At 43.6% G+C, this 72089-nt stretch overlaps 1 long non-coding RNA gene across 1 annotated transcript; it reads left to right on the top strand.

The window, feature by feature from the left end:
• Positions 1-31204: 31204 nt before the first annotated feature.
• Positions 31205-59881, top strand: LOC144497360 (uncharacterized). Its single transcript, XR_013498536.1, has 4 exons — positions 31205-31882; positions 40640-40879; positions 48231-48272; positions 58960-59881. It is a non-coding gene; the product is annotated as an uncharacterized LOC144497360 (long non-coding RNA).
• Positions 59882-72089: the final 12208 nt, after the last annotated feature.

The raw sequence follows: 72089 nt of genomic DNA, 5'->3' as shown, positions 1-72089 counted from the left end.
TAAGGTCTAGGGGTCTTCCAGTCTCCCGTTGGCAAGAGGTACTTTCTGAATGCTCCATTCAATCCGGTCCCTCCTGTGTACGGCTACCCCACATGAGCGGATGTTTACCTTCCCTAGGAAGTCTTCCTCTGGGACCTCACTGCCGTCTTGGTTGATGTACTCAGGACCTGTCCTCCTGCGGCGGCATGTTAGGACCCGCAAGTCCGACCCTTTGGTTGAACAGGTCCATCTCCTTCACGCCAACCCTCAATATGCCTATATAGCATATCCTGACGGGCGAGAGGACACGGTCCCTATCCGAGACCTGGCGTCTGCAGGGGACCTGGAAACCCCCGTCGCTCCCGCACCCCTAGTTAGGGTTCCTTTGCCCATTCTCTCCCCTCCTGACACGGCGCGGGCAGTATCGGGACCGCCACTTAATCCTCTTACTCCCGTGTACAGCTTGCCTGAGTCCAGGAGATTGTCACCACCTCGAGGTCCACCCGTCCGTGAGAAACTGGAGGAGTCACTGGACACCACCTTGGAGAGAGGGTCACCACGGTCACCAGAACCGGCGCTACCGCCAGTGCTGCGGAGGTCGTAGAGACGGTGCGGACCTCCGATACGACTGAACTCGTGAATATATGGACAGTTCATAGTGGGTTTTTTTTGCCCCACCGGCCTTTGTTTTTAAAGGAGGGGTGAATGTAGTGAACCATAGATGGTTACCACTATGGGTACTGAACCATAGATGGTTATCACTGTGGGTACTTGTACATATGTTACTCTGCTTGCTGTTGGGGTTAGGGTTGGAGTGTTCTACCTGTTGGTATTGTTCTGTGGTACACTCCGGTTGGCTCCGCCTTCCTATAGGGGTATAAAGGTCACTGCACTTCCTAGTGACCCTTTAGTCTAGGATTGTATTGTTAAGCAGTACGCTCTATTCTTGTTGCTAATAAAAGCCTTTATTTCCCGAGTACGATCGAGCATCTCGAGTGAATTAATCGTGCATTACCCTACAGTACAGAAAGAGGCCATTCGGCCCATCGAGTCTGCACCGACCACAATCCCACCCAGGCCCTACCCCCATAGCCCTACATATTTTACCCACTAATCCCTCTAATCTACACATTCCAGGACACTATGGGGCAATTTTAGCATGGCCAATCAACCTAACCCGCACATCTTTGGACTGTGGGAGGAAACCGGAGCACCCGGAGGAAACCCATGCAGACACGAGGAGAATGTGCAAACTCCACACAGACAGTGACCCAAGCCGGGAATCGAACCCAGGTCCCTGGAGCTGTGAAGCAGCAGTGCTAACCACTGTGCTACCAATGTCTCGACTTGTTGAGACTCTGAATTGGACTTGATTTGATTGAATTGGAAAAGTATATTAAAAAAACTAGAAGGCGTCGCCAGGCAATTGGCAGACAGACGAGGCTGCAGGAAGGGAGGGATGTGTCAGTGAGGCCGGATGGCGACAACAGGAAGATCACCTCTCTCCAATCGCCGCTCGTCATTCTCGCTCCTCGCATCTCTGCATTTCCTTTCCATCTCCTTGGCCACTTCCTTACTGATACGGCACACGATACCATATCGACTTGCTTTCACCTCTGGTTGTACTGGTGATATGATGTGGAGATGCCGTGTAGAAACTTGATGTCTGTGTCGATATGCGCGATCTTCTTGGAGATCCTCTCCACTTGGATATAGTCACTGGATATAGCCAGTTGGCGAAGGAAGAACCCAAAGCCATTCTTTGCATGGAATAGATTTATTCACAGAGTGAAACATTATAGATACATATCTCCTAAATCCACTCAACTTTTATGTCAGTAAGTTTATTTTTCAGCTGGATTATGTGTGGAGATGGGCTCGACATAAATGGAAATGATGGTGTTGAGCTCGCTGACTCTGAAGCTGTTTGCCCTGGAGCAATAATACCAGGGGAGGGGGCGAATGAGCCTCGAATCGGTTTTCTGGGAGGGGGTGCGGTTCCATGCTGTAAAGAGAGATGGCATGGTCAGGGCCGTTTCTGCACAGTATGACTTTATGGGCAGGATTTTCTGGCTGCCCTCACCCCAAGACTGGAAAATCCTGCTAAAGGTCAACGGACCTTTGCATGGTCCTATCCCGTAATTAGGACCAGCCCTAATTGATTTAAAGGTGGAAATCTGTCTCCCTTCATGGGGAACTCCTCCTGGCTGTAGTGCCAGCAGCAGAGGGTCGAGTGGTTGCCACTGCTGGGACTACAGCCATAACCTGAGAAAAAAGAATCAATGGAGTGCAGATTCAGAGGTAGGTTCGGTATTTTGGACAAGCCTGACTGGGAGGCCCTAGTGATGTGGTAATGAATGTGGGGGTCAGGTCTCAGAGTCTATGGCAGAGGATTAAAGGGAGAGTCTAATCTCGTAGGGTGTGGTCGGAGGGTGCCGGTCGTTGCCTCTGATGTGCGTAGGGGAGACCATAAAGTAGGTAACACCCTTCCTGCCTGACAGTAGCCTGCACAGAAAGCTGCCAAACTGTCTATCTTACCTCAGCCTTCCCCTGCCACATGTAAAATTGGTCACTTAAGGGCCTTAATGCCAGCAGGCTGCCTGATATCTTCCTCACTCATTGTAATATGGGAGGCAGGTCAGGGGTGGGCAAGAAGGCAGCACAAAGGCCAGGCCAGGCCACTTGCTTTGTTTTAATGGGTTCCTCCCACCTCAAATACATTGGGGACTGTAAAAATCCAACTGAAATAACTCCTCAGAGGGCAGTGTCCCTTCAGCAGACTCCCTTTATTTATAAGCTCTATTCCACACCAAGAGTACAAAGAACAAAAGAACAAAGAACAGTACAGCACAGGAAACAGGCCCTTCGGCCCTCCAAGCCTGTGCCGCTCCTTGGTCCAACTAGACCAATCGTTTGTATCCCTCCATTCCCAGGCTGCTCATGTGACTATCCAGGTAAGTCTTAAACGATCCCAGCGTGTCCGCCTCAATCACCTTGCTTGGCAGTGCATTCCAGGCCTCCACCACCCTGTGTGTAAAATACGTCCCCCTGACATCTGTGTTGAATCTTGCCCCCCTCACCTTGAACCTGTGACCCCTTGTGTTCGTCACCTCCGACCTGGGAAAAAGCTTCCCACTGTTCACCCTACCTATGCCCTTCATAATTTTATACACCTCTATTAGGTCGCGCCTCATCCTCCGTCTTTCCAGGGAGAGCATCCCCAGTTTACCCAATCTCTCCTCATAGCTAAGATCCTCCATACCAGGCAACATCCTGGTAAACCTTCTCTGTACACTCTCTAAAGCTTCCACGTCCTTCTGGTAGTGTGGCGACCAGAACTGGACGCAGTATTCCAAATGTGGCCTAACCATCGTTCTATATAGCCGCAACATCATATGCCAACTTTTATATTCTATGCCCCATCCAATAAAGGCAAGCATGCCATATGCCTTCTTCACCACCCTCTCCACCTTTAAGGATCTGTGGACTTGTACACCCAGGTCCCTCTGTGTGTCTATACTCCTGATGGTTCTGCCATTTATTGTATAGCTCCCCCTTACATTAGATCTACCGAAATGCATCACTTCGCATTTATCTGGATTAAATTCCATCTGCCATTTCTCCACCCAATGTTCCAGCCTATCTATATCCTGCTGTATTCTCTGACAATGTTCATCACTATCCGCAACTCCAGCAATCTTTGTGTCGTCCGCAAACTTACTGATCACACCAGTTACATCTTCCTCCAAATCATTTATATATATCACAAACAGCAGAGGTCCCAGTACAGAGCCCTGCGGAACACCACTAGTCACAGACCTCCAACCGGAAAAAGACCCCTCCACTGCTACCCTCTGTCTTCTATGGCTAAGCCAGTTCTCCACCCATCTAGCTAGCTCACCTTTTATCCCGTGAGATTTAACCTTTTGCACCAGCCTGCCATGAGGGACCTTGTCAAACGCTTTACTAAAATCCATATAGACGACATCCACGGCCCTTCCCTCGTCAATCGTTTTTGTCACCTCCTCAAAAAACTCAACCAAATTTGTGAGGCATGACCTCCCTCATACAAAACCATGCTGTCTATCGGTAATGAGATTATTCCGTGGAAAGGAATCGTGCAAAGGAAGCTTAAAATATCAAACCAAAATGTGATTAAAGGGGTCAATAATGCACCCCAGTCCCTGGGGGGCCCAGTGGGCACGGAAGGCGTTAATGGTACCCTCGGACACCGCATGTTCCCTCTCCAGGGGCACCCGGCCGCAAATATAGCAATTATGAACTCAATCAGGGAGTTCATACTCCAAGAGGCCAACCTCATGGGCCTCGTTGAAGTTATTACACCAACCATTTATATATGATCAAGTAACTATCCAATCAATGCCCTCCAGCTGACTGTACTTAACTTTAATTAACTAGCAATATGTTTAAATCAAACAATGACCTGAGCCCTTTCAAATCCTCTTGGAAATGTTATTTATCCCTAAGCATGTCACTTTAGAAATGAGCCAAAGTAAAGAACTGCTCAAGGAGACTCTCCAGTCCATCTCGCTGATCTGAAATTATCCCCGACACTGATTGGAAAAAGATTAGCCATAGGAGGGGACCCACCTCTCAGTAATTATATTATGATGTACTAATATCAAACAATTCTTCCAGTGTCTGCCAATGGCAATTACAAGATCAATGTGCAAAGCGAGGTTGGTGGATATTACAACTGTACCAAAGAAGCCAAACTGTTTTTAAGTTCTGGTATTGTTTTGGTTTATTAAGTATCACACAAAGTGGTCAACTAATTGAGCTCAAATGTAATGATTTTTGATTTTAAACTCACTTGTTCCATACCTGTATTCAATCTTATAAAATGAGCTGCAGACTGTCTCACTGAAATAATTGGAAACACAAAATTATCAGACAGAAATTACAAATTTTCAGGACTGTGTTGTTTCTAAACTCTTTGTAATCAGTTACAGCTTGGAATGTCATTTTCTGATTTTTACTGCGTTCTCACAGTGAAGGCTCAGCAAGTTCTCAGTGATGTTATGGGGGGTAGTGCTTCAGTAACTATGATTTAAGCATAAATACATGCTACTAAAGTGTTGCCCAATCTTAAAGACGATTGCTGAGTGCGCCATCCAGTCACATCTTGTGGTTATATTTCACATAAAAAAGACTGCTGGTCTCAAGCAACTGGGAAGCAAATACTTTGTACAAAATCTCTGACGTAACAGTTCACTGACAGAGGATTGCTGACTGCTCACTGTTCCCACTGATGGTATTATGAGTTGGAACTTTATAATGTGTCAGAGGTTGTGAAATTCTGGTGGGTTAGGTGAAGGGAGAATGAGAGGTGGCCTTTGTGTTCCTTTTCCCTGTGCTGTCCTGTGGAGGGTATTTCCATCGCCTCTTGTGTGTCAACCACTTGCGTACTCTGACATGTGGTCTTGCTCCAACTTTGCTGTATTTTGAATTTCCAGCACTTTCTCAGCAGCATGTGTAGAAATGTTCCTTTACTTTGCGATCAGGATGGCTGACCTTGAATCTGCTGACATGGAAGAATCAGCTGTGGGGATAAAACGACAGAAGTTTATCTTTACTAACATTGCAAAATGTGTTAGTGAGACCACTTTCCAAGAGCTTTGACTGTCTATAACTTGTGTTGTAGCTCTTCTAAATTGACTTACAAATCTATGGTTCAGTTGCACGCTGTTTTCTGATAATAGTTGAGACCTTGAAGGAACAGTGTGGGGTTTTATTGGGTGGAGTAGTGGGTTAGTACCAATCTAAGAAAAATACACTTGCGTTTGGTTTATTACCTGTCATGTAAGCCTGGCACATATTTCTCTCTAAATCTCAGTTAGTTACAGGAATCAAACTTTTTAACAACGGCAGCTTTTCAATTTCCCCACCTTAGGCCACATTGCATTGTGTGAGGTGTTTCTTTTTCAGCATGTGTCAGTGTAGGTTTGCAGATCGTAACTCCTTGATGTGCTTTCACTGCTCCTCAGGAACTGAGCTGTCCTCATTGCCGGTGGCAACATTTAAACCACATTTAGTGGCATTTATTTTACCTTTTATGTCTGAGAATATGCGTCATAATTTACAAACATAATTTGCGAAGCCAGTGTGGAGGCAACAAATTCCTCTTGTGTGACTGCGGTACATGCTATTTTCCACTCTTTACTGCTGGTCCAGAGTAGGAAAAATAGGATTGTATACAGGTCAAATGTTTTTATTTAAAATAATCACCTTGACTTCTGATTTGAACTGCCAAAGAACCATTCCTCCCACCAATCTTTCATCTTCTGGGGCAAGCTAGAACAAGAGGTCGCAGGTATAGGTTGAGAAGCGGTAGATTTAAAATTGAGCTGAGGAGGAACTGCTTCTTGCAGAGGATGGTGAATTTGTGGAACTCGCTGCCCCACAGTGCGGTGGAGTCTGAATCGTTGAATGGTTTCAAGAGGGAGGTAGACATATTTCTAATTTTAAAAAAAAAGGGAAATGGGGATCAGGTGGGGAGGTGGATTTGAGACCAGGGAGAAATCAGCCATGATCTGATTGAATTGCGGAGCAGGCTCAAAGGGCTGAAGTTGCTTACTTCTGCTCCTAATCCCTATGTTCCAATGTTTGTTTGTGTTAAGTGCTGCTTTATTTCAGAGAAAATGCTGGATGGAACTCTCCCTCAAAACCTGTCCAAACTGCCTTCCTTCTCACAATCTCATTCCCTCCATTCACTCACATGAGACAAAGGTTTAAACCCAATATTTTTTCCCCTTGTGTTTAACATCCTGTCCAGCTAAACACCCTATGCTCGTGTTCAAATACCAGTAAGTCACTGTTGCATAAAGAGAATTGATTAATACCTGCTGACTTTAGATAAAAAGTATTTGAAATGTCTTTTTGCAAGAAGATGGAGAACACACAGAAGAGTCATGTGCCATTTTTATCATTGTAATACTGTTAGAAATATGTGTTACTTACAGACACAGGAGAGGTGATAGGGTAGTTCCCCCTTCTTCCACCTCTTGAGTGACCGCAACAAGATGTGTTTGAAAGAAGAACTGTTTTAATTGCTTGAGTGCTGTGACTCAAAATCAAACACAAGTTATTCTTATGAGTTTTCTTTTAAAGAGAGAATAAATGTTTATTTCTCAAGATCTGGGAAATGTAGTTTGGAAGTTTCTGACGATGAATTCAGAGTGGTTTACTTGTTGCAAAAGTAGGCTTGTGGCTTTACTCAAGTTAAGGTACAGTTGAGTCCCTGTAGTGAAGATCTGGCTTGACTTTTCAAATTGGTAGGAGAATGGTTAGCTCCACTTCTCTGTCTATTAATGGATTCTAGGCAGAGTTGTTCCTTTGCCAGACAGGATCTCTTCCTTTCTGTGGTTTCCTTGGGCTCGATCTTACCACCTCTCTGTGCCCATCAATCAGCGTGGTGAGCTGGGAAGATAGCGTGGGATGCTAAAAGTCCGATTCACGCCTGATATTAAATGGTTTGCAATTTTCCCAGCCCTTTATACTGGTGTGCATCGCATTGCGCCCATAATGGGCGTGAAGCTTATTAGCATGAATTTGAATGGATTTTAAAATTTTTAGTGAGTTCGGCACACTGTCAACCCCCTCCTGGATGCTTCCCACCTCTGCGAAATGACGTCCTGCCAGTGTGAATCAGAACTGCTCTATGAAAGTATGGCTCAGACGCAGCAGTAGAGCAAGGGATCGAGGAGATAAATTTCACTGAGCACCAACTCCTGTTGTGCAGTGGGAGGGGGGGGGGGGGGGGGCTGTGGATCTCAGCCACTGTCATGGTGTGGGATTGGGGATTTGCATGGGTGCAAGGGTTTGTGGGGGGGGGGGGCTCTTGCCGGTATGGCGGTCCACATGTCAGGAGTCACTGCTAGCTTGGGGCTCGTGTTGCCCGCATTTCCCCTGGCTGCTGAGTAACTCCCCAGGGGGTTGCATATGAGGTCAACTCCCAACCCCAATGATGTCGCTATGGTTACCCTGCCACCTGTCTGCTGGGTGAGCTTTGTGATTTATCGCAGACATTCCATCCCAGGCCTCACTAACAGTAACAGGAACCAGGCCTGGCAGCTGTTGCTCCAATCAAGGGAGCTTGGCAGGTGTTAACCCAGCTCCGCACACTGCATGGACTGTGCAGTGCTTCTTTCAATGGGAATCCATCTCGTGATTGTCACAAGGGTGCCTCTCCCCTGTCTGTCTGAACTGCAAGCCATTCCTGGAAGCCAGACACATCCAGGTGGACGGACTCATGTCTATGATTCAGCAGTTCCCAATGCTCTCCGTTCCACTATGGCAATGATGTGGTAGCAGTCAGCAACCCATTGAGGTGGCATATGGGACTGGGGATGGTGTTGGGTTGCCAGGGACCAGACGCATGTGTACACAGGTAGCTGGAAGGAAGTGAGGGGCCCGGGTTGGATAACCTTACTGACTGTGTGTGTCTCTCGCTCTCTGTTCCTTCCCTCCTCCCCTTCCCGCCCCAAGACATCTGGCTGCGGCAAGGACAATCTGGGTTAGATGCCACAGCAGGAGGACAGAAGACCATTGGTGGGGGGCAGGATGCTGCCGCCCATCGGCCGAGTTGTGGGGGGGTGCCAGAGGACATCGGAGACAGAGACCCCACCTCTCCAGGACCCGCATGTCCTTCGATGGGCTTCAGGATGCCGTGTGCCGCCGCAGACTGCATCTCAGCAGGGTGACAGTGAGGCATGTGTGCCAGTCCTCTTGGACTTGGCACCTCATGGGGCAGGAGGATACCCGCTCCCGGTGGCATTGAAGGTCACTGGCGGCCCGAACGAGGTTTTTGATTTTCTTGTGGCACTGCCCACTGGTCCTCTGTGCCAATGCATGGGCACTCACTGCTGCTGCTGCCGCTTCCCAGGCACATTGCTGGCCCGCCCTTGGGCTACTGACTATCTCTGGGGAAGAAGATGGCCGTTGTCTCTTCCATTGTGTCCAGTATTTGTCCCAACTACCCCTCTGTAAGCCCTGGAGCAACTCTACGCGGTGCCATCTTCCTGATGTGATTGACTGTGGTGTGCATTGTTAGTGTTCAAATGAAGTGTAATGGTGCATAGCTGTGGCCACTTTGGGCGAGTCTTGTGCCTGAAGCCTCCATGATGGCCTGATTTGCATGGAGGCACTTTCATTACACTAAGTGTTGAAAGATTGCGATGCAGAGCACACCAAAAAGACAGGTGCGAAAAACTCCTGTTTTCTTGCCGTTACGGCACTTAGAAACTTTGGGGGGAAATTCCCCCCTTGTCTCTCAGACTGACTATCCCGAGGCTGCTTTCAAATGTTTCTTCAGATATTTTTCTTATCACAAGCTGGTTTCTGTCAGGTGATCATAGTTCCCATTGTCCACATTTTAAATCCGCATAAGAGACCTGTTGCATTTTTAATGTTTCATTAAAGGAATGTTCCAAAAGGTTGTTTACATTTTAATGTCTAACCAGGCAAGCAGGTTAACTTCCAGCCATAGGCAGTTTCATGCATATTTGGCAGGCACAAAGGGAGGAAAGGTCACCTGACCTCATGACTCCATCTTGTTTCAAAGTCAATTGTCCAGTTTCCAGTTTGTTTCTACAAGTAAAGTGTCCATTTTCCCATAAAACCATGGGTATTATTATGTGTCGCAACCACATAGTTATGTCACATGCAGGAGCTGGAGAGTATGTAAATGTGGAGAAAAAACACCAATACTCAATCCATTTCAGCTGGTAACATTCTTTGTTGTATTTCAATTAAATTAGTATCATTACCTTGTGTATTTCTTAATAAATGGGAAAACAAAATCCTGTATGAAGGTAGTGCCCTTTTAAATGACTATAATTATATTCTACATTCTTTCATCTAAATGGATTTTTTATATTACACAATTAATGACAGAAAAACCATGTTGAGAAAAAATCCAGAATTCCCCTTACCGTCTCCACCTTTAGAATGGAGGATTTTTTTTCTCCAATTACTTCTGGGCTAACACACAGTGCAATACATTATCAAAACATCTCAGCTCCATCCCACCCTTCTAAATGTGTCACTAAATGTCATTGTAGTAAAATAATATGCATAAAGTTCTTCCACTTCTCACACTTCCCAAAATTAAGGAGAAAGGCCGGAATTCTCCGTGTTAAATTCTAAGTGTTGAATTTGCGAGAAAATTGGGGCAATTCTCGCTGTTTTTTTCAATGGGAGTTCACACTAGAATCTCCCACACTCTGTGCACTGCAAAGGTCACCAGCGTGAATATCATTAGATTACGGGGGGAGGCGGGGTCGATCCCCGCTTAGGAGGCTGAAATCAGCAGGCCTCTGCACATGTGCAGAGGCCCCGAACTGTCAGCTTCTTTGCTGGCCAGCTCAAACGTTGGCCACCACGGGACCCCCACAGTGATGCCCCCCAAAACCCCCACAGCCCGATCGCGCCGACCATTCCCGACCCCCGCAATCCAGATGGCCCTGATCTCCAGCCTCCCCACCCAACAATTCCTCCCCCCCCCCATCCAGCAGTCCTGACCCCCCAGGCAGTGCCGATTCCCCCCAGCTAGCTGGCCTGCCCCGATCTCCAGCCTTCATAGTGATGATTCCCCCACCTCCTGCAGTGCAGACCCCTTGGCCCCCTGGGAGGCAGGCCCCCTTTCCCCCAGCCCGCCCCGATCACTGGCCTCCTTCCTGTCCCCATTGATCCCCATGCAGAGTGGCAGCGGGACCCCTCACCCCGACTGATTGTCCCCTCGGCACTCTCCCAGGCCTGATGGGCAATGCCAAGGTGCCCCCTGGGCATGGGCACTTTGCCCCATGGGCACTGCTTGAGTGCCCATACCCAGGGGGAATCACCCTCCCCACCACCCAACCCTCCCTGGGGGGCCCCGATTGCCCCCCCCCCCTTCACTCCAGTGGGGTCGACCTGATGATTTCCCGAAATTGGGGAGCTACTCTAAACCCTGCTGGAGTGAACTACTCTGACAGGGTAGGAGAGGCTAGTGGGCCCGGAGAATTCAGTCCCGGACCCGCTAATTACATTTAAATTATATTAAACACAGATTTAAATAACTTACCTGGTCTTCCTGACAGTTTCCAGTGCAGATCTGATGGTGCCAGAAATCTGATGCTGGGAGGTGTACTCATCGTGGGAACGCATGCGCGAAACCTAGCCGCGAGATTCTTTTTGATAATCTTTGATTGACTCCTGTTATGGAACAGACAGACTATATATTCTGGGAAGAGATGTATTTTACCATTGGCACCTCCAAAGTGCCTGAAAATGGGAGAAGTTTCCTTGGTGGACACCCAAATGTGGCATGAAAATCCTTGATAGTTTAATCACCATTTTACTTGTGACAATATCCTGTATTTTTTAATGGTTGAATCAGCAATAGTGGTCGCTACTTTAAAGATTTGCTTTCCATATGTTCTGTCACTCTATCACCGCTATCCGGTGAGCTTGATTGTATATAACTGAGCCAATTGTGGCTGCATCCTGTTATCCTGATATCCTCCCATCCTTCAATATATCAACACTTCAATATATCTTTTCATTACTTATAAGATGGGACGCATTAGATACAATGAGTAATCCAAACCAACTGTGCTTGTATATCTTTTTTCTGTCTCTTTCTACATGTATTTGTTTGAAAATGATCTTACTCGACTGTGTTAGTCTTTGACAGATTGTTGCATTATTTTTTTTAAATGAAACGTCTCCAGTAAAAATATATTTTTTTTAAACTTGAGCAAGAAACCCTCCTGCTGATTACTACCAACTGCCTTCTGTCAGCTGATGAGTAAGTATTCCTCCATTCTGAACACCACCTAGAAGAAGTACTGGTTGTGGCAAGAGTGCAGAATGTAGTCTGGGTGGGGGAACCACAATGTCCATCATCAAGAGTGGCTCGGTATTACCACAGCTTACAGAGCTGACTGAGTCTTAAAGGACATAGTTGCTAGGCTGGATCTGAGGCAGGCAGTGAGAAAACCAACAAGAGGGAAAAACCTACTTGACCTCATCCTCATCAATCTACCTGTCACAGATGCATCTGTCCCTGACAGTATTGGTAGGATTGACCACTACATAGTCCTTGTGGAGATGAAGTCCCTTCTTCATACTGAGATACCATCCATCATTTTATGTGACACTACCACCGTACTAAATAGAATAGATTTCAAACAGATCTAGCAACTCAAAACTGGGCATCCATGAAGTTCTGTGAGCCATCAGCAGCAGCAGAATATATTCAACCACACTTAATGGCCCGACATATCCCCCACTCTACCATTACCATCAAGTCAGGGGATCAATGCTGGTGCAATGAGTGCAGAAAGGCATGCCAAGAGCAACACCAGGTGTACCTCAAAATAGGTGTCAACTTGGTGAAGTTATAACACGGGACTACTTGCATTACAGAGGAAGCACATGTGACAGACAAAGCTAACAAACCCCAACCAACAGATCAGATCTAAGCTCTTCAGTCCTGCCACATCCAGGCATTAATGGTGGTGGACAATTAAACAACTAACAGGCAGAGAAGGCTCCATGAATACCCCCATTGTCAATAATGGGAGCACCTTGCACATCAGTACAAAAGATAAGGCTGAAGCATTGCAAACACCTGAGGTCACCAGCATCACAGTTGCCAGCCTTCAACAAATTCGATTCACTCTGTATGATATCAGAAAACAGCTGAAGGAACAGGATACTGGAAAGGTTATGGGCTCTGACCAACATTCCAACAATATGATTGAAGATGTGCTGCAGATAGAGCTGCGTCCCTAACCAAGCTGTCCCAGTGCAACTACAACACTGGCGTTTACCCAGCAATGTAGAAAATGTCCTCGGTATAACCTATCCATAAAAAGCAGGACAAATCCTATGAAACCAATTAACGTCCAATTGGTCCTCGCTTGATGATCAGCAAAGTGATTGAAGGGATCATTGATAGTGCTATCAGGTGGCACTTACACAGCAATAACCTACTCACTGGTGCTCAGTTTGGATTCCACCAGGATCACTCAGTTCCTGACCTCATTACGGCCTTGATACAAACATGAACAAAAGTGCTGAACTCTAGAGGTGAGGTGAGAGTTATTGCCCTTGACATGAAGGTCACATTTGACTGAACATGCCATCAAGAAGCCTTAGCAAAACTGGAGTCAATGGGAATTGGGGGGGGAAGCCCTCCACTGGTTGGAATCATACTGAGCACAAATTAAGCTGGTTTTGAACACTGGAGTTCAATCACCTCAGCCCTGGAACATCGTTACACGAGTTCCTCAAGATAGTGTCCTAGGAGCAACCATCTTCAGCTGCATCATCAATGATCTTCCCTCCATCATAAGGTCAGAAGTGGGGATGCTTGCTGCTGATTGTGCAATGTTCACCACCTTTCCTGGTCCTTCAGATACTAAAGCAGTCCACGCCCACATGCAGCAAGATGTGGACAATATTCAAGTTGGGCTGATAAGTGACAAGTAATATTTGTGCTACACAAGTACCAGGCAATGATAAACTACAGCAAGAAGAATCTAACCATTGCCCCATGACATTCAATGCCATTACCATCACTGAATCCCCCACTACCAATGACCAGAAATTGAACTGGATCATATAAACATTGTAGCAACATGAGCATTTGATTTGGTTTATTATTATCACATATATTGGTCTGCAGTGAAAAGTATTGTTTCTTACGCCTTATACAGACAAAGCATACTGTTCATAGAGTACATAGGGAAGAAGGAACGGAGACGGTGCAAAATATAGTGTTACAGTCGTAGCCGGTTTGTAGAGAGAAAGATGAACTTAATATAAGGTAGGTCCATTCAAAAGTCTGACAGCAGCAGGGAAGAAGCTGTTCTTGAGTCGGTTGGTATGTGACCTCAGACTTTCGTATCGTTTTCCCGAAGGAAGAAGGTGGAAGAAAGAATGTCTGGGGTGCGTGGGGTCCTTAATTATGCTGGCTGCTTTGCCGAGGCAGTGGGAAGTGTAGACAGAGTCAATGGATGGGAGGCTGGTTTGCGTGATGGTTTGGGCTACATTCATGACCTTTTGTAGTTTCTTACAGTCTTGGGCAGAGTAGGAGCCATACCAAGCTGTGATACAACCAGAAAGAATGCTTTCTATGGTGCATCTGTAAAAGTTGGTGAAAGTCATAGCTGACATGCCAAATTTCCTTGTCTTCTGAGAAAGTAGAGGCGTTGGTGGGCTTTCTTAACTAGTGTCGGCATGGGGGGACCAGAACAGGTTATTGGTGATCTGGACACCTAAAAACTTGAAGCTCTCGACCTTTTCTACTTCGTCCCCATTGATGTAGACAGGGGCATGTTCTCCTTTACGCTTCCTGAAGTCAATGACAATCTCCTTCATTTTGTTGACATTGAGGGGGAGATTATTGTTGCCACACCAGTTCACTAGATTCTTTATCTCATTCCTGTACTCTGTCTCACCATTGTTTGAGATCCGACCCACTACGGTGGTGTCATCAGCAAACTTGAAAATCGAGTTGGAGGGGAATTTGGCCGCACAGTCATAGGTCTACAAGGAGTATAGTAGGGGGCTGAGAACACAGCCTTGTGGGGCATTATCGTCGGGGAGGTGTTGTTGCCCATCCTTACTGATTGTGGTCTGTGAGTTAGGAAGTTCAGGATCCAGTCGCAGACGGAGGTGCCAAGGCCCAGGCCATGGAGTTTGGAGATGAGTTTCATGGGAATAATAGTGTTGAAGGCTGAGCTGTAGTCAATAAATAGGAGTCTGACATAAGTGTCCTTGTTAACTAGGTGTTCCAGGGTTGAATGCAGAGCCAGGGAAATGGCGTCTGCTGTGGACCTGTTGTGGCAGTAGGCAAGCTGTAGTGGATCCAGGTAGTCCGGGAGGCTGGAATTGATTCGTGCCATTGCCAACCTTTCGAAGCACTTCATAATGATGGATGTCAGAGCCACCAGCCGATAGTCATTAAGGCACGTTGCTAGGTTTTTCTTAGGTACCGGGATGATGGTCATCTTCTTGAAGCAGATAGGGACATCAGATTGTTGTATAGTATAGTAGGGGCTGAAGTGGAAATGGCCGAGAGCTTCAAGTTTCTAGTTTATCATATAGTAAGGGGCAGAGGACACAGCCATGCGGGGCATTGGTGTTGAGGATAACCGTGGGGGAGGTGTCATTGCCTATCCTTACTGATAACAATTCACAGGCTGGGAATTCTACAACTAGTAAATTCTCAATGGGATGTCCCAAAAGTTTATTTGCATTTAATGACTTGTTGGGGCATGAAGGCTAGCTCCAAGGCTTTGTGTCGTTTCATGTATATTGAAAAGAAGGATAAAGTCATCAGACTTCTCCATTCCATTTTATTTTTAATAATTAATTATAAAAAGATTATTTTATGAAATGTATTTGTTCACAAATACCTCACCTCTTCACTCCCTAAAGCCTGTCCACCATCTACAAGGCACAAGTCAGGAGTGTGATGGAATACCCTTCACTTTCCTTAATCAATGTAGCTCCAGCAACAGTCAAGAAACTTGACACCACTCAGGATAAATCAAACTTCCTACTGCTCCACATTAAACATTCAGTCCCTCCACCACCAATGCACAATGGCAACAGCGTGTGCCATCTACAAGATGTTCTGCAGCAACACACCAAGGCTCCTTTAACAGCACCTTGCAAACCTGTAAGATCTATCACCTAGGACAAGGGCTTCAGATGCAAGGGAATACCATCACCTGCAAGCTCAATCCAAGATGCGCATTGTCCTGACTTTCCTTCGCTGTCATTAGGTCAAAATCTTGGAACTCCCTTCCTAAAAGCACTGTGGATGTACCTACACCAAATGAACTGTAACAGTCAAGAGGCAGCTAACTCGAGGGCAATTAGTGATGGACAACAAATGCTGGCCTCGCCAACAATGCCCACATCCCTTGAAGGAATACTTTTAAAAAAGTTATATTTTTATGAAATTATCAAATATTTCTAAGATAAAATGGAATCGAGAAATCGGGTGACTTTATCCATCTTGAAACTACACAAGGCCCTGGAGCTAGCCTTCATGTCCGGACAAGACATTAAAAGCAAACATACTTTCAGAACATCCCATTGAGAAGTTATTAAAATGCAGCAAACAATTCCTGTGGTTAATGACTGCCCTCATCCAAAACCTTAAAAAAACTGGTTCACAATACTTTTGGCTTCAGAGTGGAATTCTAACGAATGGATGTGAAAAAGACCCTATTCTATCACACTGAAATTCTGAAAGGGTGAAACTCGGATCCCATTGTTTGACCAGGGCCAAGTCGTCAGAGACTATTCGTGAGGACAATGAGAAATCGATAGCTGGCTCACACGGCAGAAACTAGGGCCAGGATTTCCCAGCCCCATCATGGCGGGACCCACCTCTGTGGGTCAGCCAAGGGTCCATTGACTTGACAGAGAATATGAGATTGGCCTTTACCTTTCCTTCGAGGAATCAAATCAGCTTTTCACAACACAGTACCGAATTTGATAGCATCTTGAGTGGAGTGGAGCAAAAGAAACCTGCTATTAGAAACAGTAAACCTCAATGAATTCGACTTCCTAAACTCTCTTCCAGACTCTATTCTTCACTGGACCAAAAATGAATTGCAGCTCTGCAAATCTTCAGGACTACATCTCGGGAGAAACAAATGTGGCAGTGACATGTCTACGTTTTTGTAATCACTTCCTTTTCTTTCAACTACACCATTACAGCACAGGAACATGCCCTTTGGCCCTCCAAGCCTGCACCGACCATGCTGCCCAACTGAACTAAAAACCTTTACCCTTCCGGGGACCACACCTCTCTATTCCCATCCTATTCACGTATTTGTCAAAATCCCCATGTGTGCGTGTGTCTGTATAAGTTTGTGAGTGGGTGTGGGTGCAAATACATTTGAGTGTTGAATAAATCATCTTTTGTTTTAAAACTTTGGGGAAACCCTGTTACACACGCTCTGTTTAAAAAAATTCATTGGCCACCAGAGAGGTGGGAAAATGGGGGGAATGACCCCACAATCTCTCCCCTGTCTGGAGCAGTCTTTCACTGGGCTCTTGATTCCAGTAGTCAGTCTACTTCAATATGCCATTTGGTCTATCAACCCACTCAGTGGGAGATTCCAGGGCCTGAAGGTGGGTGGGGAGGGGATGGGGAAGGGGGGTGGAAACGAGGGGGCACGAGTGGTGTGTGAAAATACTGATGCCGGATGGCTAGCAAAATTTCAAAGCACTGATCACACCACTGCAATAATGTGATAATGAGTTGCGTCAGGGGAGGGTGGGGCAGGAATTCAACTGTCTCTACTTCAGGTCAGATAATGTCGTTTAAAAGCTGATTAAATTCTTAAGAGGTTGCTGCTCTCATTTTTAAAGTGCCTTCAGCAATTGATGACCTGAAGGCAGGCAGACATAACGGGGAGCCAGTCATGCCCCTGAGCATCGCGCAAGCCCCACAAAAGAATGCAAGAATTCAGAGCAGGTGTAGGCCCCTTGGCCTTTCAGGCCTATTTCACCATTCAGTAAGGTTATGGGTGATCTCAACTTCACTTTCCTGTTTTAATGGCTCCCCATAGCCCTTCACTCCCTTGTTGATGAAAAATTTAACCTTGAATATTTCAATGACCTAGACTGAACTGTCCTCTGGGGAAAAGAATTCTACAGGCGAATGACTCTGAGAGAAAAAAAATGTCTTATCTCAGTCTTGGGCATCACGGTAGCACAGTGGTTAGCACTGCTGCTTCACAGCTCCAGGAACCTGGGTTCGAATTCCGGCTCGGGTCGCTGTCTGTGTGGAGTTTGCACATTCTCCCTGTGTCTGCATGGGTTTCCTCCGGGTGCTCCGGTTTCCTCCCACAGTCCAAAAATGTGCGGGTGAGGTTCATTGGCCATTCTAAATTGCCCCTTAGTGTTCCAGGATGCATAGGTTAGAGGGGTTAGTGGTAAATATGTAGGGATATGTGGATAGAGCCTGGGTGGGATTGTGGTTGGGTGCAGACTCGATGGGCCGAATGGCCTCTTTCTGCACTGTAGGATTCTATGAATTAAATGGGAGACCCCTAATTGTAAAGCTTTATCCCCTGGTTCTAGATTCCTCTATGTGGAGGTGCCGGCGTTGGACTGGGGTAAACACAGTAAGAAGTCTCACAACATCAGGCTAAAGTCCAACAGGTTTATTTGGTAGCAAAAGCCACTAGCTTTCGAAGCGCCGCTCCTTCATCAGGTGAGTGGGATTTCAGTTCACAAACAGGGCAATATAAAGACACAAACTCAATTTACAAAATAATGGTTGGAATGCGAGTCTTTACAGGTAATCAAGTCTTAATGGTACAGACAATGTGAGTGGAGAGAGGGTTAAGCACAGGTTAAAGAGATGTGTATTGTCTCCAGCCAGAACAGTTAGTGAGATTTTGCAAGCCCAGGCAAGTCATGGGGGTTACAGATAGTGTGACATGAACCCAAGATCCCGGTTGAGGCCGTCCTCATGTGTGTGAAACTTGGCTATCAGTCTCTGCTCAGTGACTCTGCGCTGTCGTGTGTCGTGAAGGCCGCCTTGAAGAACGCTTACCCGAAGATCAGAGGCCGAATGCCCGTGACCGCTGAAGTGCTCCCCAACAGGAAGAGAACACTCTTGCCTGGTGATTGTCGAGCGGTGTTCATTCATCCATTGTCATAGCGTCTGCATGGTCTCCCCAATGTACCATGCCTTGGGACATCCTTTCCTGCAGCATGTCAGGTAGATAACGTTGGCCGAGTTGCAAGTGTATGTACCGTGAACCTGGGTACCTGGTGGATGGTGTTCTCACGTGAGATGATGGCATCCGTGTCGATGATCCGGCATGTCTTGCAGAGGTTGCTGTGGCAGGGTTATCACCATACACTTGCAACTCGGCCAACGTTGTCTACCTGATACGCTGCAGGAAAGAATGTCCCGAGGCATGGTACATTGGGGAGACCATGCAGACGCTACGACAACGGATGAATGAACACCGCTCGACAATCACCAGGCAAGAGTGTTCTCTTCCTGTTGGGGAACATGTCAGTGGTCACGGGCATTCAGCCTCTGATCTTCGGGTAAGCGTTCTCCAAGGCGGCCTTCACGACACACGACAGCGCAGAGTTGCTGAGCAGAGACTGATAGCCAAGTTTCACATACATGAGGACGGCCTCAACCGGGATCTTGGGTTCATGTCACACTATCTGTAACCCCCACGACTTGCCTGGGCTTGCAAAATCTCACTAACTGTCCTGTGTGGAGACAATACACACCTCTTTAACCTGTGCTTAACCCTCTCTCCACTCACATTGTCTGTACCTTTAAGACTTGATTACCTGTAAAGACTCACATTCCAACCATTATTTTGTAAATTGAGTTTGTGTCTTTATATGCCCTGTTTGTGAACTGAACTCCCAATCACCTGACGAAGGAGCAGCGCTTCGAAAGCTAGTGGCTTTTGCTACCAAATAAACCTGTTGGACTTTAACCTGGTGTCGTGAGATTTCTAGATTCCTCCACAGGGGAAAACATCTGTCCAACATCCAGCCTGTCAAGTCTCCTCAGAATAAGGAGGCTGGCAGGACAATGGCTGATTGGGCACTTGGTGAGAAGGCGTCCTTGGTGCTGCTCAGATAGCAGGGAGAGTGAACTCAGTGCCTGGTCTTTGAACAGGGTGGGCAACTCCTGGCGTCATGTGCGCAGAAGAACAGGGGACATGTTGCAAGAACATTTATGCAGCCATCTGTTCCAGTAGAAATGCTCTAATTGGTAATGGGGGCCCCTAGGACAATGAAGGGCAGTACATGGCAGGAAGGAAGAACCCCCAGCATTAAAAGGGCAGAAAGACAACAGGGGCCAAGCCCTCAGCGTAGGGTCGATTGTCGAAAATGGAGCTACCTGGAGATACCCAGTGCTTTGGGAGACTGCGGCTCTCCAGATAGGTGGTCACAGACATCTGTGCCCTCATCATTGAAGACTGTACTCAGTGCAGCACCGCTTGCAATGTTGTCAAAGGCGCTGTAGCCTTGAACTTCTTTGCATCTGGCTCCTTCCATGGATCAGCTGCGGACATAAATGACATCTCAAAAATAGCTGCACGCCACTGCATCACACTAGTCACTGATACCCCCTTTCCCAGATTTAGACAGTAGATTCAGTTGATGACAGTCAGGGCCTTACAGTGACAGAGACATTGGCCAGAATTTCCCGGCTGTTCAAGCGGGCGGAATCTTCTCGTCCCGCTGACAGCGCTCCCCTGCCACAGGTTTCCTGGCAGTGTGAGGTGCAGCCAGTGGGAAATCCCAGTGACAGCAGTAGGCCCCGAAGACCAGAGAAACAAGCCGTGGTGAGGCCAGAAAATCCCCTCCCATTGTGTTCTGCTTCCAACACTGGACTTGCCCAGGTACAGGTTGTCATTGATTGCACCCATATGCCTATCAAAGCACAGTAAGAGTTTTAACAACACCAAGTTAAAGTCCAACAGGTTTATTTGGTAGCAAATGCCATTAGCTTTCGGAGCGCTGCTCCTTCATCATGCCTATCAAAGCACACAGTGAGCAGCCAGTGTGATCCGTCTAGAGGAAGGGTTTCCACTCCCTCAGTGTACAACCTATCTGTGACCACAATTAGAGCTTTCTCATGTCTACACTCATTTTCCTGCCGTCTGCCATGCACTCTTTCATCCTTTGGCAGTCCAGGTTGATTCAAATCTTCACTGTCACCTCAAAGTGGTGCATGGATTCTAGGGAGACAAGTGAAGCAGTGCTGCCTACTGATCCTTCTGTGGAAACCCAGGCAGGGGCACAGAGGTGATAAAACTAATGGCACCTGCACAGCAGGACAATTATTGAATAGACCATTAGGCTTCTGAAGAAACCATACCAGGGCTGAACCAATTGGGGGAGCACCCTCCAATACCCCAGCAAGGGTCTCGGTCATGGTGGTGAGCCAGTGTGCTCTCCAACACATAGTCATCCAGACAGCTGTGGACCTTGAGGACAAGGAGGCTGTGGAAGTGGACTGTTCATCTAGGAAGGGACAAGAGGTGAAAGAGAAGGGGAATGAGATGATGCTGAACAGAGGGATGTCCCGCCTAGGAAGTGGCATCCTCCTGCCACCCTCTGGAAGAGTCCTCTATCCCCTCTCTCATGGCCTCTAGCATTAGATCCAGGTGAGCATCGATAAAGTGAGGGTCTGCACTGCCCCAGGTGCAGGGCCTCAAGCGCCCTTGTGACATCTTGCTTCCCTCTGGTGTTTATGATAGTGACATTTAAGGGACATCATGACAAATACATGAATAGGATGGGAATAGAGGGATATGGTCCCCGGAAGGGTAAGGGGTTTAGTTCAGTCAGACAGCATGGTCGGTACAGGCTCGGAGGGCCGAAGGGTCAGTTCCTGTGCTGTAATTTTCTTTGTTCTTCGAATGCTTTGTTTTTGTTCTTTGAATGCTTTGGCACAAACCGCAGATCTGTCCCCCAGGACAGCAGCAGTCTCAGAGATGGCTGCCATGGGGTATCTAAATGAGTCTGACTGGCCTCTGCCCATTGGTTGTAAGTAGAACAGAAACCTGCCTCCATATAAACTGAGCGCTCACTCCCTTGAAAATCTGAACTGAAATCAGTTTCCCATCAGAGGCAGCTTTTGGATAGTTTCTAGTTTCCCACCTCTGAGGTGAAAATTCAGCCCCATATATTACAATTTTAGCACTAGAAGCTGCTTGGGGCGGTCCCTTGGCTCTGGTTAACACCTAATGAGAACACTAAGAAAGAAATTACACATCAACCTTTGTGACATTTTGAGTGAGAGAGAGAGAGAAAGGAAATTCAAGAGCCACGCTTTACAAACTCAAGCTAATGTTTTCATCAAATATTGGGAAAACACAATGACCATAATTTGCTTAGTCAGTGTATTATATTTTCAATGCTTTGAGGCTTTGAGTTTTGATTCTGCATTAAAAGTATGAGCAAATGAAATACACTTTCAAGTTGGATAAGAAACGTTTGATTCGCAAGCTTCCACTCTGAGCTGTTTTATTAATTAATTGAAGTTAAATTCCTTCAGCTGCCATGGCATTTGAACTCCTGTCTCCAGAACATTCGTCCTTTAATATCACCACTATGTTACCGTTCCTTTCAGATGGGCTTAATAGGGCAACAGAAGAAAATTGTCATCACTGTGGCTTGGAATGCGGGTGCATCTATTCATACTGAACTCCAGCCCCTGTCACTTTGAAACGTTATAAAATATCCACGTTCAAACTTCATTTTCTGTCACTTTTTAGTCTTGAATATCACCAAGCATTATTAGAGGAATGGATATCATTTGGATACCAACAGAAAATTCCCCTGTACTTTTGTGTCATTCAAATTATATAAACTGAGTGATGCATAGGTTTCCAGGCCCAGTTAACATTGTCCAATAGCTTGAAACAAGGTTAAAGGGGCTTAACTGAATTAGAGAATATTCTATTTAAAGAAGAGAAATTGATCTGCTAGTCAGGGTATCCCTAGTTCATTCAGATCTTAATATCCCCATTAAGGTCCCGCCTGATTGGTCTCCCGCAGCAACAGCAGTATCAGATCAGGTAGTGCTGCCCTCATCTTCCTCTTGTCCCCATTGTTTCCGATCATGCAGGAGAGAGAAGGTAAGAGTTAGTATCTTCAGAAAAGAGGGCACGGGTGTGTGTGGATTCTACCTGTTGTGAAAATGCTGAGATGGAGGAGACGAAAGATGCAATCATGTTTGGGAGGCGTTGAATCGAAATTAAATGTGCAAATTGCAAAGTGAGGAAGGAGCTATGATTGTGGAAAGGTTAGGAAACTCAAAGACTGGTGGTTACTGTGAAGACAGCAAAGAAGGGGTGAGTGTATTTGTAAAGAGAAGCAGAAGTGGTGGAGTGAGGCCTTGTCTGACGAGGTGAAAAATGGGATTGAGGGAATTATTTAGTGTCATGCGGAAGGGAAAGGACTTGCCATGTGTTGTGCAGAGAGATGGAGAAATGAAGAGCTGTACTCACCCTTGCTATTTTTGAGAGGGCATGATTTCCTGAGTTGCTTCCTGAACTGGTTCTTGGGGTGATGCTACTGGAATCAACAAGCTGAACAATCTCTCTCCATGTCTAATGGATGTGGTGTTTGAAATCCTCATGGAACTAGTTAGAAAGAGAACTTCCCTCTTCTCTAAGGAGACCTTGGAGAATCCGAGGTCTTGCCTATGAATTGTTATTTCGCTTACCCCATGAGGTGGGGAGGTGCCAATTTTCCTCATTGCTCCAATAGTGGAGTCAGGCAGAAGGGAATGCAAACCTCACTTCTAGATGCATATTCCCAGTTTAAATAGACTACTGGCTCTGCTAGCCCCCAAACTTTCTCCCCTCCCCTGTGGCCAGAAATGAATTGAAAATTTGGGTTCGAGTCCCTGCAAACTCCTCCCTTGCCTCCCACAGCAGCCTGGGGCACAATTCATCTGGACCTGGAGATGTATCCACTTTTAAGGCTGCCAACACCTCCAATACCTTGTCCTTCCCTATGTCAATTTGCTCAAGAACCTCACAGTCTCTCTTCATGAATTCCATACCATCGTCCTCATTCTCTTGGGTGAAGACGGATGTGAAGTATTAATTCAACACTTTACCAATGTCCTCTGGCTCCACCTACAAATTGCCCCTTGGTCTCTAATGGGCCGTACTCTTTCACTGGTTATCCTCTTCCCATTGATATATTTATACCTTGGGATTTTTCCTACTTTTACCAGCCAGAGCTTTCTCATATCCCCTCTTTGCATACCTAATTGCTTTCTTAAGCTCCACCCTGCACTTTGTATACCTCACTAATGCCTCCACTGATTTGCTCCCCTTGTACTTTTTAAAAAGCCTTTCTTTACTTTCTCATTGTATCCTGAATATCTCTGGTCATCCATGGTTCTCTGGGCTTGTTATTCATATCTATCACCCGAGAGGGAATATGCTGGACTTGCACCTTCCCCATTTTCTTTTTGAATGCCCTCACTGCTTTCCCATTAGTTGCTGTGTCCAGTCTACCTTGGCCAGATCCTGTCTTATTTTACTAAGATCCGCTCTCCCCGAATCCAAAACATTTTTTTTTGCAGCTTGCCTATTTCTTTGTCCATGACAAGCTTAAATTGTACCATGTTGTGATCGCTATCACTAAAATGCTCCCCCACCACCACCTCAACCGCCTGTCCGGTTTTATTCCCCAGAATCAGGTCCAGCATAACTCCCTCCCTTGTTGGACCCTCTACATATTTATTTAAAAAGTTCTCCTGTACACATGTCAAGAAATGAGTGTGAGATATTGCACATTGGAAGGACAAACCAAAGTAGAACGTACAGGGTAAATGGTAGGACTCTGAAGAGTGCAGTTGAACAGAGGGATCTGGGAATACAGGTACAGAATTCCCTAAAAGTGACGTCACAGGTGGATAGGGTCGTAAAGAGTGCCTTTGGTACATTGGCCTTTATAAATCGGAGTATCGAGTATAAAAGTTGGAGTGTTATGGTAAGGTTATATAAGGCATTGGTGAGGCCGAATTTGGAGTATTGTGTACAGTTTTGGTCACCTAGTTACAGGAAGGATGTAAATAAGGTTGAAAGAGTGCAGAGAAGGTTCACAAGGATGTTGCCGGGACTTGAGAAGCTGAGTTACAGAGAGACATTGAATAGGTTGGGACTTTATTCCCTGGAGCGTAGAAGATTGAGGGGAGATTTGATAGAGGTGCATAAGATTTTGATGGGTATAGATAGAGTGAATGCAAGCAGGCTTTTTCCGCTGAGGCTAGGGGAGAAAAAAACCAGAGGGCATGGGTTAAGGGTGAAAGGAGAAAAGTTTAAAGGGAATATTAGGGGGGGCTTCTTCACGCAGAGAGTGGTGGGAGTGTGGAATGCGCTGCCGGATAAAGTGGTAAATGCGGGGTCACTTTCAACATTTAAGAAAAACTTGGATGGGTTCATGGATGAGAGGGGTATGGAGGGATATGGTCCAAGTGCAGGTCAGTGGGACTAGGCAAAAAAATGGTTCGGCACAGACAAGAAAGGCCAAAAGGCCTGTTTCTGAGCTGTAATTTTCTATGGTTCTAAATCTACTCCATCTAATCCCTTAACATTATGTATATCCCAGTTAATGCTGGGAAAGTTGAAATCACCTAATATAATAACCCTATTGCTATTGCTTTTACACATATAAAAATATGAACAAAAGAAATTCATTTTAAAGATGGCAAAATGTAAGAAATGTTTGATTCATAATTTTCCAGTTTGTGAATTTTTATTAATGAATTGAAGTTAAATTCCTTTGGCTGCCATGGTGGGATTTGAACTCAAGTTTCCAGAATGTTAGTCCAGTAATATCACCACTCTGTTACCACCCCTTTAAGCCAGACTTGATGGGGCAAAAGAAAATTGTAATCACCACTTTGAAATCCAGTCGCTGTCATTGGTAAACATTATAAAATATCTATGGGTGGAATTTTCCCGTCCTGCCTGCCATGGGAATTGCAGTGGACGGGGGGGGGCAGACCATGCAAAGGTCCGTTGACCTCAGGTGAGATGTTCCGGTCTTGGGGCGAGCGCAGCCAGAAAATCCCGCCCTTTGTTTAAACATTATATTCTGTCACTTTTAGTCTTAAATATCATGAAACATCATTAGAAAAATGTATTGGCTTTCTTAACATCTCTTTACTTGTGGTCAGTGTTGTTCTTTCTATGAGCCTCCCACCCTAACCATACTTGAGTTTATACATTGAGACTTACACTGAAGTTCTTCAGAACTGGATTTAATCTGTTACTATGTCACAAGTAAAATAAGCAGTTAACAATAAAACCCTGTTACTCCTTTATTGCGATTGGATTTTCTAAGGCAAAAATAAGCTGTATTATGTTTGAAAATATGTTTGCATTTGTTTGTTAATATGCCAGTTGCATTATGCAAGCCTTTTGCAATTATACTTAAAAGGTTGAGGTTCAAGAATTGTATGTAGGTGTGTTGTGATACGGGTTTACTGCATTTCATGTGATGAATTGGTAACTGATATCTTACAAGCACCACCCAAGCAAATGACTCATTATCTAAACCTTTGAATTTTTGAATTGACAATCCTTCCAGCTCCCGGTATGAAACTACCAAAGTTCCCCATTGTAAATTCTATTATTCACGACTTTGTCCATTATTCGCAAAGCATTTCTCTCAAGAGGATGAGTTATGAAATAAATATTTGCTGTGTTTCACTCTAGAAACACATCTCAGGTAATAGGAAATTTCATTGGGTTGAATTAGAAGGGAAAAATCTGGTAAATGACTGGTTTATAATAAAATAAAATTTGTCAGAACTGGCTTTGTATGCCTGAAAGTGGAACTCCAGGAATACTGGTACCATTCTGAACTGGTATGAACTGATTTTTCCTATTTGGGACAGGGGTAGTATCACCTAATTACTGCTTTTAGGGAAGGTCTGCAGAATTAAATGGCAGTCATGGTGTGGAGATGCCGGCATTGGACTGGGGTAAACACAGTAAGAAGTCTCACAACAACAGGTTTATTTGGTAGCAAACGCCACTAGCTTTCGGAGCGCTGCTCCTTCGTCAGGTGAGTGGGAGATCTGTTCACAAACAGGGCACATAAAGGCACAAACTCCAGTACTTCCCCGGAGCGGAGAAGCTACGACATCTCCTCCGGAGCCTTCAACATGTCATTGATGAAGACGAACATCTCGCCAAGGCCATCCCCACACCCCCACTTCTTGCCTTCAAACAACTGCACAACCTCAAACAGACCATTGTCCGCAGCAAACTACCCAGCCTTCAGGAAAACAGTGACCACGACACCACACAACCCTGCCACAGCAACCTCTGCAAGACGTGCTGGGTCATCGACACGGATGCCATCATCTCACCTGAGAACACCATCTACCAGGTACACGGTACATACTCTTGCAACTCGGCCAACGCTGTCTACCTGATACGCTGCAGGAAAGGATGTCCCGAGGCATGGTGCATTGGGGAAACCATGCAGACGCTACGACAACGGATGAATGAACGCCACTCGACAATCACCAGGCAAGACTGTTCTCCTCTTGTTGGGGAACGCTTCAGCGGTCACGGACATTCGGCCTCTGATCTTTGGGTAAGCGTTCTCCAAGGCGGCCTTCACGACACACGACAGCGCAGAGTCGCTGAGCAGAGACTGATAGCCAAGTTCTGCACACATGAGGACGGCCTCAACCGGGATCTTGGGTTCATGTCACACTATCTGTGACCCCCATGACTTGCCTGGACTTGCAAAATCTCACTAACTGTCCTGTGTGGAGACAATACACATCTCTTTAACCTGTGCTTAATGTTCTCTCCACTCACATTGTCTGTACCTTTAAGACTTGATTAGCTGTAAAGACTCGCATTCCAATCATTATTCTGTAAATTGAGTTTGTGTCTTTATATGCCCTGTTTGTGAACAGATCTCCCACTCACCTGACAAAGGAGCAGCGCTCCGAAAGCTAGTGGTGTTTGCTACCAAATAAACCTGTTGGACTTTAACTTGGTGTTGTGAGGCTTCTTACTGAATTAAATGGCACTCAAGCATTTAACTTGACAGCACTGAGCCTGCCACAGGATCACGGACCTGGGACTGGAAGTCCTATCCTCACAAGCACTGCCAGATAATCAGAGGCCAGTAGCTCTATTGACTGGGTATCCATCTGCATAATCGTCTATCCCCGCCAATATGTAGCTCCCCCGATACCATGAGCTTCTATTGTCTGCAATAACCTTTGATGCAGCAATTTATCAAATGCCTTCTGCAAATCTAAGTACAGTACACCCACCTTTATCCACAGCACATGTTACTTCCTCAAAGAACTCCAATAAGTTAGTTAAACATGATTTCCCTTTCACAAATCCATATGACTTTGCTTGATTACCTTAGCTTATGAACTTATCCAATTGCCCTGCTATAGCTTCTTTAATAATAGCTTCCAATATTTTCCCTGTAATAAATGTTAAATTAACTGGCCTGTAGATTCCTGCCTTCTAGCTCCCTTTTTGAATAATCTGATGGGAACTTTCCCAAATGCAGGTAGCTTCAGAAAATTAAAACCGATGCGTCAACCATCTCACTAGCCACTTCTTTTAAGACCCACGGATGAAGTCCATCAGGACCCGGGGACCTGTCAGTCCACAGCTCTAACAATTTATTCAGTGCCACTTCTCCATTAACAGCAGTTTTCCTGAGTTCCTCCCTCCCTTCCATTTCCTGATGTATAGCTGTTTCTGGGATGTTACTTGTATCCTCTATCGTGAAGACTGTTGAAAAATCAATGTTCAATTCATCTGCCATTTCCTTGCTTTCCATTATCAATTCTCTAGACCACTTTTTAAAGGACAAAGCTCACTGTTACCTCATTTCTTTAAAAAATATATTTATAGGAACTCTTACCAGCTGTTTTGATAGTTCTAGCTAGCTTTCTCTAGTACTCTAATATTTCCCTCCTTATCTTTCAGTCATCCTTTGAGTTCCTTACATTCTGATGATTTACTGTTGGATTTGCACTCTCTATCCCTTCCTGTCATGGTCTGTTTTTTTATTTCCTGTAGTAATAGTATCCTTTTTGCTTTGCCTCTACACTTTGGTTCACCACATCTTCCCAGATTTGATCCCTTGTCCCCACTACTGAGTTTAAAAACCTCTCTACTTCCCTAACCTCACTCTGGAGGTTATTGATGGCTTCATATACCTTGGATTAGGCTGGTGTTCTCAACACTGTCCTTTGCAGTAGTGAAGCATGTCAATTAATGCAAGCCAAGAAAAGCAGCTGAACAGATTCCCCTTCTACTGCCTTCGATGAACTTTGGACATCTCCTGGCATGACGGTGTTGAATATGGAAGTACACCAGTGGGCAGGGATCCTCAGCATGTTTTCCCTCTTGAGTCAGCAGCGACTCGATTGGCTGGCTCATGTGCAATGAATAGATAGATGATGGACACATCCCCAAAGACATGATCTATGGCGAGCTTACTTTTGACACAAGACCAACAAGTCACTCACATCTGTGATACAAGGATGTCAGCAAGGGAGACTTTAAATTGACTGGGATCAGAATTGATGCATGGGAAGTCATTGCAGCTGACCAGACTGTCTGGAGACAAATGTTAGGAAGAGAGTGCGTAAACATTAGAAGCCAAAAGAAATGACCAGGTGCAGAAAAGATGTCACAGCAGAATTGAAAAATAAATGTTGACCTCGGACCAACGCTTTTCATCTGCGCCAGCTGCAGGAGTGATTGCCACTCTTGAATCAGCTTCCACAATCACAACAATGCTCAGTACAGAAGTGTCATACACCCCAGGCACTGTTCATCATGTCTGATGCACGACAATCGAGCACGAGACACAAGGCTTCGGTAATTGAAGGCTTTTATTGTCTAACAATGGAACTATTTAAACACGAGTACACCATTCCAGACTGGAGGGGTCCCGCCCGAGCAGAGGGTCTTATACCTCTCCCAGGAGGCGGGGCCCGACTGGGATGTGCCACAACAGCAACCACCACAGGTGTATTAATCCCACAGTGTAAACACCCTAGCCCAACAACAACATTATAACAACCCCACAGTGTGAACACCCTAGCCCAACAACAACATTAGAATAACCCCACAGTGGTAACCAACGATGGTTCATCACAATGTCCAATATTGACAGATGCCTACAAATGGGACTCAGGAATTCAAATACATAAAAAGTGGGGGAAGTCAATAAATCTGTTTGAAAAAAGTCAGGAATTCTAGATTTATAAATAGTATCATTGATTGAAAAAGGAAAGAGGGTAAGATAATAGGGTCAGAGAATTGTATCTATTGGAGCTTGGAATCAGTAGTGAAACAGCTTTAAATCTTATTGGAATAAGTCAACCGAGGCCGGTATCCCTTCACCTGATTCCCTTTTATTTACAAAATCTATTCTAGTTCATAGTGTTACAAGCTCTGTATCAGAGTCCAGAGTAGCAAGAGACCTGGCTCTCCCAGTCATATATACAGAAAGGACTCCCTGACTGGACAAGCAATAATGAACTCAATCAGGGATCTCTTTTTATCCAGGTATACCATTGGACAGCAGCCAAATGTTTCTTTTTGACAGGAGTGAAAACACGATAGCAGAGCATGGTTTCGATCCATCGACCTCTGGGTTACAGGCTCAGCACGCTTCTCTGCTGTGCCACTCTGCTGGGGGCTAAACTTTATTAGTCACAAGTAAGGCTTACATTAACACTGCAATGAAGTTACTGTGAAATTTCCCTCGTCGCTACAGTCCGGCGCCTGTTCAGCTCAATGCACCCTAACCAACACATCTTTCAGAATGTGGGAGGAAACCGAAGCACCCGGAGGAAACCCACGCAGACACGGGGAGAACGTGCAAACTCCACACAGTGACCCAAGCCGGGAATCGAACCCAGGTCCCTGGCGCTGTGAAGCAGCAGTGCTAACCACTGTGCCACCCTCTCTCTTAAACTGAGGCCCTCAATGAAAGTCAACATGAGGTAGTAACAGTTGGCATGTGATAAAAAGGTTTTGACCTTGGGAAATGGAAAAGGTAAAGAATCTTGAGACCATGTCCTTCCTGTCAGCTTCTCACAGTTACAGTGCCACAGTGAAACCCCCTTCTCTCCTGTGTGGATGGGGGGGGGGGGGGGGGTAAAAGGTAATCAGCAGCTGAGTAAGAAAATGAGGGTGTTATGATACCAGTTGTTGAATCAAATGTGGAGGAACAGAGTCGCAGGGCTGCTAATTAGTTTTAACAACAAGAAAAAACATTTTTTAAATATGAAAAATGGGTTATAATACAATACTCCTTTACTCCTCCATTAGCTTAACAATTACACACAGGTTTTAAGATTAACACGGATGACAAAGTACATTTGAATCTACAATAGTCTTACTTGCACACAAATTTAGTGTTTGCGGATTTCTCTTTAGGATCTATCCCTCCAATGTCATATGAGAGCTTCCAGACTCCATTCCCAAAATATGCTTTAAAATCTTTTCTCGGGGTAATGCATTCACTTCGTGGTTCACATTCTAGAATCCACTCCACATTTTCCAAATGACACTTTTGAACAATGCTTCTGCTGCACTTTTAACAGGAAGTCCGTGCCAGGATTTTGTATCAACCTCTTTATGTTTTCGTTGCCTGGACTGCTGTTCAAATGGCCACAATTGCTTTAACTTCCAATTCTCAGATTCTTACTAAAATTGCAGCTAACTCTGAAACATCTGTTCCCCACTTTACACCTAGTTAAATGCAGTTGTCTCTTTCATTCAGAGCCCATTTGTTTAATATTCCTTAGTTTCTTCTGAACAATACCTTAGTCTCTGTTCACTTAACTTCAGTTATTCACAATCTTCTTTGTCAGAGCTCCCTGGGCCTGGACTGTTTTGTTTCTTAGGAAGCCTGTATGTTTGCAATTCCCTAATCCTTTTCGGCTGTTCCTGGCTGAATTGAGAGAGCTGTTCACTGCTCGATGACCTGTCTCCAACTGCTTCAAGCTTTCAGTTAAAACTAAAGAAGAAAGCTTTATCTTACAGGACCCCTAGTTGCTAAGCAATGACACTTATTCTTCATGCTGTAGCTCTCTCTCTCAAAATCCCAACTGGAATTGAAACTAACCCCTACACGTACAACCACTTTTGCACAGCATGAAATCAAACTACAGCTCCCTTCCCAGGCACAGAAACATTAAACTCATCTGAAATTCAACCTTATTTCTAATATTGACCCATATGAATATAAATCCCTTCAAATTATTTTTACATTCCCAACAGAGGAAGAAACAAACAGAATAAACAAGGAAAAAATGCAGAAAATCAAGAATGAGGTAAAATTTATATTTTTCTCTGAAAGCAGGTTTGAAGGATTAATTTTAAATGCAAATGTTAAATGTTGTGGAATTAGACTGCAGAGCTCTGTTTTAGCCAGTACAGACTCAATGGGCCAAAGGGCCTCCTTCTCTGCTGTAAATCTTTCCATGTTTCTATGTAAATTCTTGAGTTACTATCAGCTGAGATGAAACCTCTCCAAAGATAACATTGATTATAATAAGCCCTCCACACCAGGAATATCTCAGATTTAATTCCTCACTGACATAGAGTCAGTTTATCCCCTGATCAGCCAAAGTTTTGGTTCCTGATCCAAGCATGAGTTGAGTGGATGTGTCTGTCCATCTTGTATGGGTATCTGTTTGTTCATGTGTGTATGTCTGTATGCTTCTGTGTTTGTGGTCACAGCATTTGGTTGTGCAGCACCATATTTTTCGTTCTTTGAGTAATGTTCCAGATCCAGAAAGACATCCATACCATGCACACACATTTCTGGTGCAGACCACGCCAGACATGATTTTGGATAGATCATTAAGGCACTGGGAGCCCAGATTTATGCAGTGTGGGCAGATCATGATATTAGTTAACATGAAACACTGATTTGATGCCAGTGGTGCCATCTTTGACCTAAGCACTCCAGCGAATGCTCTCTCATAACCTCACACAGCTGAACAAGCGTTCAGCAGCAAGAAGAACTATTGAAAGGTATCATCAACCACTTGCAGCTTAGTTGCGGACTGATTTCTACTGGCTATTACTGAGTTAATAATGTTTGGAGGTTTGTAACCCTATTTGAAATTGGTAGTCTATTGGAAATGGTGTGACATATAGTGAAGGGCTTGGCTCTGACTTTGAGGGTTCTGCTCCCAGTCACCCAGGACTCCCAGTTATGGGTGCTGTAGTTTTTGTCTTCCTTGGCCTGCAGTGTGACTGCTAAAGGAAGGTAAGCTGCTTGAAGAGAGAGAAGAGAAGCTCTCAGTAGGAGGTCATATCTACCCAAGGTCTTGAAGAAGCATTTCCCCACCTCACTGAGGCCAGCAACAGTGTGCTAAAGAGGTTCTCAATGAAATTTACCCCCTGTTGCAGGCAGACCTGCATCCCCAGAGCAGGGAGAGGATGGCACTGCCAGTGGCTGTAAAAGTGAGCAATGGCCATGAACCTCTAAATGTCAGGCTCCTTCCAGACCTGAGCAGATGACATCTCAAGCACCTCACAGTTTGCATATCCACAGCTGTATTCTGTCTTTATGCAAAGAGAGGGGAATATACTTTGTTTGCTGTTTCTGGCGAGAAACAGACAGCACAAACACATGACTTCAACAGGCTGGCAGGCTCCCCATGCTGCAGGCTACTATTGACTGAATGTGAATTTGTTGGTGTGCACGTTGATTCAGAAATGTAACACAACTGTAAAGGGTTCCTCTCCCTCCGTGTCCAGCTGCTATGCGGCCATACTCAGTGCATCATGCAGGTTAATGCCTGGTGCCCTGGACAGTGTGATAATGCTTTTATTCTGCTATACTGTACATTCTGTATTTGAGCTACCATAAGAAACCAGAGGGTATGTGCTGAATGACAATGTCTAGCTGCTGACCATCTGGCACTGCCCGCATATATAGGGTAACATGAAGGGAAGACACAATCAACATATTCCTTTTCTGGCTGGTGTGTCTGATTAACAGTACCAGTGAGTGCTGCACATTGCAATTGTTTAAATGAGAAGTCAGCATGCTGCCTTCCTTGAAGGAATGGGCGATGGCTAATTACACATTGCGATCCTTTCAAATTGTGCTCTTTGTGTATCAATGTGTTTACGTGTCTGGGTGTGTGCCTGCATGTCTGTATATCATGAGAAGTTTCACACCACTAGGTTAAAGTCCAACAGATTTATTTGGAATCACGAGCTTTCAGAGTGCTACTCCTTTCTCAGGTGAGTCACCTGATGAAGAAGCAGCGCTCTGAAAGCTCGTGATTCCAAATAAACCTGTTGGACTTTAACCTAGTGTGAGACTTCTCACTGTGCCCACCCCAGTCTAATGCCAGCATCTCCACATCATGTGTACAGTGAGCTAGGGCAGAATGCTAATCTGGTGTCCTCCTACTGTCAAGTAGATTGCTGAAGTTATCTATCAAGGCTCCGTCTCCAGTAACTGCAACTTTGACAATGTGTCAGAGGTTCTTTGCGGAGCCATAAGTCAGCACAGGTAATCCTTTGAATGAAGAAGAGGGAAAGTTTGGCACAAAGGTCAGTTAAACCTCCCCAACCCCTCAGAAATTACAAGAATCACCACTAAGAACTGGCAAAGATCACATATATTGAGCTATGAGTGCAACATAATACCTATTTGACCAACTATAACAGTAAAGAAAAAATTAACATCAAGGGGAATTTTTCTGCTTCTTCTGTCCACCGATGGGAATAGCCAGGCAAACCTAGCATGGTAAAAAGTACGCTCTTGAGATATAGCGGCAGTAATCGAAGTTAAGAGAGAGCGGGAATCATTTTACTGAACGCCTGTTCAGTTGAATGCAGAGCATAATATGAGTGTTGACCTATGAGGTCAACCTCAGCTTCCCAGGGGTGTGGGTGGTATTGTGACGTTATTGACGCTGGGGTCCCCTATGAGTTAACCTACACAGAAAACCCCACAGTGGTGTTACTGTGGCCTTTTAATGAGTAGAGATGACATATTGTAACTTGGCCTTGTGTGTTCCCTGGGCTTAACTTGTTGGCATTTACTCTTAACCTTCTTTCTGTATCACCTTTTCTTCGGTATGTGCACACATCACACGCCAACGCCCACACACAAAGAAAATTGAAGCAGAGATAATCCCATACTGAGGTTGAGCTTTAAACCCACTTCAATACAATCTGCATGTCAAGATCTTCCACTGTGTATGAAACCTTCCGTGTAGTTTAGAACAACTTAATTCTTTAACATGCCAAGAATCTTTGAACTGAAATAAAACATTGGGGGAGGGGGAGGTGGTGGGTGTGGAGAGGCGGTGAGAGTGAGAAGGTCAGAACATGAATTCTATGGCCTTCAAGGTAAAGTGGCAACATAGATAAACAAAAACAATTTGCATTTATATAGCACCTTTAACACAGCAAAACATCCCATCGCACTTTACAGATGCCTAATCAAAAAATGATGCTAGGCCAAAGTAGGAGATAATGGGAAGGGCGATCTCTTGATCATAGATGTGGATTTAAGGAAAGACTTAAGAAGGAGTCAGCACTGGAGAGGTGTAGCAGTTTATAAAAGGATTTCCAGAGCATGACATTTAGAGGACTGAAGGCATCTGATGGGGTGAAATGAGGGGGAAAGCAGAAGAATGGAGAGTTTGAGGCGGGTTGTAGGGCTAGAGTGGGTTGTAGGGCTAGAGTGGGTTACAGGGAAAGGGAGGGGTGAGAATATGAAGAAATTTAAACACAAGATTGAGAATGTTTAATTTGATGCATTGGAGCCAATATATGTCAGCAAGGAAAAGGGTGCGGTCAAGTGGGATTGATGTGGAATTTGATCTGAGACAGGCAGCAGTTTTGAATTAGCTCAAGTATATGCAGGGAGCAAGATGAGTGATTGGCCAGATGTACATTGGAATAGTTGAGACTGGAAGTGGTTATAGGATAAGTGTTTCAGCAGCAGATGGATTGGAGACAGGTTATGCTACAGAGATGGAAGGAGGATATGGAATTGGTAACTTGAGCCTTGTTGAGGGTAGGAATGGTCTAATTCAGCCTGGCACAGTAATGAAAGGGAAGAGGGGTAATTGGTGGGTGGCAAAAATACGTTTGGGACAGGGGCTGAAAACAATTGTTTTGACCTGCTTAATGCTTGGTTGGAGAAAATTGAAGGTCATTCAAGATTGGAGGATCAAGGACCTAAATTCATAAGCTTAAAGTTGGCAGAAATAGATTTAATTCATGTTTTTCAAAAGAGAAAAAAATTGTTGGGATGTAGGGAAAAAGCAGGGTTGAGGGAATGTCAGGGAACCAGCCAGTTTACAGTTTATCTATTCGTCACAAGTAGGCTTACATTAACACTGCAATGAAGGTACTGTGAAAATCCCTGAGTGGCCACACTCCGGCGCCTGTTCGGTTACACTGAGGGAGAATTTAGCATAGCCAATCCACCTAACCTGCACATCTTTGGATTGTGGGAAGAAACCGGAGCACCCGGAGGAAACCCACAGACACGGGGAGAATGTGCAAACTCCATACAGACAGTGACTCAAGTCGGGAATTGAACCCGGATCCCTGGCGCTGTGAGGCAACAGTGATGACCACTATGCCACCATGCTGCCCTGTTTTCTGTGAGAGAATCGTTCTATGATTCTATGTATCTCTGCTGGTAAAACCTTCCGAGCTGGCAAACTCCAACATCTAGAAGGACACAGGCTACAGATAAATGGGAACACCACCACCTCCAAGTTCCTCTCCAAGTCACATGCTATTCCAACTTAGATATGCACTACTGGTCCTTCATTGTCATTGGATCAAAACACTCCCCACCTAACAGATCTGTGAGAACCCCTCCATCACACACGCTGCAGTGGTAAAGGAGATGACTTACCATCACCTTCTCATTGGCAACCGGAATGGGCAATATGCTAGTAATGTCCACATCCACAGAACTAATTTTTAAAATCTTCATTCTGGCAGTGTAAGTTTGTAAAAATCTATCCTATAATGCTTAGGAAATAAAAACAGCATAACCTGGTTGAGTTTCACTATTAAAGTTCATGCCTTCTTTAACAACCACCACCCGCAAGCAGTATTGCACGCTTTCACATCATGTGACAGGAAGAGGGTACGTTGTTATGCTTGTTGTTATCAGAGAACTGTCTTCACAAAAAATACCTTGCAAAGCTGGAGCAGTGTCAAAAAAGTCATTGAACCTTTTTGTCAGAATGTGATTACGTGTAAGTGATATGAGGGTGATTTTAATGCTATTTACAATACTGCATTGTCTGTTTTTAAACAAATAGCAAGGGGGTTGCCAAATATGAAAATATTGCCTTTTTAAATAATGGGTTCTTTTCACTTGTATGTAAATGTTGCACACACAATATCTATAATAATGTAGGATCTATTATAATGCTGATAAGGCTATGCTTGAAGAATTAATGGAACTTTAGACCAGTCAATCAGTTTGCATAGTGGTACTTTATGGCTGGTTCCAATCTCTATGGAAACGTAGAAAGGTAAATAAGGCAGTGCTGCTGCTTCTGGAGGTACCAAAATCCACCTGCAGAGGCAGCAGGGCTGCAGTACTAATATAAATACTGCCTTCAGTTGCAGTCAACCACTTAACTCACCCATATAAACCAACTATGTGATTTTCTGATTGCACAGATCTTTCTAAGTCAATAGAAGCCAAAAGTTAATGCTGCTGTTATTAGATCTGTAGATTGTGCCACACGATATATTCTTATGATCGCCATAGAGACTGATACCTTTTTAAAAAGAAATTCAAACTTCCAGTCATTGACCAAAAGGATTAGTCAACAAGAATTCAAGTTTTAAGACTTCCATTGTAAATAAAACTAAAAGCAACATTAACCAAACTATTTCAGTAGACAACTTATAAACTACAGAAAAGTTTCCATTACCTTTGAAAATGACCCAAAATCCTCCACAGTTATACATTATCCCTTAACTGGACATTTGCTCCTCGAGGAACCAATTAAAGTTTTTAAGGCCTGTATCCTTTTTTTGTCCTTTCGCAGTTTGTAACTCCTAATCCCAGAATTGGCTTTCATGTTGGGGGATGAATTGTAGATATTTCCCTCTAGCCAAAGCTAGGTGAATCTTCCAGACTTATTTAAATGTAGACAAATTTAGTCTCTTCAATCTGAGCACAAACTCCTGTGCACATTCTGTGTGGCGAATAATAGCTGATGTCTCTATCTGTCTGCACGTGCCCTCTCTCCCCCAGAATCTTGCAGACTACCTATGTCTGCGAGGAAAACCTATAATGCAATCTTATAATGGCTTCCTATGTACTCTTTCCCTCTCAAAGCCCCTCTCCATGGCAATGTGAAGCCTTGCATCCAGGTAGAAATGCTAACAGGCTATCCTCAGGAAACCAACTTCATTCTGTCTTTGAATTAAATAGGCAGTTTAAAGTACAACCATTTACAAAACTTGAGATTCCTAATATCTTCCTGGGATTGAGAGACTAATAGTTTAAACTCCATCAGCAATACTGCTCAGGTTATTGTTAACACGTGTAATATCTTTTAACCTTCTCCCCAGTAATGCAACTTCAAAAATCAATGCCTCTGCATTATGAACCGCAGAAACAAAGGGCAAGTTATTTCATGTAACAATTAGATACTTGAGCAGTCTTTTATTGGTCCACATTGCCAGATGCTGAAGTGGTTAACCAGCAGCATATATTCCTGATATTATTCCCTTCATGTTTGATACCCTTTTTGGATGTCTATAGGCAAACTGGTCTAAAACTGGATGCCATCTTAAAGTCAAATGTAGGACAATCTTAACCACAGCACCAGGAACATAATGTGTTCTGGAGCTAGTTCCACTTCACCTGTGTTCCAATGTTTTTCCTTGCTTATTAAGGATATTGGTACCAACTACAATCTGGTACTCCTCTTCACCTATGAACTCAGACAGTGGGAGTTGGCCATCGGTTCCATTGTGGGTGGGGGCAAAGAAATAGGGTAGGCCATAGGGTTACTTGGTAACCAGTTTATGCTTATGAGGCACTGAAAGCAATTACAGAGCTTCTCAAATCAGCTCATAACTGGCTTACTCCCAGTTCAAATGGTTTTGCTTTATAAATGCAGTATCCGATTATGTTAAGTGACACACATCACATGCACAGACTTGCTGTAAACCAAACATATTTTGCATGCATCACAGATCTGAATGGTTATGCCAAAGAATCTACATATTGATTTTTCAAGTCAGGACCCAGTGCCTCTGTACGAGGCCTGTTTCAAGCTTTCAAATAATGTTAAACTGTTTGTTAGCTGGAGATTTCTGGGCAAATCAGTGATTCCTCAGAGCTGATCATTTATTTCTGACAAAGTGCACAGCTTTAAGTAATTGTTTCTATTGAAGCGTAGCATCCATTGAAGTTTAACACAGCTGCAGTTTCATAATAAAAATATGGCACCGTAAAAATTTGATGCAATCAATTTTCGAAATCTCAAGATGTCACGAACGATCATTAAAATGTTTCACACTGTTAACAGAGTAAACCTCAACCTGCCTAAAGTTTCTGCAGTTCCAGTGAGGCATTTCGTTATTGAAATCTGGCTCCTTGCATCTAAATTCCTACCATTATTTATCAATAACATCTTTCTCTCACCTCACTTAGATCAGTTTTATTTGTCTTGTAGATTCTTTGGCCAAGAGGGTGGGACAATTTCATTCTGAACTAATTAACTAGTCACAATTGGATCTTTGTGATAGTTGCCCTGGGACAACGTTCCTTCTGCTTTTTATTTCCTGCTAATTCTTGTCCCGTGATAATTGAACTGATATTAGTACCCTGGTGGAGTGGAGAAATTCAGCTTACATCCCTGACTCAAAATGCGATTGATCTGTTTGTATTCCTCGTTAACGAACACAGAGTCTTTCTCATTCACTTCCCTCTTATGGTAACTGTATGAAGCTTTAAAGTTTTTTAAAAGTTTATTTATTCGTGTCAAAAGTAGGCTTTCATTACACTGCAGTGAAGTTGCAGGAAACTGCAGGAGAGTAGTCAAATAATTGCAAGAAGGCTGCTATTTTGCAATAGTCCACATTGAGGTAAATTGTATCACTTTTCCAACTATAACAGTGCAAATGTATTTCTTCCATAAGTCATGCAGTATAAACTAAGGTTAGGCATTAAGTTTAAGTTTATTTATTGATTTATTTATTGTCACAAGTAGGCTTACATTAACACTGCAATGAAGTTACTGTGAAAATCCCTTAGTCGCCAGACTCCGGCGCCTGTCTGGGTACACTGTGGGAGAATTTAGCATGGCCAATGCACCTAACCAGCACGTCTTTCGGACTGTGGGAGGAAACCCACGCAGCCACGGGGAGAACGTGTAGACTCCGCACAGACAATGACCCAAGCTGGGAATCGAACCTGGGTCCCTGGCACTGTGAGGTGCTAACCACAGTGCCACCATGCCATCCCACACCGGGTTGTGAATAAAATCCTCAAGCTTTCACAAAAAAGCAGCATAGAGTAACTGCAAGCTGGACTTAATGTTTTATCCTTATCCCAAAATCACTACATATGAGGTAATTTTAATCTCGTTGCTGGCTAGTTAAAAGAAAGCAGAATACTTATCTGCCCAGATCTCACTGTCTCCAATATTAGTAAACAGAATGAGGCACTGCCTAAAGTTCGCAGGTGCCGAATGAATTGATGTAAATCAGGGTCCCATTCTATCAATGGAACACCAATGATATTGTAGCCCGGGCGTAAGTGAGGCAGCCCTTGCTCTCTCACAAGACTGAAGTAAGTCAGCAACTGATGGGAAGGATGAAGACGCTCAGCAGGTAAGTCAAAATGTTTCTGCTGTGAGGCAAGGAGTAGCAAGAGTTCTCCCTCATGTCCCAACAGGAAGATCATGCCTCCCCTGCCCTTAACTAATTTGACCCACCTTCCAGTGCCATCCTCTCCCCACCACATTACTCTGCAGCCAGTAGGCAGCCAACAGGTGCCTGATTTACTTTCTGCTAAAACTGCTGCTTTGTGTCTTGTTCTCACGTGTTCTAAGCAGGATTTGGACTGGCAGCATTTAGGCATGGTCCAGCCTTTAAAATTGCCATAATGTCCTGCTGCCTTCACTGAATGGGAAACTAAAGACTGGATTTCCATCCTCGAGGCAGGAACGAGAGTCAGGAAATTTCTCTGCTCGGACCACCCAGTCTCGGGAGAAAGTGCTGCAAAGGAGAGATTTTCATTCTGGCAGGTGGTGAGGGGGAGTGCAGGAATTGGGTCTCAGCCACTATTTTGAAAGGTTGGTGGAACTTTTATTCATTTTTTTTGATTCATTCATGGGACATAGGCATCGCTGGTTGGCCAGCATTTGTTGCCCATCCATAGTTGTCCAAGGGCAGTTGAGAGTCAACCACATTGCTGTGGTTCTGAAGTCACATGTAGGCCACACCAGGTAAGGACAGCAGATTTCCTTCCCTAAAGAACATTAGTGAACCAGATGGGGTTTTCCAACAGTAGGCAATGGTTTCATGGTCATCAACAGATTCTTAATTCCAGATTTTTGTTATTGAATTCAAATTCCATCATCTGCCATGACAGGATTCGAACCCAGGACTGGAGAACATAGCTGAGTTTCTGGATTAATAGTCTAGCAATAATACCACTAGGCCATTGCCATCCATGTCTTCCTGGTTCAGTGAAAGTCCTGCCCTAAATAACTGGAAACCAGCACTGAGTTTAAATTCACCCTCATATATTTTACAATGTAAAGATGTGTGTGGGGGAATGATTACAGTGCCATAATCTATCATCTCTTTGTTCAAAAATTTCACTGTTGTGGTTTTTGTCATCTGACTGATGGAAAAAATTATTTTCTTATAATTGTTCCCATAAATCTTGCAGTAATCAGCTGCAAATTACCCCTCAATCAACCAACAATAGTAATCAGTCAATGTGTGGTTAAAGAAAGCATCAAACTTTTAACATTGGTTTGGCTTCAACTAGAGTTTTGTGTCCAATTCTGAGCACCACAATTTAGGAAGACAGGAAGGCTTTAGAGAAGGTGCAGGAAAGATTTATGATAATGGCTCCAGGGCTGAGGTTACTTCATTTATGTGGAAATTGGCTAATATGGGGTTATTCTCCCTGGGGAAGAGAAAGTTGAGAGGGGATTTGATAGAAGTGTTCAAAATCATGAAGGCTCCAGATAGAGTAGATTGAGAAAAACTGTTCTTATCTGAAAAAGAGTCAAAAACCATCTAAAGGACACTAAAGAAAGATGATCAATAGAAGAACCAAAGGCAGCGTGAGGATTTTTTTTGACAGAGCAAGTAGCTAGGGTCCGAACAAACTGCCTGAAAATATGGTGGCAGCAGATCCAATTGTGCCTTGTCAGAGAATTAGCTGAAGAGAGAAAATTTGCAATGCTAAAGTAAAAGGGCAGGGTAGCTGCTCCTGCAGGAAGCTGACGTGGACATGATGGGCTGAATAGCCTCCACTCATATTTGTTGTTGTTATTAAGAAACCAAAGCAGAAAGATCAATTGCTGTTTGAAACCTATAGTAAGAAGTTTAACAACACCAGGTTAAAGTCCAACAGGTTTATTAAACCTGTTGGACTTTAACCTGGTGTTGTTAAACTTCTTACTGTGTTTACCCCAGTCCAACGCCGGCATCTCCACATCATGAAACCTATAGAACAGGGCATTGTCTAGCTTGAAAGCAAATAATCAAGAAACTTGGGTTTAAAAAACCTGAGAGATCCTAAGAGTAATTAAAAATGAATGGTTTAAAAATAATCTCTTGTCCACTGGCTCTAAAATAGCCAATAAGAAGTCAATATTTTTAACCATTTGTTTTAATCAGGATTTATTCCAGGTGAAACATTTCATTAAAACGTACACTGAGAAAAATATTAACTAAATAAACATCTTTGTAAAACCCCATAGAGGCAAATACCCATAGCAAAAAGTATTTATAGCAACTAAATACAATTTTACAGCACAAATGATTACAAAACAATCAGCATTGAGTCTAAAATTCTCCTTCCAGCACAAAATGTCCTGACAATTTTGTTTTGTTTTTAAGTGTACCCTTAGTGAAATTTTGTAAAGTTTTATTTATTAGTGTCACAAGGAGGCTTACATTAACAATGCAATGAAGTTACTGTGAAAATCCCCTAGTCACCACACTCCGGCGCCTTTTTGGGTACACTGAGGGAGAATTTAGCATGACCAATGCGCTTAGCCAGCACATCTTTCAGAGGAGGAAACCGGAGCACCCGGAGGAAACCCACGCAGACATGGGGAGAATGTGCAGGCTCCACACAGACAGTGATCCATGCCGGGAATCGAACCCGAGTCCCTGGCGCTGTAAGGCAGCAGTGCTAATCAGAAGTGTATTCAGCAAAATTGATTTAGATAGTTCCCCATTTTGCATTCTGTGTAAGACTCCCTCGTACAAATCTTCCTTCACAATTAGCATGAAGAAAGTACCAGAAAAAAGGTACTGGTGTCAAGAGATGGGAGCCGGAATCTATACATTGACGAAGTTAGAGGGGGATCTGGAATTATTTGCATTCCTCCTCACCCTTAATTTAAGTCCACATATTTCAGTAACGATCATTTCCTTGTGAAAATAAATGTAGCCTCATTTTGTAGACTCCACTATTATAAGCAAACATTCACCTCAATGGTTTTAACAGGCTGTCATTTTACTCGCCACTGTCACTAATTTGGCCTTGTTAATACGATAATGGTAGTCTCAAAACCAGCTCCATTGCTGCTGTTTATTCTTGCTTCAAAAATTGAGTTTTTAATATATGGCCCAGTTTGCGGTTCATCTATTCTGTTTGCACTCCCATGAAAATCAACGACAACAACAAAATAAACGGTACTTTAAAAAAAAATGCTTGCACAAAAGTTCAACTCCTTGATTAAAAAAGGTTAAGGGTCAATTCATTTTGGTGGTGGATAGGTAGAAGGGTATTTTTATATCATTCCTCTTCCAATTTCTGTGTTGCTTAAATCATTTATGACTGTTCGCCCTGAGCATTTCATTATTGCTGGGTACCTTCAAAACATTGGGCTCATTCAATTGTCCAGAAAGTAGTATTCATAAATCAAACACTGGACCTACCTAAAGTTTCTGCTGGAAGGTCCAATCTCTTATTTCTAAAGCGCCTGTACTGAGAACTGACTTAGCTTCCAATTACACATCATGTATATTGAAGTGCTAAGTTGACAAAGTTTATTGATTGATAAACAGTCCTCCTTGTTACTAATTTTTCCAGTTACTCTTTTTGTGGTACAGCAGAAGACACTTGCAATTAGAAGGGGAACAAAATACTAGAACCAGTAGATGCTAGATTTTGCGACATAATCAATACTTAGAAGAGCAAAACTAGAACGGCGATGAATCGGGTCGACAAAGGCCAGTGGTGAGTAAACAGATTCAGTGCAGTAAAACTGAAGCACTTACCATAAATACACATGTAAACCCACTGATAGACAGACTCGTATTAATTTAATACTTTTAAGCAATTAGTGTCTATTCAGTTTTTAGTGGGTGTGAATTAACATCACAAAACTGTCAACAAGTCTTCACAAGTGACATTAAATTTTCAGTTTTGTTCAGTCAGTGAGGCCACCAGAATGGCTGGTGCGGAGAGAGAAGCGATCCACAAGAACAGGAAATGTTTCTCTAAGATTGGAGTTAAGAGAAGAATTGCTGGTGCAGGATGGTGGGAACCTCGCATCTAACTTGACCTGCAATGGTTTGACACTGACACATTTGGTGCCAGAAGTAGCGGAATGTTGTTTACTCCACGTTGACATTCTTTGCCTTGTTAACTATAAAAACGTACCGACAAGGGAAAAAAAAGCCCAATACTTATTAAAAGCAAATGCTTTAAAGTACAGGAGGTACAGCTGGAAGGAATAACATGGTAAATACTGGAAAAGAAATAAAGACAGTGGTCTTGGAGGCGGTTTTCTTCACCAGAGTAATACCCTATTCAGCAGAATTGGCATTTTAAGCTCACAGCAGCAAAATCCTAACAGCAGTGAATCATTAGAAAAGGTTCAATAATCTAAATGTCTGAGAAAAATAGTGTGCCTTGTTGCTGCTTTTCCATACTGTGGGTGCAATTTATATGCATTTCATTACCAGTGGATTGTCCTCATCGAATTCTTTGGATGGGAGAGCTAAGTGTTTTACCTTTCTCCCCATGATTTATTCAGCCAGAACATTCCAAACTACTTTGCTCTGTGTGGATATAGATATACACTGGATCAATTAGACCAAATTGGGACTGCCCTCAGATAAGGATCTCTATTATTAGTTGTTTACATTTAAATTTTAACTCTAATTCTGGATAGGCCATTGCCCTTTTTTACAATATAAACAAACTGGTGGCAGAGTTTACAACTGGCAGATTATAATTACAGATGTTAACAATAATCACATGTGCGTGACTTGACTCTGGAGAAATGTCCTTCAGCTCCCTGTGGCCTTCATAGAATTAACCAGCAGAGCTTTACTGGTCTAACCCCAATAATCAATAAAGGTTAAAAACAGACCTTGATGATTACAGTAAATGAGTCTCAGAATTTGGTTGGTTAATTTTAACAAATCAATGCTTTAAACTGATTGGAGATGGAGCGTTTTATATTTCTGCAACTGGATTTTACTATCAAAATAACACTGAGGTATATGGTACTTGTTGTTATTAATGTGTAAATGGTGGAGCAACTTCCGATAAGGAGCAATAGCCAAAGGTTGCTGTCTGAACTGTGCCGCTCTGTCATGCGCTCCATAAACAGGGCACTGCATGTCCCCCTGACCACTGAATGGCGTTAAGTTGTCGTGTGAACAAAGCTAACCAAAAAACTTTAAGGGCCGAACTCTCCCATTTTGAAGCTAAAGTAAAGTTTATTTATTAGTCACAAATAAGGCTTACATTAACACTGCAATGAAGTTACTGTGAAATTCCCCTAAGTGCCCACTCTGGTGGGAAAACAGGAGTGTTTCCCAATGGCGTTGGCAGTGTCTTTCAGATGGGATTCACCCACATGAAAGATGCCAATGAGTTTATTTTGATAATCTGCTGGCCATCCCCAGTGACTAGGTGCCTAAATGAAGGCAATATATTTGACGTAGTCTGCTTGGACTTCAGCAAGGCTTTTGACAAGGTCCCGCATGGGAGACTGATAGCAAAGGTAAGAGCCGATGGGATCCAAGGACATTTGGCAAATTGGATCCAGAATTGGTTGAGTGGCAGGGAGCTGAGGGTGATGGCGAGGGGTGTTTTTCTGACTGGGACCTTGTGTCCAGTGGGATCCCGCATGGATCAGTGTTGGGACCCTTGCTGTTTGTGGTTTGTATAAATGATTTAGACTTGAATGTAAGAAGGTTGATCAGTATGTTCGCGGATGATACTAAAATCGGTAGGGTGGTAACTAGTGAAGAGCATAGCCTTAGATTACAGGGGGATATAGACGGCTGCTCAGTGGCAAATGGAATTCAATCCGGTTAAGTGTGAGATGATGCACTTGGACAGAACAAGCAAGGCAAGTGAATACATGATAAACAGCAGGATCCTGGGAAGCACTGAGGATCAGAGAGACCTACGCCCAGCTCCTTAAGGTAGGAGGGTAGGTGCCTTTATTAGCTGAGGCATACAGTTTAAGAGCAGGGAGGTTATGCTGGAACTATATAAAATTTTAGTCCAGCCACAGCTAAAGTATTGTTTGCAGTTCTGGAATCCACATTATAGAAGGAATGTGATAGGACTGGAAAGGGTATAGAGGTGATTTACCAGGATGTTGCCTGGGCAGGAGTGTTTTAGTTATATGGAGAGATTGGATAGACTGAAGCTGTTTTCCTTGGAGCAGAAGAGAGAGGGGGGGGGGGCTGATTGAGATGTATAATATTATGAGGGGCATTGATAGAGTAGACAGGAAAAAACTTCTCCCCTTAGTAGATCGATCAATGACCAGGGGGCATAGATTTGAGGTAAGGCAGAGGGGATTTAGCGGGGATGTGAGGAAAAACATTTTCCCCCAGAGGATGGTGAGGATCTGGAACTCTCTGCCTGAAAGGGTGACAGAGGCAGAGACCCTCATAAGTTGTATTTAGATGTGCACTTGCAATGCCAAGCCATAGAAAGCTCTGGGCCAAGTGCTGGAAAATGGGATTAGAATAGTTAGGTGGCTATTTTTGACTGGCAGAGGCGTGATGGGCCAAAAGGCCTTTTTCTGTGCTGTAGACCTCTATGACTTTGTGACTCTATTTGGACTTGGTTTATGATCATAGCAAGAGAACAGCCTTGGGGGGCAGCAGCCCAGATCATCCTTATCAGGTCAGACTCTTATCGAGCACCCCAGCTGCTCTTCCTGGTTCCACAAATGTAACTAACACAATCTAGTGGGACTTTTATTGTATTGTCGGTAAAACTGATCAGGGAGTGTATAGCCCATCGTGCGCTCAGTTCCATTGCAAAATGGTAAACGTGATGTTACGTACATCATGGGGCCATGATTTGCATATTAAAAGGGACACATGACCAAAACAGGGAGTGGTGGTAGTGTATTACATATCACTCGGAGCCCGCGTTGCGACAGTGACATGTACTTTTATATGCATGCTGTGGTCTGGAGCTATGGTGGAGGCTCCAACTTTCTTTTGATGACATGAACAATCGGGAATCTCTCCCCTCTTAGCGCCTGCCATAGAATGTGTTGGAAGGATTTTCAAGCTGATAATCAACCTGTTTGGCCAGAGTCTGAATGCACCGACCTTAACGATCAAGTCTCGAGCAGCCTCCCAAAGCAAGGAGTACAGCTGCCATGGAGCCCGTGTCAAGAGCTTGTGCTAATGCTCGTGTGCTGCAACTGCCACACTATTCTGGCGAGCCAAGAACTCTCCCGCTCTTATACCGCCTGCCATAAATGTATTGGAAGGATTTACAGGTTGACAATCAGCCTTCTTGGTCAAGCCATGAATACACCTTCCTTGGCCATCAGGTCATGAAATGGGGCTCAAACTTGGGGCTCCTGTCTCAGAGGTACAGGAATATTAACCACTACATCACAGGACCTCAAAGCAGGGAAGCTGCTTTCTTTGAAAATGGAAGAAACCAGAATGCAGATGTTAAGAGATTGGTAAGCTTACGACTCATTTTGAGGCCATCACTGACCTCAATTTACAGCTAAAGCATCAAATTAAACCCAATTAAAATCGGCTCTTGTGCAAGGGACAGCCACACTCTCCTAATTTATTGTGTGTTTTTTTGTGCAGCACTCTTAGATTCTGCATCCTTGTATATGTTACTATGGTCCTCAATGGGTTAAAGCTATTAGCCAGCAGGAGTGATAGGAACAGCCTATCATCGCATTACTGGCCAGTAAATCATTATGATGTATCGGTGACAGTTCCAAGCAAAAGCACTTAAAACACTGCTCTCGGTTCATCCTGTGCTCTCACTGCCCACTTGGACCTGATCTTTTCTGGGATCAAATCCAAGTTGGCTTTATCTGTGAACTGGAGACTTTGTTCAGATAGGAATCATTTGTATTTGAGCCCAGAAACAATATGCAAGTGGATAACTGCCAGTCTTACTGACTCTTTTCCTTTTTTAAAATTTGTTTTCAGAGCTCCCTCCCCTCCCCTGATGGAAGGTCTGACTCTTGCAAGGTGAATATCGTAAAGGACCAGCAGTTCTCCAACAACCTTTTTCGAAGTGTTTCTCCAATGGGTGAATCTAAATTGTGGTGGTGAACAATTTAATCATAGAGAGCACCACAACTAAATAAAATCTCTCCTTATCACACGTCCCACCAGGGCGGCACGGTGGCACAGTGGTTAGCACTGCTGCCTCACAGTGCCAAGGACCTGGGTTCGATTCCTGGCTTGGGTCACTGTGTGGAGTTTGCACATTCTCCCCGTGTCTGTGACGGTTTCCTCTAGGTGCTCCAGTTTCCTCTCACAGACCAAAGATGTGCGGGTTAGGTGGATTGGCCATGCTAAATTGCCCCTTAGTGTCAGGGGGACTAGCTAGGGCAAATGCATGGGATTACGGGGATAGGGCCTGGGTGGGATTGTGGTCAGTGCAGGCTCGATGGGTCGAATGGCCTCCTTCTGCATTGTAGGGTTTCTGTGATTGTAAAGTGCTCAGATTGGGGGCTGAGAAAAGATTTCCCTCTTGTTCTTGCCCAGGGGCAATGGAAACAATTTTGGTACCACAATCAGTGTCCTGCCTGAGATCAGCTGACTTAAAAAAGCACAGAGATTGACCAGAGGGTTTTCTTCCTTTTCCATCATGAATGCTATTGTTTGGACATTGACGTATCAGCAGCAAATCACATAAACGTACAAATTCTTAGGACAATAATCAGTTGTAGTCTGTGCATCTCAACTTTTAGATAGAATATCTTGATCTCCTTCACATGTCCGGGTAATCAGGATGCAGTAGCCAAATAAGGAATTTCCTACCCCTAAAAGAAAGATGTGGGCGAGATTCTCCAATCTCATCTGTAGTAGTCCCACTGCCAGCGAGAATGGAGAATTTGGCGCTCAGCCAAAACTCCATTCACTTCAGCGGCACTGGAGAATCCTAGCCTGGATGAGGTCAGAGGTTTGTGGCAGCGATCGGGGTTCACTCAGGTGACATTGAAAATTATTCTAAAACTTCTAAAATTAGGGTGGCATGGTGGCACAGTGGTTAGCACTGCTGCCTCACAGTGCCAGGGACCCAGGTTCAATTCTGGCCTTGGATGACTGTCAGTGTGGAGTTTGCGCATTCTCCCTGTCTCTGCATGGGATTCCTCCCATATCTTAAGATGTTCAGGTTAGGTACATTGGCCATGCTAAATTGCCTTTTAGTGTCCCAAAATGTATGGTTTGGGGGACTAGTGAGTGAAATATATGGGGTTTCAGGGATAGGGCCTGGGTGAGATGCTCTGTCAGAGAGTCAGTGCAGACTCGATTGGCTGGATGGCCCATTTAGGGAATTCTACGATTCCCTAAATATTAGAATTATAGCCTGATAATCCCTTCTTCAAATATAGTCCACACACTTAAAAGGCCCAGATTTTCTCTCCAAGCTCAGGTGCACAAAGACTGGAGAATCCCCAGCTCCGTTCGCCTGGATGTCAGATTTTAGATCCCAGGGAAGGGGAGCAGGCTGGATTAGAAGTTTGGAGTGGGTGAAAAGGAAGAACTGATGAGGATGACAGATGCAGGGGCAGGCTGGGCAGAAAACCTGGATGCTAGCACTGTGTCCAAAGCTTAAAACTAAAGATTAAAACATGAAACATCCCTCTAGCCCTCACCCCCTCAACTCCTCCCTACGCAATCCCCATGCCCCATGGGTTGCCACATGCAAAATCATGCCACCTCATGCCCCCTTAACTCCTCATACCCTCCATGCCAACCTATGCCCCCACCCACTCCCATGGCCCTTTATAACCCTATGCCACCTGATGCAAACCCATGCCCCACCCCACCCTTTGCCCTTACACCTGCCATGCTATCTCACCTCATATAGTTGTGAAACCAGTCACGCAGCACCAATCCATTAATGGAAGTCTTCAGGTTTACAGCAACAGATGGCGCGAGATAGCAAGCAACCTTTGTTTGCAACACTCCAGATATGTTTTTCAAAGATTTTAAGGGGAAAGACTTTGAAATACCATGACAATTTGACAGCTCCCTTTGATGGATGCTTCTGACCATTTTGACAGTTGATTTTGACTGGTCTGTTGACAGTTCCAATGAACTTGACAGTTAATGAGTTTAGGCACTTTTTGCAGCCATTTATGCCTAGTTTTAACATTTCCAAAGGGCACTTGACCTCAACCAAAGGGCACTTTCTCTTTCCCATCGGTGTCCCGGGACCAGATCCAAAGGGGTATCCTGACTGTCCAAACAAACCCTGACTGTACAAACAAATCCACCAATTTCAGACCAGCTCTCACCTGGTGTAATTTGCATTAAAGAACAAAGAACAATACAGCACAGGAACAGGCCCTTCGGCCCTCCAAGCCCGCGCCGCTCCCTAGTCCAAACTAGACCATTCTTTTGTATCCCTCCATTCCCACTCCGTTCATGTGGCTATCTAGATAAGTCTTAAACGTTCCCAGTGTGTCCGCCTCCACCACCTTGCCCAGCAGCGCATTCCAGGCCCCCACCACCCTCTGTGTAAAATACGATCTTCTGATATCCGTGTTAAACCTCCCCCCCCCCCCCCCCCCCCTCACCTTGAACCTATGACCCCTCGTGAACGTAACCACCGACCTGGGAAAAAGCCTCCCACCGTTCACCCTGTCTATGCCTTTCATAATTTTATACACCTCTATTAGGTCACCCCTCGTCCTCCGTCTTTCCAGTGAGAACAACCCCAGTTTACCCAATCTCTCCTCATAACTAAGCCCCTCCATACCAGGCAACATCCTGGTAAACTTCCTGTGCACTCTCTCTAAAGCCTCCACGTCCTTCTGGTAGTGTGGCGACCAGAACTGGACGCAGTATTCCAAATGCGCCGAACCAACGTTCTATACAACTGCAACATCAGACCCCAACTTTTATACTCTATGCCCCGTCTTATAAAGGCAAGCATGCCATATGCCTTATTCACTAGCTTCTCCACCTGTGACGTCACCTTCAAGGATCTGTGGACTTGCACACCCAGGTCCCTCTGCGTATCTACACCCTTTATGGTTCTGCCATTTATCGTATAGCTCCCCCCTACATTAGTTCTACCAAAATGCATCACTTCGCATTTATCTGGATTGAACTCCATCTGCCATTTCTTTGCCCACATTTCCAGCCTGTCTATATCCTGCTGTATCCTCTGACAATGTTCCTCATTATCTGCAAGTCCAGCCATTTTCGTGTCGTCCGCAAACTTACTGATCACCCCAGTTACACCTTCTTCCAGATCATTTATATAAATCACGAACAGCAGAGGTCCCAATACAGAGCCCTGCGGAACACCACTAGTCACAGGCATCCAGCCGGAAAAAGACCCTTCCACTACCACCCTCTGTCTTCTGTGACCAAGCCAGTTCTCCACCCATCTAGCCACCTCCCCCTTTATCCTATGAGATCCAACCTTTTGCACCAACCTACCATGAGGGACTTTTTCAAACGCTTTACTAAAGTCCATATAGACAACATCCACGGCCCTTCCCTCGTCAACCATTCTAGTCACTTCAAAAAACTCCACCAGGTTAGTGAGGCATGACATCCCTCTCACAAAACCATGCTGACTATCGTTAATGAGTTTATTCCTTTCTAAATGCGCATACATCCTATCTCTAAGAATCCTCTCCAACAACTTCCCTACCACGGACGTCAAGCTCACCGGCCTATAATTTCCCGGGTTATCCGTCCTACCCTTCTTAAATAACGGGACCACATTAGCTATCCTCCAATCCTCTGGGACCTCACCTGTGTCCAGTGACGAGACAAAGATTTGCGTCAGAGGCCCAGCGATTTAGTCTCTCGTCTCCCTGAGCAGCCTTGGATAGATTCCATCAGGCCCTGGGGATTTGTCAGTCTTTATATTCCCTAAAAAACCTAACACTTCCTCCCTTGTAATGGAGATTTTCTCTTACGGGTCAACACTCCCCTCCGAGACACTCCCAGTCAACGCATCCCTCTCCTTTGTGAATACCGACGCAAAGTATTCATTTAGGATCTCCCCTACTTCTTTGGGCTCCAAGCATAAGTCCCCACTTTTGTCCCTGAGAGGTCCGATTTTTTCCCTGACAACCCTTTGTTCCTAGCGTATGAATAAAATGACTTGGGATTCTCCTTAATCCTGTCTGCCAAGGACATTTCGTGACCCCTTTTTGCCCTTCTAATTCCTCGTTTGAGTTATTTCCTACTTTCTTTGTATTCCTCCAGAGCTCCCTCCGTTTTTAGCTGCCTGGACCTAACATACGCCTCTTTTCTTTTTGACCAATCCCTCAATTTCCCTGGTTATCCACGGTTCTCGAATCCTACCCTTCCTATCCTTTTTTACAGGCACATGCCTATCCTGCAGCCCTAACAACTGTTCCTTAAAAGACTCCCACATGCCAGATGTGGATTTACCCTCAAACAGCCTCTCCCAATCAACAGCTGCCAATTTCTGCCTAATCCCACTAAAGTTAGCCTTCCCCCAATCCAACACCTTATCCTTGGGACACCACTCATCCTTTTCCATCACTATCCCAAAGCTAACAGAATTGTGGTCTCTATTTGCCACATGTTCCCCTACCGAAACTTTGAAGACCTGACCGGGCTCATTCCCCAGTACTAGGTCCGGTATAGCCCCCTCTCTAGTAGTCGGGCTATTCTCTTGTGTTTCACAGTCCTGGCTTAACTAAATCCCACTTGAATGGAGGCAGCTGCTGATTTCAATGGCCAGCTCCCCACCATAAACCATGTATGCAAAATCCGTGTCCTGCCCCCAATCCTGCCTCTGCAAGAACAGGAAGTGCTGTGTTCGGGGAAAGGGCTTCAAATTTTCAGGCATTTCCACTATTTTCATTATGAACGCTAGCCTCTCCATCCTGATGCAAATTTGAGCCTTAGCTATGCAAATATTTAACATATATAATCACACTAAGCTCCGTTAGATGCTGTTTGTACTTTAGAATTTGTAACACTATGAATCTGGAATCATTGGCAGATGCTGCTGGTACATAGGTGCTGTCACCTCTTACCAACTTTCAAAGAAGGTAGGAATGGGATCGGAGAGAGCAGGGAATGGGAATATGGCTTCAATTCTTGCATTTGGTTTGGCCAGCTGGACATTTTTTTTCAGAAAATGTCATTCTCTCAGCCCTTGCTTTTTCTTCCAAAATGCATAATTTTATACTTGCCTATATTAAATCATATTTAGCACTATCTATCCATTCAACTATGCCCGTGAAGACTTTTACAGTCCTCCTAACTCTTTGCAAAACTTTGTACATTTGTCTCTTCAGCAAATGTTGAGATTATATTGCCTATAAATACATTCAAAAACCATCATTGCGTACAGAGAACAAAAATGGAGCTGGCACTGACCCCTGGGATATTCCATTACTGGCCCTTCTCCAATCTGAGCAATATCTATCTTTCCCAATGCCACATTTCTTACCTATCACCTTTCTACCCATGCTGTTACTTTCTTTTATACCACATTCCTAAAGATTTCTAACAAGCTCTGGCAAAACACATTATTGAATATCTTCTGAAAATCCTAATTCCACTGGATTATGTTTTTTTTATTCACTTGTGGAACCTGGGTGTCGCTGGCTGGCCAGCAGAGGCAGGATTGGGGGCAGGACACGGATTTTGCATACATGGTTTATGGTGGGGAGCTGGCCATTGAAATCACCAGACAACGGATGAATGAATACCGCTCGACAATCACCAGGCAAGACTGTTCTCTTCCTGTGGGGGAGCACTTCAGCAGTCATGGGCATTCAGCCTTGGATCTTCAGGTAAGCGTTCTCCAAGGCGGCCTTCACGACACACGACAGCGCAGAGACGCTGAGCAGAAACTGAGCACACATGAGGATGGCCTAAACCGGGATGTTGGATTTATGTCACATTATCAGTAACCCCCACAGCTTTTCCCCCTGGTCTTGCAGAATCTCACTAGCTGTTCTGTCTGGAGACAATACACATCTCTTTACCCTGTGTTGAATGCTCCCTCCACCCACATTGTCTGTACCTTTAAGACCTGGCTGGCTGTAGAGATTCGCATTCTAATTAATATTCTGTAACTTGATTTCTGTGTCTGTGCACTGTTTGAGAGCACATTTCCACTCCATCTGACGAAGGAGCAGTGCTCCGAAAGCTTATGGTATTTGCTACCAAATAAACCTGTTGGACTTTAACCTGGTGTTGTGAGACTTCTTACAGCATTTATTGCCCATCCCTAGTTGCTCTTGTTCAGAGGGCAGTTGAAAGTCAACCACATTACTGTGGCTCTGGAGTCACATGAAAGCCAGACCAGGTAAGGATGGCAGATTTCTTTTCCGAAAGGGACATTAGTGAACCAGATGGGTTTCTCCTACAATTGACAATGGTTCCATGGTCATCAGTCGATTCTTAATTCCAGATATTTTTTACTGAATTCAAATTCCATCATCTGCCGTGGCGGGATTCGAACCTGGTTCCACAGAGTGTTAGCTGAGTTTCTGGATTAATAGTCTAGCGATAATACAATTAGGCCATCGCCTCCCCCTATCTTTCCTATCATTAATTTTTTTTAAAAATGATATGTGTCAAACATAACCTGCCTTTAAGAAATCCAAGCATACTGTCCTCACTTATCTGATGCATCTTTAAACGCTTCCTAATTTTCCCTCAGCAATTTTTCCATAATTGATATTAGGTTAATTGGTCTATAGTTACAGTGTAACATTTTTTTTCCTTCTTGATCCAAGATATTATATAAAGAAGGCTGAAAGACTGGCTTCTGTATCTCTTCTCTGATTTCTTTCAAAAGCCTAAGCCACATGTCATCAGAACCCAAGAGCTATCCACTTCCGGCTGCTAATCATTTTCAGAGCTAATTATTTTTCCACAGTTTGCTTTCTCCATTGTTTCCATATTCTTATCAACTGCATTCATGTTCTTGCTTTCACTGTAATATGTAAAAACAATGAAAGTATATCTTTAATTCTCTAATCTCTTTGTGCCTGCATAGGTCAGGTTAAGGGAGATTAGGAGGTTCAATGTATTATTATGATGGTTGAGGAGGAGTGAACTGCCTCCCCTTTATTTCAGCCCCCTCAGTTGGTCGCAACAAAGGCGTTGAAGATATTTTTCCCCATGAATGCTTTTTTCAATCCAAATCTCTTTATTTGATAATAAGAAGCAATCAAACCAAGTTTTCTTGACTCAAAGAAAGAGTAAATTTATTAGTTACTAAACCCACAAAAAAAAGGCCAGGAATTTTCCAGCTATTCAGGCTGAATGGATCATCTGGTCCCACTGACGGTGTACTCCCGTTGCGGGTTTCCCGATGGTCTGGGGTGTAATCAATGAGAACTCCTATTAAAAGCGACAAGACCCGAAGAACCAACCACCGACGAATGGCGTGCCGCCTCCGGCAACGAGAAATACACTGCGGTGACACCCCCCGCCCCCCCCCCCCCCCCCCCCCCCCAATACAGATGTAACAACACACGCACAGATCGGAAGTAAGAAAATGAGAAACGAATTAAAAGTTAATAGAATACATGATTAAATCCTTTTGCTTGTCCGCGAAGCATATTTTTGTTGAACATTGCGGCTGAGGTGAGATGGTTTCCTGAAGTTGAAGTTCAGGTACTGCACTTTGCTGGATTGCTCACTGCTCTTTTTAAGCAGTTCTTTCCCACCTGACTTTCTCTCTGGCTTTGCAAGACCAGTTCTTAAACCTCCTGTTTGTATATACCTGGGAAGGTATTCGGTTAACATGCCTTGCAGTCTTTGTTGTAGACCAACTAATCAGTTTTTGGATCTTTCATCTCAGAAACATTTTGACATATTTTTAGATAGTAGAAACCAATAGGGCATGGGGTTATTTAATCCTTCACAGGGGGTTCTGAGTATCTGGTGGGGTGTAACTGGCTGGGTGCCATTATCTTCAGTAAGAAGTTTAACAACACCAGGTTAAAGTCCAACAGGTTTATTTGGTAGCAAAAGCCACACAAGCTTTCGGAGCTCCAAGCCCCTTCTTCAGGTGAGTGGGAATTCTGCTCACAAACAGGGCATATAAAGACACAGACTCAATTTACATGAATAATAGTTGGAATGCGAATACTTACAGCTAATCAAGTCTTTAAGATACAAACAACGTGAGTGGAGAGAGCATCAAGACAGGCTAAAAAGATGTGTATTGTCTCCAGACAAGACAGCCAGTGAAACTCTGCAGGTCCAGGCAAGCTGTGGGGGTTACAAATAGTGTGACATGAACCCAAGGTGGCCTTCACGACACACGACGGCGCAGAGTCGCTGAGCAGAAACTGATAGCCAAGTTCCACACACACGAGGACGGCCTCAACCGGGATATTGGGTTCATGTCACACTATTTGTAACCCCCACAGCTTGCCTGGACCTGCAGAGTTTCACTGGCTGTCTTGTCTGGAGACAATACACATCTTTTTAGCCTGTCTTGATGCTCTCTCCACTCACGTTGTTTGTATCTTAAAGACTTGATTAGCTGTAAGTATTCGCATTCCAACCATTATTCATGTAAATTGAGTCTGTGTCTTTATCTGCCCTGTTTGTGAACAGAATTCCTACTCACCCGAAGAAGGGGCTTGGAGCTCCGAAAGCTTGTATGGCTTTTGCTACCAAATAAACCTGTTGGACTTTAACCTGGTGTTGTTAAACTCCTTACTGTGTTTACCCCAGTCCAACGCGGCATCTCCACATCATGCCATTATCTTGACAGAATTATAGTGCATTAGAAGTCCAGCACTTTGCATTTTTAATGCCTTCCTTTCAAGAATCCTTATTTGACATGGACCTTGTCTCACTCCAGCTTCAGATAAAAATGGCACCTCGTTGGCTTAGATCAACATATTAAAATAAGACCCTGCTGGCTTGAACAAGTATCTTTATCAGCTATAATTTGAAGTTGTAGCCAGCCTGATCAAGATGGCAAATGATTAGATAAGTTTCCAGCTCCGGCGTAACTGCCTTCCTCTCTGGTTTCCGAGGCAATTAGAACCCAACCCTGTCTCTTCGAAGATTGCAATTCTAGCTGATGTTACGAAATTTGCTTGAACACAGTGAACACACTACTTACTGCTTGAACACAGTGACCGTCTACTGCAGAGACTCAACTTTCCAACACTTTGTGCATGTGTGCTTCCTCTAAGCAGGAGGGGATCCAACACCGACATAAATTACATTTCACACACATCCCAATCGAGTTCCCTGCATAGCCATTCCTCTGAGTCTCACCTCTTTGCATACAATTGATTACAAAGCGAGCATGTCAACTTTAAAAAACACATGTATTTCATGCATATTGGCAATGATTTACATAAAGCTTACAGGCACTAAAACTTAACCAGAAAGCTAACCCCAAATATTATGACTAATACGTTCCAATTTTAGCTTTCCATCTGTTTCAATCAATTTAACTGAAATTGCAACATAAAATACAATGTTGCAAATTAAATTTACTGTACCGCTTAATTGGCAAAATCATTTTTCCGTTCCAAAAATAGTTCTGTATTTTCAAATTTTCTCTCCTCTGATTGAAGATACTGACTCAGCATGAGATGCAATTTTGCAAGCACTTCTGATCTCTGTCACCTTGCCCCAGACAATCTTCCATTGCGCAGTAGCTTTGTCACTGAGCATTGGCAGCTGTTTAAGTGCAAGTGGCATAATAACCTGACTTCATTCTCTTCTCGCCTGACATCTGCATTTTCCCTGGATATGAGCAGGTACTCTGGCTAATATTGCCCCTTCTCAGTTCAGGAGTGCAGAGGTCAGGGATTGAACCCGGGACCTTCAGGCATGCAAAGTTCAATTCAACATGGGTTCTTTCCACTTAGCAACAGAGAAACTACATTGGTGACATTACTGGGCTAACTGAGTTGTTGAAGTTAAAATCTGACCCGCGTACTTTAGACAAAATTGGTGCTGTAGACAGTTTGGTCAGAAAAATAGGGAGATCATATATTACTGAGAAAATGAGAATCAAAATGGTGTACAGGAACAAAGGGATCTCCGGGTATGAAGATATAAATCACTACAAATGGTGACACAGGTCAATAAGGCCATAACAAACGCAAATCAAACATGAGGGTTTACCTCTCGACAAATATGTTAAACTTGTATCAAAACCTGGCAAGGCCACACTTGGAGCACACTACACAAGTATGGTCGCCATATCATAAAAAGGATATAAAGGCACGGAGGCAGGTGCAAAAAATGATTCATAAGGATGAAACCAAGAACTATGATATTATATCTATTAGGGAAGAATGAACAGGTGGGTCTCTTTTCTGTTGAATCGAGGCATTTCAAATGACGAAAGAGTGGACAGATGTTTTCACTTGAGGGGAAAAGCAATAGGAGAGGCCATAAATATAAGACAGTGACAAGAAATCAAATAGGGAATTCAGAAAAAACTTCTTTACCATAGAGTGATAAGATTGTGGAACTTGCTGCAACAGGGAGTAGCGAAGGTGAATTGTACAAATATGTTCAAGGGAAAGCTAAATAAGCATGAGGGAGAGGGGAATAGAAGATTATGCTGATAGAAATAGGGAAGGAAGGATGAGAAGAGGCTCGAGTGGAGCATAAATGCTAGGATGGATTGATGGGCCTGTTTCTGTATATTTAATGTAATCTATGTAAATATTAATATTTAATATCTAATTACTTTCAGCTGAATGTATGAAGTTACTAATGTCACTGAACAGAACACATCCTAATTATAAATCCCAAAACCTGAAAATCTGGGCATTAGATGTGGCTTCAGGAAGTCCAGGCAGAAGAGAAGAGTAAGTGGCTAAGCTTCTCCAAACATTCTCCGCATCGCTGAACCCATCTGGAGAAGAATATGTGTTTTTGCTGGGATTAGGGTTGTATGTTATATGCTACAGTATTACAGATAAAGAACAACACTGGACCCAAGGAACTGAAGCGTAACGAAGGATCCACAAAACAAGATCCCACCTGGAGCAGCCTCTTCAGAACTAGAAAATACAAAACTAACAAATAAAACCAAATCTCTCAATGGAAGGCCAACTATTAGGGAAATCGGTTAACTCAGTTGGCTTGGTAACTGGTTCATGATGCAGAGTGATGTCAACATCATGGGTTAATTCCCGTAGTGGCTGAGGTTATTTGCAAAGGTGTGATGATCCTTGGCTAAATCTCCAGCCTCTGATCTCTGGGTAAGCGTTCTCCAAGATGGCCTTCATGACACACGACAGCGCAGAATCACTGAGCAGAGACTGATAGCCAGGTTCTGCACACATGAGGACGACCTCAACCGGGATATTGGATTCATGTCACACTATCTGTAACCCCCACAACCTGTCTGGATGTGCAAAATCTCACTAGCTGTCCTGTCTGGAGACAATACACATCTCTTTAACCTGTGCTTAATGCTCTCTCCACTCACATTGTCTGTACCTTTAAGACTTGATTAGCTGTCAAGACTCACATTCCAATCATTATTCATGTAAATTGAGTTTGTGTCTTTGTGCCCTGTTTGTGATCAGAACTCCCACCCACCTGACGAAGGGACAGCCTGTTCCGAAAGCTAGTGGCTTTTGCTACCAAATAAACCTGTTGGACTTTAACCTGGTGGTGTTAGACTTCTTACTGTGTTTACCCCAGTCCACCACCAGCATCTCCACATCATAAATCTCCACCAATCAGCTTTCCACCTCAAAGGAGCGAGCAGCCTATGCTCATCTGGGATTATGGCAACTTTACCTTTTTTTAAAATCAATAACTTTTGAGCCTCTGTTAATAAATTAAGTTGTCTTTCAGTTTCTGTTTAAAGTAAAGAGAATAGCTAAATAGTTTCTTCCTCTCATTTATTTTAAAAGTAGCAAATTGTTCTGACTGAGTTGGATATGATTTTCCTGAGGAGTTTGGCATTGTCTTGTCTTCCAGGACCACCACAGCAATGTTAGTCAACGAGCAGCTGAACTGAGAATTATTGACGGAACTGCTAAGTACAGTATCAGAATTTCACCATAAACATTTTCTCTTATTGCAACCATGGCAACTTGCCTTTGTGCAATCGGGTCAACTTTATCAAAAGTGGCCAGATGCCAAATTCAAATAATAAACCATTAACGGCTACACTGTTAGTATCCACACAATGTTTGAGGCTGTTTTCTGTGTAAACATGACAGGGTCACTTGGAACAGAAGAGAATCAAATGAAAACAAACCTTGATATATTTGTGGAGCTAGTTGACACCTGGCACAAGCTTTATCTACTGGTATTTCTCAGAACTCCTTAACACAGCTCTTTTAGCCTGGCTTCCGTCATCACACTGATACTGTACTGTTTTTGATGAAGCTTCCTTCTGTAATCTTTTGAACCCTTCAGTAGCATTTCCGAGTGAGCGGTTTGTTGGTGAAGAGATAAGCTGGTTCACTCATTCCATATTGCTTAAAGTTCACCCGTATCATTAGAGAGCCAGGACTTGTTATGCAACCTAGTCCTTGCCTCACTGCACGGGATGTTACTGGGATACAGTTCTACAGCCATCAGCAGCCTTCTGGGCATATCATATCAATAATGATTTGTCACCTATAAGTCTGCACAGCTCGTGTCAGAGTGAGGGTTGCCAACCCCTCCAGGATTGCCCAAGAGTCTCCAGGAATTACAGATTAATCTCTAGGTCATGGCTATGGGCAACCCAGGAGAAAAATCATAGAGGATGAAAGAAGTAATGCTTACTGGTGTCTTTAAGTTTCTCTGAACACCTTTGTTTCTTAGTTCTTAAAATACTCGCCATGGAAAAAAGACTGTTTGACCAACTGCCAATAATTATCCAATCACGTAATAGAATCCATTCACATGCTGCGAGTATGAACAGGTTAAGTGACAATGGAAGGAATGTAGGGTTGCTGAAGGTGGATGGCCAATTCCAGGATCTGTACAACCAGAGTTGGTAACCTTCATTATAGCTGAGCCTGATCCTGTCCTTAACTGTTTGGAGCAGATATTCTTAAAGCACTATCCTCCTTAGCTGGAGTGACAAATTCAAATGCAACAAAACAAAGACATTGTTGGAAAAACATTTAAATTAGGCCAGATAATCTTGAACATGCAAAATGCTTGAACAAAATATAATTTATTTTTGCCACAATTTCTGGAATGGCGGGTTGTTTTTGCATTGGCTCTGATACGCAAGATTAAATTTGTGTAGTAAATTGAACACACACAAGAAATAGAAACAGCAACAGGCTACCAGGCCCTTCAAGGCTGACCACCATTTAATACGATCATGCCTGATCTATACCGGCCTCAACTCCTTTTCTGTGCCATTTCCCCATAGCCCCCTATTCCTCGAGCTATCAAATATTTATCCACCTCCACTTTAAATACCTCTAATGATCCAGCTTCCACCACCCTTTGGGGTAGAGAATGCCAGAGATTCACCACCCTCTGCAAGAAGAAATTTCTACACACCTCAGTTTTAAATGAGTGGCCCTTTATCTTATGGCTAAGTGTCTTTGTTCAAGACTCTCCCACTAGTGAAAGTATCTCACCACCTACCCTGTCAAGCACCCCCAGGATCTTATATGTTTGAATAAGGTCACCCCTTCACTCTTAATTCCAAGGAATACAGACCCAGACTATTTAGCCTCTCTTGATAGGACAACCCTCTCATCCCAGGAATAAATCTGGTTGATCTCCTTTGGACTGCCTCCAATGTTACCCTAGACTTTCTAAGGTAAGGGGACCAAAACTGTAAACAGTATTCCAGGTGAGGCCTCACCAACACCTTGTATAATTGCAACAAAACTTCCCTATTTTTAAACTCTAATCCCTTTGCAATAAAGGCCAAAATGCCATTTGCCTTCTTAACTACTTGTTGGACCTGCTTGCTAGCTTTCTGTGATTCATGCACTAGAACACATAGATCCCTCTGTACTTCACTCACCTGCAAGAAGAAATTTCTACACACCTCAGTTTTCTCTCCACTTAGATAATAATCTGCCTTTTGATTCCTCCTGTCAAAGCGCATACCTCACGCTTCCCTACATTAAACTCCATTTGCCAGGTTTTCACCTCATCACCCAATCTATCTATATATTCGAGAATCACAATATCCTGATCATAACCTGACCTTCCACCTATCTTCGTATCATAGGCAAATTTGGAAACATTACATTCTGTTCCTTCCTCCAGGTCATTTATGTAAATAGTGAACATTTGCGGGCCAAGAACTGATCCCTGTGGTACTCCATTAGTTACACCTTTCCATTCTGAAAAGGACCCATTTATTTCAACTCTGTTTTCTATGTGACAGGCAATTTTCAATCCATGCTAACATACTTCCTCTAATTCCATGGGCTTTTACTTTATGCACCACTCTCTTAGGTGGCACCTTGTCAAATGCCTTTTGGAAATCTAAATACATAAATCTACAGGTTTCCCTCTATCTATTCTCCCTGTTACATCCTTAAAGAATATGAGCAAAATTGTCAAGCATGACTTACCTTTCATAAAACCATGCTGACTAGGTTTGATTATATTCAACTTTCCATTGAAGTTCTTTGTATCTACCTGAAAGTCAATATATACATCATAACACGTTAATTGTCCTTTGAAATGGGATAATTTCATGGATTTGGACCACAATGCCATAATCCCTGTCACACTCCTGTAAACCATATGGGGTAGTTCCTTGAGGTACCAATTTGATCTCCAGAAATCGGCAGCAGGCTGCAAGAAGAGTTTAGTTTTCTGAACTTTTCGACATGGCTTTTCCCTTGTAATTTTTATTGGATTAGGCTTTCAAAATTCCAGTGGATCCATAAAAGTTGCTTGGTCAAAAAAAGCTACTTGCTACCTACTGAAAAAACAACAGATTCTAACTCTGACCACAACCAAAAAGGTTCTGCTGGAAATGGTACACAGGGACCTCAGGTGACTCAGCTGGGGTATGGCCCAGTGTTGGAATAGCTCGTTTGCATTCACTGTTTCAGCTCAGACATGAAGAAGGGCCATTTGATTGAGCTACAAGATGACAGTTAGCGGCCAAGAGTCAACGGGGTTAAATTCAAACGGGTGGTAGCTTAAAACAGGCAATAGCCAGTCAGCAGCCTGTTTTAAAACTGGTCCTTCACTTTACCCTCAAGAAAATTGGATAAAAACATCCTTTACATTGGTGATTTTCTCCCTTGCAATGGCCATAAAATTGCTGTCCTTTCTGCCACACTAACTGAAACATTACAACCTAAAGCATGAACAGCTCCATGCAAATTTCCAACCATTTATTCTCAAGGAAAATCTTTAAAGCCCATGAGATATTTGGGCTGGTCCCATGATCAGATTCTCTGATAGAGCAGGAGTACTTACAAGGAATGCACAGAGGGGAATCACAGACCTGTGCACTGTGTTCCGAGAGAAGCAAGTTTTAGTGAGGAGCTGAAGGAAATCAGCATTAGTAGAGAAATGGTTTTGGGGAAATTGATGGGATTGAAGGTGGCTAAATCTCCAGGACCTCATCCCAGAGTACTTAAGGGAATGGCACTGGAAATAATAGAACAATTGGTGGTTATTTCCAAAATTCTTTGGACTCGAGACTGGTTCTTACAGATTGGAAGCAAGCTAAAGTAAACCCTCTATTCAAAAATGGAGGTAGAGAGAAAACAAGGAACTATAGACCAGTGAGGCTAACATCGGTACTGGGGAAGTTGCTAGAGGCCATTATCAAGGATTTCATAACTCAGCATTTGAAATGCAATGGTATAATCAGACAAAGTCAGCATGGATTTACAAAAGGGAAATCATGCTTGACGAATTTATTGGCATTCTTTGAGGATGTAACTAGTAGAGTTGAATCAGTGGATATGGTTTATTTAGACTTTCAGAAAGCTTTTGACAAGGTCTCACATAACAGACTACTAGGTAAAGTTAAAGCACATGGGATTGCAGGTAATGTCTTGAGATGGATAGAAAGCTGGTTAACAGATAGGAAACAAAGAGTTGGCATAAATGGGTCTTTTCTGATTGGCAGTCAGTGACTAGTGGGGTTCCGCAGGGATCCGTGCTAGAACCCCAACTGTTCACATTATATATTAATGATTTGGGAGAGGGAACTGAATGTATTATTTTCAAATTTGCAGTTGGGTGGGAGGGTGAGCTGTGAGGAGGATGCAGGGATGCTTCAGTGTGATTTGGACAGGCTGAGTGTGTGGGCATATGCATGGCAGATGCAGTATAATGTGGATAAATGTGAGGTTATCCACTTTGGTAGCAATAATAGGAAGATAGATTATTATTTGAATGGGTGTAAATTGAGAGAGGTGGATACTCAGTGAGACCTTGGTGTCCTTGTGCATCAGTCGCTGAAAGTAAGTGGGTAGGTACAGCAGGCAGTAAAGGAGGCAATTGGTATGTTGGCCTTCATTGCGAGAGATTTGAGTATAGGGATAGGGATGTTTTGCTGCAATTTTATAGGGCATTGGTGAGGCCAAACCTGGAGTATTGTGTGCAGTTTTGGTGTCCTTATCTGAGGAAAGATGTCGTTGCTATAGAGGGAGTACAGCGATGAATGGAGGAACAGGCTCGAATGGCCTACTCCTGCTTCGAGTTTCTATGTTTCTAGCTGCAAGCAGCACTTCTACCTGAAAGCATCTGATCACACAACCAGCCCTTTTTGGCAGCCATCTATGTCAAAAGCTCTAGAATTACTCCCAAAACTCTCCTTCTCCGCCTTTAAGATCCACCTGAAAACTTACCTCTTTCACCAAGCTTTTGCTCACCTGTCCTATAATGTCTCCATCTTTGGTTATGTGCCAACTTTTGTCTGGTTACTCTCCTGTGAATCATTTTGGAATACTTTACTATTTTACAGGTGCTATATAAATGCAAGATTGTGTTACAGCATTGTAAAAAGTATGAAGATCACATGAACTTATTCACAATTTGGCAGAGATGCGTGTGTTTGTCACAAGAATGAAACTGGATATGTTTATATTTATTCCAAGGACCTTTTGTTTCTTTGCTGAATATTGTGTTACAAAGGGGCTGTTTTAAAATTTCTCCATTTCACAGCATTTTGGTCAACTTTGTTGCTGATTGTTTTTTATTGTATTTTCACCCTTTTAAATCCTTGTGGCATACAAGGCCAAAATGCAACCCAAGGTCATATCTTTTCTGATTTCCACCCTCCTTCTCCTCTTTCATGAGGGACATAATAACAGTCAGCTATTGGAAAGAGCCTTTGATTTGCTCCGGATCTGTAGGGCCTGGTGACATGGCCACGGTTCATGACTTGAGAGAAACTTAAGTATCAGGTGAGTTGGCAAAGACAGGCAAACATGAATGTAGCTCTTGGCCTCTGGTGGAATGCACCAAAGAGTCTGTCCTCCTGCACAGTTTTGTATCAATTGGAAAAACATTTTAGGCATTTTGCTAAGATCTGTAAAATAGTGATTTGGAAACAATTGGCGACCTCCTTGACTCAGTAGTACAGTTGAATCTCCTTCATCTGTACATCCAAAAACCAAACTTTTTTTTCAAAGAACCCTGATGCGAATCAACACAAACCTCACCAACCTTTTGTGCAGGATATCTGTGACTTGAACCAACACAAAATGATTCGTTGATTGTCTGCACTGCTTACATTCCCAGGCTCTAGCCTACGCTTAGGCTAGTGTAATGTAAGTAGGCCAAAATCCCACATATACAGTAGCTATATCACATCTGAAAACTGGAAAATATCTGTATGTCAAAATGCAATTGCCCCATGGATTTTGGATAAAGGATACTCAACCTGTATGTATGCTGCTCAGAGTAGCACTGAGCCCTGTAGCCCAGGACTTCAAACTCAGTTAGCCCACCTCGGCTGGAACACTGATTCACTGTGCCACAATTCACAGCAATGGCCCAAGATAGAGGAAGGAAGACTTCAGCCCTGGTTTGCATTCGTTATCTAATGACTTCTGCTGGAACGAGCAAATGTTTAAATGTTGAAGGAAGGCAAGGAAATTCACTGTTTTGCTCATCCAAAAGTGTTATAGGGCATGGATCACCAGGGGCTGTAGAATTGTTTTCTCAGGAAGGGGGAGTAGAAATGGGGGAAGAAGAAGGGGAACATTAAGAGGCGACAAGAAGCCTAAGAAAAGATAAGTGTACAGCCTTGGTAAACAGCGGAATGCACATCAGTGGAGATAAAGATTTGCTGGTGATGGATTAAGTGCAGATTTCTGTATTAGACAAGAATGGAAAATTCAATAAATATTGAATAGATTAGCATGGCTGAAACTTAAACATTTCCACATGAGTAATTCAATCCAGATCACACTGATCTTTACAATATGCTGTGCCAAACACAAGCATTTCAACTACATTTTTTTAAGTTTCCCATTTTCCTCTGCAATTCTTCTGCAGACACTGTCTCAAGCTTATGTTCCACAGATGCCACCCACTTGGCAGCACCTATACGCCAGATGTGACCCTTGACAGTAAGGTTCAGATTTACCTCGTCATGCTTCAGTAAGACTGAGACATATATCACAGGCCTGTCATGACCCCTGCCCATATTCCTGGGAAGGGGATCATTATGCATGTAAGCTGAAATCAACTAGCAAGAGACCATCACCACTAACTATAGACATTCCAGTGGAGCTAGAAGAGGGTGCAGAGGTACAGGTAATGGTGGCATAGATTATAAGGATCAGGCTAACAAGTCCATGATCAAATTGAAATGGGAGGTTCCCACTATGGTGTCCACGTTCCCCCGAAAATGCCATTAGGAATCCTTCCACTGCTCCCTCTGGAATTGTCATCACAGCTGCTGGTCCCTGCAGGGCAATGGTGGCACAGGCAAATGGCAAGGAAATAGGGCAACATGGGTAATTTATATGGAGTGGGTGTGCAAAGGAGCATCCACTGGCCATCTGAGCATCTACATCTCCACATCTGAGCAGGAGCAGGGATGAAGAAATTCAATGCCGAGGTGCAAAGAGAGCTGTAAGAAAGCAAAAGAAGCAAATTGCATTTTGCAATTTGCAATGTGGCCCCTGTTATAATGTAGGAAATGAGGCAGCCAACTTGTGCATAGCAAAAAGCAATGAAATAAATGACCACCTAATTTTATGTTAGATATTGGATAAGGAATAAATGTTGCCCAGAACACTGAGATGACAACCTTGCTGATAGTTTCATGGGACCTTTTAAATCCAGCTAAAAGAAAACAGAATTTATGATTATTGTCTCATTGGGAATAACACCTCTGACAGCACAAGCACTCCCTCAGTTCTGCACTGGAGTATCAGCCTAGATTACGTGCTCAAATCTCAGGAGTACATGGGACTTGAACCCACAATCTTCTGACTCAGAAGGGAGAATTCTACCAGACTGATATCCTGGTGAGTAAGAGTCATTATCCCATCTGCCTGTTGTTTCAGCTGCTATCTATTTAGGGCTGGAGAGTGAAGTAAAATCCAATGTTGGAAGCAATTCAACTACATGGGGACATGGAAATAAAATCTGAGTGATAATGTATTCATGGGTTACTGTTCAGGACCGGGTGCTCGGGTGGACTTCTCCCCAGAAGAAAACTTGGAGACCATTACAACTAAGAATCTTCCTCAATTAAACATAAGACCGGCCTACTTTGAATACTCTAATTTTCCCAAGTAATTTTTTCAAGTCCTATAAAGAGTGATTGGGCAAACTGAGCCTGTATTCTCTAGAATTTCAAAGAATGAAAGGTGATCTCATCGAAACCAACAAAATACTTAAAGGAATAGACAGGGTAAATGCAGGTAAGATGTTTCTCTTGGTTGGGTAATCGAGAACCAGGGATCACAATTTCTAAATAAGAGCGTTGTGAATCTTTGGAATTCTCTACCCTAGAAGACTGTGGAAGATCTGTCAAGGAGTAAGTTTAAGGTAGGGATTGATAGATTTCTGATTAATGATAACATAAACATTAATGGGGATAATGTGTGTAAAAGGCATTGAAGTGTCTGATCAGTTATAATCGTATTAAATTGTGGAGCAGGCTCAACAGGCTAAATGGTCTACTCCTATGTTTTTATACATGTAAGTACCACTCAATAATTCATTTACCCCAATATTCTCTGGAAGAATCTCGATGTTGAAAGATAAAGGGAAAAAAGAGAAGACTTACAGTCATGGAGGTGTACAGCACAGAAACAGGATGAGATTAAGTTTGACATGATCGGATGGCAGTTTTGAGGATAGAACTTTCTATATTTGCTGCATCCATGCTGATTTGAGTGAAGGAATGCAGGTTGGCATTGACTTTAGCAGTCTTCCCTGCCCAAGCCTGCTTGATGGTGGTTCTAGGGATGCTCTCACCTGGTTATAACTTCTTCCAATATGGCATCAAGGGAGATATTGGAGAAATGTTGGAAGGTGGGTGGTATGGGGGCAGCCCTTTGACTTGTTTTTGATATCATAACCTTTTCCAGTATTCTTTCAATAAATATGAAATTTCATTCCGCCAAAGATGAAATCTCACTTTAAGAAGTGCAACCTGTTTTAAATATAGTCGGGAAACATGCCAAAAATTGTTTGGAGAGAATTGCCTGATTCTACAGCCAATCAGGACAGCAGCCCAACTGTTACAATGCTAGGCCTTAAACAACAGTGCATTAGGGCCTCCCTGCCTTCTTTGCCCGATTTCCATCCCAAATTAAAATTGATCCGACTTCATTAACGTTGAAGCTGGGGTGAAAAAACATGAGACCGAAATGTCAAACTGATACATGCATGGTACATTCTAAAGATAGAGCCACTCATATTTTTGAAGTACTGTGAGAGACAAGCATTTAACTCTGCATCCAGCCTTTAGTTCATTTGATTTGAAAACACCTAATGCTGATGCTGGGGATGAAATCGCTCTCTATTCTTTAACATTAACATCTTCATTATCACAAAATCCTTTTTTTTTAAAATTAAGTCATGATGATTTGAAAATACTGGTGCATTGGATAGCTCGAGACTTCTGCTAACTATGCATTTGTCTCCAATTTTCCTTTTTCTTGTGTGTTTTTCAAGGGCCCTTTTGAGTAGTGAAAGCAACACTTGCCTCCCATACAAATACACACACAGAAAAATGCACACAAGCACTTTACCTGAAAAGTTTTGGAAAGTCACTAACACATTCCAACGAAACAACCCCGATGCTCGCATCACCAAAACTGCAGCAGGCTGCTAGAGATCTAGAATAAATCAGTTAACATTTGAGTATTACATTTGCTGTAACACACTGTTTCATCTCATGACCTATGAGCTCAAAATGATGGTCCATGGGACTGAACTACAGACCTGTAACCTCCTCCAGAGGTTCAGATAGTATCAACTGCAATAATAAAGTTCAAACTGATCTATTCATGTTATCTATAAGCACAAAAACTAGGTTGTATCACTCTCTTCATAAGGTTGTTTATCATATTATAATACCCATACTTAAACTGCAAGGGGAATGGAGTTTCCACTCTGAAGGAAAACATTGTGAGGTATATGCATGTGCCAGAGATAGTCCAATTCTGTAACCATTTGTAAGTTTCCCTGAAGTGAGAAGGACCTCAAGAATTGGTAAACATGTATCATCTGAAAGCACTTTAGACAATCCAAATACTTTTTAAGTAACTATGAACATAAAATAATCAGTGATAAAATCCCCAGCAGTGTATTTGAAAACAACATGCATTTATATAGCATATATTGTCCGCATATAGCATTATCAAGCGAAGATACTCTATAACATGCCCCTCTGTATAGTATTATGTTATGATCCCCATAGAAACCAATAACTTTGAAAGAGAAATTCAAACTTCCAGTGACTGATTAAAAGTCACTTGAATGGACACCTCATTCTCCAGAAATCAGTCCAAAGTTATTCTCAACTTCCAATAGCTTGCTTCCTTTTTCCTTTTCAAGTCGGGTAACTTACAATCCCCCGGCTAGCTTTCATGGTAAGGGTTATCCCACCCTCTAGCCAAAGCTATGCGGAACTTCCAGCCTCACGAACTTGATCTCTTCAATCCAAACCCTGAACTCCTGTCAGCAATTGATATGGTGACTAATGGAGACTGCTGCCTCTATCTCTCTGCTCACCTTGCTTTTTCTCTCTCATAGTTTCTTGCAGACTGAAGTGTCTGTGAGGTTCAGGAATATCTTAAGAAACTTTTAAGAGGATACTACAATGGCTTCCTACGGACTCTCTCAAAGCCCATATCCATGACAACATGAATAACAAGGGCCTTGTAACTAGATAGAAATACTAATTAGTGATCCTCTAGCCCCCAGCTCCATTTGTGATGGAGAGGAGAGAGAAGTGGTAGAATGATTCTCCTTTCTCCCACCTCTCAATTAACACCACAGGATATGTTTGAAAGAAGAAATGATATGACTTTTAATAACAGATACAAGACAGGCGTTTAAATTAAAAGAAAGAAAAAATGTTCCTATTCTCAAAACACAAAATGTAATTGCAATAGCACCCACTCACTCATGCATTCAAGACACACACAAAAGAAAAAATGATTGCAAAAGATGTACCATACATCTAGATTACTTAAGGAGTCAAAAATATTGCTTTTACTTCTAGTTCTCAAGATGATAGCTGAAAATATTGCAAGCTTGAGAATTCTCTCTTGGTTCATTAAAGACAATGGAGATTGGAAGTTTCTTGCAGTGGCTTACTCCATGCAACAATAATTGTAGTCAAACCCATGTCATGAAGATAATATCTGCAGGACAATAGTCAGGCCACATTTGGTCACAACCAGAACTGGACGCAGTATTTCAAATGTGGCCTAACCATCGTTCTATACAGCTGCAACATCATATGCCAACTTTTATATTTTATGCCCTGTCCAATAAAGGCAAGCATGCCATATGCCTTCTTCACCACCCTCTCCACCTGTGCTGCCACCTTTAAGGATCTGTGGACTTGTACACCCAGGTCCCTCTGTGTGTTTATACTCCTCATGGTTCTGCCATTTATTGTATAGCTCCCCCTTACATTAGATCTACCGAAATGCATCACTTTGCATTTATCTGGATTAAATTCCATCTGCCATTTCTCCGCCCAAAGTTCCAGCCTATTTATATCCTGCTGTATTTTCTGACAATGTTCATCACTATCCGCAACTCCAGCAATCTTCGTGTTGTCCGCAAACTTACTGATCACACCAGTTACATCTTCGTCCAAATCATTTATATATATCAGATAGAAGGACGTGGGGGCTTTAGAGAGAGTACAGAGAAGGTTTACCAGGATATTGCCTGGTATGGAGGGTCTTAGCTATGAGGAGAGATTGGGTAAACTGGAGTTGTTCTCCCTGGAAAGATGGGGGATGAGGGGCAACCTAATAGAGGTGTATAAAATTATGAAGGGCATAGATAGGGTGAACAGTGGGAAGCTTTTTCCCAGGTCGGAGGTGACAAATACAAGGGGTCACGGGTTCAAGGTGAGGGGGGCAAGGTTCAACACAGATGTCAGGGGGACGTATTTTACACAGAGGGTGGTGGGGGCCTGGAATGCACTGCCAAGCAAGGTGATTGAGGCGGACATGAACAGACTGGGAATAGAGGGATACAAAAGAATGGTCTAGTGGGCACATGAGCGGCGCAGGCTTGGAGGGCTGAAGGGCCTGTTCCTGTGCTGTATTGTTCTTTGTTCTTTGTTCTGATCTATATCCTGCTGTATCCTCTGATGGTCCTCATCACTATCCGCAAATCCACCAACCATTGTGTCGTCCGCAAACTTACTAATCAATCCAGTTACATTTTCCTCCAAATCATTTATATATATTACAAACAGCAAAGGTC

The sequence above is a fragment of the Mustelus asterias genome, chromosome 8 (assembly GCF_964213995.1).
Source record: "Mustelus asterias chromosome 8, sMusAst1.hap1.1, whole genome shotgun sequence".
Classification (NCBI taxonomy): domain Eukaryota; kingdom Metazoa; phylum Chordata; class Chondrichthyes; order Carcharhiniformes; family Triakidae; genus Mustelus; species Mustelus asterias.
This window is presented reverse-complemented; position numbering and strand designations above follow the sequence as displayed.